General features: G+C 39.4%; 12 protein-coding genes and 1 long non-coding RNA gene across 14 annotated transcripts; 8 read left to right on the top strand and 5 right to left on the bottom strand.

Moving 5' to 3' along the window:
• The first annotated feature begins 281 nt into the window (after positions 1–281).
• Positions 282–1907, top strand: LOC117623432 (peroxisomal and mitochondrial division factor 2-like). The gene is made up of 2 exons (XM_034354410.1): positions 282–500; positions 690–1907. The coding sequence occupies exon 2, from the start codon at positions 698–700 to the stop codon at positions 1658–1660; it is 963 nt and encodes a 320-aa protein (XP_034210301.1). The 5' UTR covers positions 282–500; positions 690–697; the 3' UTR covers positions 1661–1907.
• Positions 1908–3075: 1168 nt separating this feature from the next.
• Positions 3076–5227, bottom strand: LOC117623607 (histone H3.v1). Its single transcript, XM_034354655.1, has 3 exons — positions 4284–5227; positions 4081–4179; positions 3076–3418 (listed from the first exon to the last, which is right to left on the bottom strand). Exons 1-2 carry the CDS (start codon positions 5016–5018, stop codon positions 4087–4089), a joined length of 828 nt encoding a protein of 275 aa, XP_034210546.1. The 5' UTR covers positions 5019–5227; the 3' UTR covers positions 3076–3418; positions 4081–4086.
• Positions 5228–13235: 8008 nt separating this feature from the next.
• LOC117620542 (ribosomal L1 domain-containing protein 1-like) lies at positions 13236–15021 on the top strand. Its single transcript, XM_034350635.1, has one exon. The coding sequence runs from the start codon at positions 13394–13396 to the stop codon at positions 14816–14818; it is 1425 nt and encodes a 474-aa protein (XP_034206526.1). The 5' UTR covers positions 13236–13393; the 3' UTR covers positions 14819–15021.
• A 1653-nt stretch (positions 15022–16674) lies between these two features.
• Positions 16675–19113, top strand: LOC117622934. The gene is made up of 2 exons (XR_004585049.1): positions 16675–17080; positions 18791–19113. It is a non-coding gene; the product is annotated as an uncharacterized LOC117622934 (long non-coding RNA).
• Positions 19114–20136: 1023 nt separating this feature from the next.
• Positions 20137–21842, bottom strand: LOC117621485 (probable xyloglucan endotransglucosylase/hydrolase protein 16). The gene is made up of 3 exons (XM_034351987.1): positions 21331–21842; positions 21012–21205; positions 20137–20778 (listed from the first exon to the last, which is right to left on the bottom strand). Exons 1-3 carry the CDS (start codon positions 21607–21609, stop codon positions 20379–20381), a joined length of 873 nt encoding a protein of 290 aa, XP_034207878.1. The 5' UTR covers positions 21610–21842; the 3' UTR covers positions 20137–20378.
• Positions 21843–22218: 376 nt separating this feature from the next.
• LOC117623041 (xyloglucan endotransglucosylase/hydrolase 2-like) lies at positions 22219–23781 on the bottom strand. The gene is made up of 3 exons (XM_034353885.1): positions 23378–23781; positions 23042–23235; positions 22219–22924 (listed from the first exon to the last, which is right to left on the bottom strand). The coding sequence occupies exons 1-3, from the start codon at positions 23666–23668 to the stop codon at positions 22552–22554; spliced, it is 858 nt and encodes a 285-aa protein (XP_034209776.1). The 5' UTR covers positions 23669–23781; the 3' UTR covers positions 22219–22551.
• A 1960-nt stretch (positions 23782–25741) lies between these two features.
• On the bottom strand, positions 25742–30943 carry LOC117621181 (xyloglucan endotransglucosylase/hydrolase 2-like). Of its 2 annotated transcripts, XM_034351513.1 has the most exons (4): positions 30592–30943; positions 30286–30479; positions 29950–30159; positions 25742–26134 (listed from the first exon to the last, which is right to left on the bottom strand). In XM_034351513.1, the coding sequence occupies exons 1-4, from the start codon at positions 30862–30864 to the stop codon at positions 25963–25965; spliced, it is 849 nt and encodes a 282-aa protein (XP_034207404.1). In that variant the 5' UTR covers positions 30865–30943; the 3' UTR covers positions 25742–25962. The 2 variants fall into 2 exon arrangements, with proteins under 2 accessions (XP_034207404.1, XP_034207403.1); XM_034351512.1 differs by lacking the exons at positions 29950–30159; positions 30286–30479; positions 30592–30943 and adding exons at positions 26449–26642; positions 26785–27238 and having other exon boundaries at positions 25742–26335.
• A 1528-nt stretch (positions 30944–32471) lies between these two features.
• LOC117621365 (xyloglucan endotransglucosylase/hydrolase 2-like) lies at positions 32472–33716 on the top strand. The gene is made up of 3 exons (XM_034351797.1): positions 32472–32808; positions 32921–33114; positions 33223–33716. The coding sequence occupies exons 1-3, from the start codon at positions 32527–32529 to the stop codon at positions 33593–33595; spliced, it is 849 nt and encodes a 282-aa protein (XP_034207688.1). The 5' UTR covers positions 32472–32526; the 3' UTR covers positions 33596–33716.
• A 13496-nt stretch (positions 33717–47212) lies between these two features.
• Positions 47213–48522, top strand: LOC117623155 (xyloglucan endotransglucosylase/hydrolase 2-like). Its single transcript, XM_034354025.1, has 3 exons — positions 47213–47574; positions 47727–47920; positions 48036–48522. The coding sequence occupies exons 1-3, from the start codon at positions 47293–47295 to the stop codon at positions 48415–48417; spliced, it is 858 nt and encodes a 285-aa protein (XP_034209916.1). The 5' UTR covers positions 47213–47292; the 3' UTR covers positions 48418–48522.
• Positions 48523–49065: 543 nt separating this feature from the next.
• Positions 49066–52029, top strand: LOC117622222. Its single transcript, XM_034352818.1, has 6 exons — positions 49066–49765; positions 49859–49936; positions 50119–50192; positions 50289–50396; positions 51362–51474; positions 51830–52029. The coding sequence occupies exons 1-6, from the start codon at positions 49090–49092 to the stop codon at positions 51834–51836; spliced, it is 1056 nt and encodes a 351-aa protein (XP_034208709.1). The 5' UTR covers positions 49066–49089; the 3' UTR covers positions 51837–52029.
• A 708-nt stretch (positions 52030–52737) lies between these two features.
• On the top strand, positions 52738–57678 carry LOC117621859 (MDIS1-interacting receptor like kinase 2-like). The gene is made up of 4 exons (XM_034352401.1): positions 52738–55387; positions 55612–55958; positions 57066–57120; positions 57215–57678. The coding sequence occupies exons 1-4, from the start codon at positions 52738–52740 to the stop codon at positions 57676–57678; spliced, it is 3516 nt and encodes a 1171-aa protein (XP_034208292.1).
• Positions 57679–61346: 3668 nt separating this feature from the next.
• On the top strand, positions 61347–64710 carry LOC117622983 (MDIS1-interacting receptor like kinase 2-like). Its single transcript, XM_034353803.1, has 2 exons — positions 61347–63968; positions 64076–64710. Exons 1-2 carry the CDS (start codon positions 61478–61480, stop codon positions 64375–64377), a joined length of 2793 nt encoding a protein of 930 aa, XP_034209694.1. The 5' UTR covers positions 61347–61477; the 3' UTR covers positions 64378–64710.
• Positions 64711–64746: 36 nt separating this feature from the next.
• Positions 64747–66504, bottom strand: LOC117622984 (taxadiene 5-alpha hydroxylase). Its single transcript, XM_034353804.1, has 3 exons — positions 65505–66504; positions 65210–65397; positions 64747–65116 (listed from the first exon to the last, which is right to left on the bottom strand). Exons 1-3 carry the CDS (start codon positions 66463–66465, stop codon positions 64820–64822), a joined length of 1446 nt encoding a protein of 481 aa, XP_034209695.1. The 5' UTR covers positions 66466–66504; the 3' UTR covers positions 64747–64819.
• Positions 66505–66850: the final 346 nt, after the last annotated feature.

The following is a 66850-nucleotide window of genomic DNA, read 5'->3' as shown; positions in this document are numbered from 1 at the left end:
ATAAAGAATTACTTAAAAAATTTAAAAATAAATAAGAGTAATTTTGTCCATTTTAACTTCTTTTTAATATTTTCTCTTTCCTTTGACATTTTCTAAAGTCTCCTGAAAGAATATTACAAATTCGAAAGATTGAAGATGAGTATCCAGAGACAAGTTTGGGCTAGATGTTGTTTCAAATCCAGCCCAACAATCAAAATCCACTTGTCCACCACCCGCCAAGTGGTTCAAATCATCAGCAAAATCAGAAAGGGACGGGTCCCACAACTTTTAGCACGTGCACCGCACCATCGACGACTCTCAGCCGTCCGTTCCTCATCACTGATTAGATTCGATGCCTGCTGTAATTCTAGGGAAAAAGAAGACGGAGAAGGGTAATGAAAATTTGTAAGAAGTAGAAACCCTAAAGGCTCGTCACTCTCATCTGGCCCTGTTTACTCGGAACACTCTCGTCCCACGCAGATCACCTCATCAGTAGAAGCACCATTGCTGATTGCTTTCGGGTTTGGTTTTCTCTCATACTATTTCTATTTCTTTGAAGAATTGAAGTCCTATTATTCTCGTTTTCGTTTGAAACTGCAAGAAAATTGATAGATGAAACTTATTTATGCGATTTTGAAATTTGCATTTTGCATTTTCGATTTTCTGGTTCTGATTGGCTTCTGGTCTTGTGTGTGCGCGTGCGCATGTAGGTTTAGACATGGCAGACGAGAAGACGGTTGAAATCGTCGACGATACTGAGGCCTTCTACGATGCCGATCAGACGGCGGAAATGGGCCGGAAGATCGAGGGTTTGGAGCGGGAGAAGCTGCAGTTGGAGCGCGAGAACAAAGAAAGCAATGAGAAAATCAAGGAACTGACGACGGAGATCGAGAAGTTGAAGAGAGGCGAGAAGGACACGAAGGAGAAGCTCCGGGAGATGGAGTTGGAGATCGAACGGAACGACGAGGGAAAAAATGTTCTGGAATCGGTTGCGAATAGAGCGATGGAGCTTGAGACTGAGGTATCGAGGCTCCAACAAGACCTGATCTCGGCGATGGCCGAAGTGGAGGAGGCGAATAGCGAAGTTGCGGAGCTGAAGCGTGTTTTGGGAGAGAAAGGAGCGAAAATTGATAGATTGGAGAAAGAGCTTGAGAGCCTGAAGAAGGCCAAAGCTGAGAGCGAGAAGTGGGTTAGGGAATTGGAGAGGAAGATTGGGGTTTTGGAAGTGAAGGAAACTGAGGAGAAGAGCAAGAGAATTAGGGTTGAGGAGGAGATGAGGGAGAGACTTGATGAGAAAGAGAATGAGCTTAGTTTGTTCAAGAAGAAAATTGAGGAATTGGAGTCGGTGATCACCAAGAACGTTGTTGAATTGGGGAAGAAAATGAAGGAGACTCTCGATGTCGAGGCGGCATTGAGGGAATCGGAGGACAAGTGCAGAGCCGTGGAACTGAAGATGGGACAATTGCAGAAGGATGTGGTGGAGGCTAACAAGGTTATTAATGGATTGAGGGAGAGGACTGTTGGGGCCATTAATGGGACTGTGGATGAAATGAAGGAGATTTTGGAAGGAGGAGAGACGGGTCCAAAGGGATTGAGCTTGCCAGTTGTTGCAGGGTCTACTGGAGCCATTGTTGCCGTGGCAGCTGCTGCCGTCTATGTGTTGTATCTAAGGCCTAGGTGATTGGATTGCGATGCGGCTATAGAGAAAAAATCCGGGCAGGTTTAAAGCTAGAGGTTAGGGGTTTATTGATTAAGAGCATGTTACAATTTTGTTAGAAATGCTTTTTTTGTTGGCTTTTTGGTTTTTTTTATTATGAGCCTATGGTTGTCATGTTATCTCAATCATTTTGGGATGCTTTGCTGTTTAGCTTTTACTTGCTTGGTTGGAAAAAAACTTCATATATATAGTTTTGCAGATTTAATATACTTCCACTATCGTCTATACTGTATTTTGAATTGCTTGAATATCACAAATGCAGTATCAAGATTTTTTGCTTATTATTTGATGTTGTACTTGTAGCACTTATATTCTAATTCTGTTTAATCGCTTTTGATATCTCGCATCACTTTTACTAAGATTGTCCAATTGCCTTGTTGGTGCTTTCCTTAAAATGCTATTTAGTAGGTTTTGATAAAAAATTGTTCTGTAATCAGAGCCAAGCTGGTAACCCATCAGTGATTATAGCCTTGGTCACCGGTTGTTTCTAATTTAGTGCCTTGTTGCGCCCCACTTTTCATTTTTGTTTATTTTTTGCCCACTTAGTGTGGTGCTGGGACTCTCAATAAGACAAGTCCTCAATTCGGTTAACTGTAGAACACCATTTTTACATAGAAGCCGAAGTGTATCTGTCGGCAGGGAAACATTCATTAAACCATATTTGTTCAACCAGTTTAGCTGCTTTATGGTGCAATTTGTGGAGGCTCAAACTCACTTGGGTTTCTTTGAGAAGTTGATCCTCCGTTTAGGTACAATCCACGTTAACTTGTTAAGCAATCATCCCCATTGCTAATGAAATGTATATCGATCTTATCCGATAATCCAGTCGTTGTCTGTTTTATTGCCACAATATCCTGCTCTTTCCGGCAGTTCGTTAAGAAACTTGGTTTTAGTGTTACGTGTTATGATCTTGGTTGTACTTGGAATCAGAGTATGTTGCATATGTGCATAAAGACTCTCCCCTGGTTGAGATTTGGAGTTTTTCTCAAGGACGTTGGGATTTGGAGTTACATGTGAAGTTATCAAAATTGTAGCTTGGATAATTACAGACGGGTTAAGATATCCCTTTTGGATTTTGATAACAGAAGTTAAAATCTTGTACAATTTTAGGTTGACTTCACTTTGTCATATACTCATTTGTGAGAGATATATTGTCAAATTAATACACCCTTTCCAATTTTTTTTAACATCTTTCGCCTGGTCCTTACTTTTTATTTTGATGATTTATACAATCTATCATTCTATCATTGCTATGTGAATGATTGTTAGTCGTTGATGTGCATGGAACACGGTCGCGTATTATGCACGTTTTGATAATTGCTTAGCGAGGATGACTCTTTTTACCATTTAAGGTATGATAAACAAATAGATGATATACATTTTGGTAACAAACTTTTCCGTTCAATATTTACCCAAAAAAACAGAAGAACAGAGCAAAATCCTCAATAAATACAATACAAATCACTGTAGGAATATCAAAGAACGGTTTTTTTTTCTTTTTTTTTTCCTCTATATAAATACGGAAAATATAATTAAAGAACCACTAACGAAATTCACTCCACACACAATCACGCATAACCCAATCTCAATCTTCCGCTCCTAAGCTAAACGAATGTGAAGCTCCAAATCGCCGAAAAGGCTTATATAATTAAGTGTAGCTGTCTCAGTCTCTGCAACCTTCATATCTAGTTCTCAGCTGCACCATAACGCTTTGCTTTGTCTCTGCACAAATTGGATTAAAAAAAAACTAGTTAGCTTACACTTTACACTTTTGATGAACATGTTGTTGTTTTTTTTTTTAATACAAGCGATAGTTTAAATTATAAGGGAATGAAGGTTTCTCATACACTACCAACAGTGCCATAGGGGTTCGAACTTGAGACCACTAATCTGCAAGTTAAGATTCTTTTTCACTGAACTAGACCCCATTGACTGGTGAACATGTTGTTTAGCACTGTGCAAAAGGAAATGAGATGCAATGTCGAAACATGGTAGGCCACAAGCTGTAAAGCCATGTTTCTGAAGCAACATGTTAATATACAGAGTTTATGCCAACACATGCCACCACATGACAGCACATTCCAAACTTTTATTTGGTTAATTCTTTCACCCAATAATTCAAGAAAAAAAGAAAGCAGGAAAACATGAATGAATTCTCAGCAAAAAAAAAAAAGATCTAAAACAAAATCTTAAACAGTTGATGGGACAGTGTTTCGTTAGGAGTCTTCGGTGAGTTTGAGGTTGTTCATGAAGAGCACATTTAGTATATCTTGTTCTTCCCACTCAGATCGATAAAACGACCTTTTATCATACACTATGCACAATAGAGTTCACACCATAAACTAATGTAATGATAATTAGACTATGATGTTGATGTAATTTACCTCGAATTATCGATTGGATCGATGCAGAACTTCGAAAAGTCCACAGCAACTCTTCCATGAAGTTGGTTGCAGGGGGCGTCCAGTGACAGATACAATAGACTGCCAACACACGAAACCAAGAGATGATCATTCAATTGAAAAGAATTTCAAGTGAGCTAGAAAATGTTAAACATGTAAAGAAACAGTTGAATCAACTTAATTACCGGATTTCCGGTGCTTTCAGGAATCACAGGCTTCCCATACTCTTCTCCAGCATCAGCTGATTCAAGTGGAGGAGGAACCTGATCAGGCGACGGCTTCGAGGATCCATCAACAACATTCTCACTAGATGACTCTCCAATTGTCTCTTCAATTCTCTTTGACACCACATCTACAACCTCACTCTTTTCTTCAACATCTGTTATGACTGGAGCAGGCTCATCATGCTCACTCAAAGAAGGCAATGCTGGTTCCTCAACCTCCTTGGACACCAAATCTGTTTCAGCTAGAGAAACCCCATTGCTCTCATCCAAATATGTCAATGTTTTTTCCTCAATCTGCTCTGACACCAAATCTGTTATGGCCGGAGAAGATTCATTGGTCCCATCGACAGATGCCAAAACTTTCTCCTCTTCTTCCTTCACAGCTTCCAAATCATCAACAACACCTTGATCCAAATGGTTGGACAGAGATTCAACAGTCTCAACAACCACTACGGAAACTTCTTTCGTCTCCTCCACTTCCCCTGAATCCGCCACTTTAGCACTCTTCTCACCAGCTTCTGTCTCTTCATCTGAACTGCTACTACTCGAACTCGAATCATCACCGTCATGGGTTTTCTTTCCAGCCGCAGAATAATCATCAATAGCTATGTCCGTCACAGATTCAACCACCTTAACTTCATCATCTGGTTGAACTTTCAGTGTCTCCTCTAATTTCCCGTTTGAAGAATCCGCCATTTGGTTAAGATCTGCAGAAAGTTTCCGTCTCTCTTCTTCTTCTCCTCCTAATGAATATTGATAATCAGAATGGCTTTGACAAGTCACAGAAGCAGTCTCACAACCACTCAATTCTTTGCCATCACAAAATTTCAAGTCATAAATTTCTCTCTCTCTCTCTCTCTCTCTCTCTCTCTCTCTCTCTCTCTCTGTGTATATATATATATATATATATATATATATATTAGTTTAACATGGTACAGAGAGAACAAAAATGGAATTAAGAAAACATAAAGGAAATTACAGATGGATCAATAAGAAATAAAGTCAAACTATGTGGAAGCCAATTTCCAATTAAGCAAATAACAAATAGGAATCCAATAAAGAGAGAGAGAGAGAGAGAGAGAGAGAGAGAGAGAGAGAGAGAGAGAGAGAGAAACCTCGGACATGAAGGATAGGTGGAGACTGGTAGATGGATTCTTTGGTACACTTCATTTGTTTCTTAGCAGATTTTGAAATGGTTTTCTTTGGACGTGAATGCGAACGTGAAGGCATGGCCTGCTTGTTGACTGGTGGCTGTGAGTTTACAAAGAAATCATATATTCATATGGAATGGCAGATAGAGCAGAGAAAGCATGCCGTGAGTTTGATTTTTAACGTTTTTGAAATTGGAACGGTCAAGGAGGGAAATACAACGCTACATCTGCACATATTTGATGCATGGGGGGCCCTCAGGAGTTAAAAAGGCGGGAGCTTTAATAAACGGTTTCAATGCTTCAACCAAGAGTCACCACCAGTGTGCGACTTTGTGTTTCATTGGAGTCTTTTTTGGCAGTGTGAAAAAGTTATATTCCTATACTTAAAACCATTTTTCTGTAATGGTTGATCGGGTTAGATCTTTATTTGGAATTAAAGAGGTATTTTTTATGTTTAAGACGTGCGAAGTATTTTTTAATGAAATTTTATGCATACTATTTTTATTTATTTATTTATGGATTTTTAACTGCAATAGTTCATGAACTTATACTCAAGTTTCATTTTTGTTATTCAACTAATTTTTTTGCCATTTTGGTTTTCCAACTCTCTCATTCGTTCCTATTCAGTCATTCCATCACATTATTTGTAAATTTCACCGTCAATTTGAAGAGTAAAACCGTTATTGTGGGTTATTTATAGGGGAGGTGAAACTATTGAGATGAGGGGCCATCTCAAGATTGTGATACATGTGAGTTGTGAGGGACCATCTCCAAAATGTTAATGGAGACCTCTACTAGTTTTAAAGCTGTATAATTTAGTGGTACTTTTAGTCCTTGTAGTTTGTCACTTTTCCCACTATGGTCCCTGTAATTTCAATTTCGAGCAATTCAAGGATAATCTCTAATTTTTTGCCTAATTACTTTAATGTGGAGGGGCATTTCGGTCCAATCATGCATCCCTTCCACAACTACTCCCTAGCCACACAAGCAACCCTTATTGTAGCTTTTCTTATGCTTTCAAGTCTCAAGCCCCCTACTTTATCATGGGTCAATGAGGAGAGGTTTTAAGCAATGCATGGAATTAGTTTTGGAGTTTGATGAGAGAGCGATAGTGAGGGGAAAAGGTGGTTGTGGAGGGAGGGTATAAGGTGATAGTGGGGGTGGTTGGGTTGTGGCTATAGAATTGTTTGGGGCAAAAGAAATTTAAAAAAGCACCAGCCCATCTTCCTAAAGAAAGGGCCATAAAACAGAAAGGAACAAAAAAAATGGGCTTCAATTACCAGGTCAAGAAAGAGCCCAATCCACATCAGAGACCCACGTCTTTTTCGAAAAAGACATAATTGTAAAAAACGCCAAATTAAATGGCGGTTACAAACTAAGCAGATTGATAAAAGAAAAATTGAATTGGGCCAAGTCTACAAAAACCTACAATTTCTCTCAAAAAGCCCAGGAACAAATTAGCAAATTTTTTCTGGGGAATCTGTTCTCAAGGAAGCCCACGTGACTGCCTAGAAAGACTTTGGAAAGTCAACATTTTCAACTGAGTTGATAAGAGAGTTAAACAGGGGCAGGTGTGAAAAAGACATCTCTGAAAAATCTCTGCCATTAGAAGATCAAAATCCCTTTTATATACTCAGAGAAAATTCTGCTCCAAGGAAAGGCACCATTTTCAAGAGATAAACAGACTGTGTTTTGAGATAAGTAGAAAGTAGAGAGTTGTTCAGACGGAAAATTAAACTAACCATCACAGTTTGAGCTCTTACAAAGCAGGTGGAATTAAAGAAGAAGGGTTAGGTTTTCTTTCAGAAAATACAGGGAAGTGACTACCTTAGGAATTGACTATGGAGGGCTTATCTGCCAGAATTGATAAAAACCATTTTCTTTGCATTTTTAAAAATAAAAGATCATTTTCAGAAAATCTGCCGCCCATTTTTAAAAGGATTGGAAATCCTACTCCAGTATTTCCTATAAATATATGATAGGGTGAACAGAGCAAAAAGACAATCAATCAAACAACCAAAAAATCAGTCAAAAGACAAAAACTCAAAATGATCACTTGATCTCAAAGAACCTTCAAACAAGCTGAAGCAACCAAAAGCTTATTAAGCTACAAGAAAGAAGTCAGCTACAAATCAAAACTTCTAGTTTCAGACTTAGAATAAGTCATTCAAAACGAGATTTCTCTCGTTACAAATTTGGTTCAGCAAAAGCTAAAACAAGCAGAGTTTGAGTTTTTACAAATATGAAAACCTTAACAAATTTATGGAGAGCCCTGACCAAGCAGAACAGGTACCACAGTGCAGTTCTAGCTCAGTAATTCTCAAGTCCAGCCACTTATGCCTCTTTCAGACTGAAGAGGCCGCAATTCTGCTTGTTCAAAAAGTCTTCCAGGATTTGAAATAGATTAAAGCTCTGCCAAACTCTAACGTTGGTATCGATTTACAGCTGAAGCGTAGCAATTGAAGTTGGGAACAGTCCAGTCCAACACAGACATACCTAGTCCAGCCCGGATCAGAAGCTTCTGTCCAGGGAGAAATGGAAGTCCAGCCCTCTTTTTGTCTTTCTAGAGTTTATTTTTTACTGTAGGGTTTTATAAAAGTCAGTTTCGCCTGAAAACAGTTCACTTCCTTACTATTTATTATGGCAAGAACTACCAACATTGTACTGTGAAAAATTATGAATTCCTCACTAGTCTGAGGCAGGAAAAGAACTTACTTGGGAGATATTCCTCACCCAAATTCACAATCGTTTGTTTAGGAATCAGTAACTTGGGGCGCAAGTTATCTATTTTTAAGAAGTCTATTAGAATTTTTATTACTAGCAGTGACATGCTCACACACTAAAGAAAGTTGACTTGCTGACCAGTTAGTGGTTTTCAAGGCAATTGGGAACTTTACCCTTCCATCACAGGAGCAAATATCAAACGGGTGAACAAGAATAGGGAGTGAGTTGAGTTAGGAGGAAGAGGTTGGGTGGGGAGGGGGATGGGGAATAGGAGAAGGTGGTTGGGGAGAGGCTGCTAGGTGTTTGTGGGGGTAGTTGTGGAGGGACTATAAGTTGGACCGAAATGCCTTCCATATTAGAGTAATTTGACTAAAAAATGGAGATTGTCCTTGAATTGCTCAGAATTGAAACTACGGGGACAAAATTGATCAAATTGAAACTACAAGGACCACAGTGATAAAAATGATAAACTACAGGGATAAAAAATGACTTTATGCCTAATTTAAATCTATTTCTACCCCCATAACTTACAAGTTAGGGCTAAAGACAAAAGACACCCTGCAAGTTTGGGGTCGTTCTAAATATGGGCCCCAGGGTATCAATTTTATCAATTTACACCTTTACGTTTTCAAAATTGTCAAATTTCATCCTTCCTTTAAGTTGACCACACGGTCAATTGTTTAATGTTGATGTGGCACCTTGATTTTAGACAACTTGAAAAATGGAGATTATAAAGATTAGTCTAAACACAAATTATACTCACAAGTGCACAAGGTCAATCGTAATATAGTATGGAAAATAAGTGGTCATTCCCACGAGGATTGAGTTCAACTTCCAATTAGTCTAACCTAATTTACTTCACAAAATACTTTAACTACTCTAATTATATAAACAAGAAATTAAACACGTAACATACTCACGTAAACACAAAAGGGGTTTGTGAAAGAATGATTTAATTACCAACGAAATTAAAAGACAAAACAAATAGAAAGTCACGAAACACAAGGATGAGAAATTCAAATTGATAAAAGCACTAGGACAATGAATTCACCACTAGTAATTCGATATAGCCTCTTATTCACCTACCTATTAACTAACCATTTGATGTCGCCGCTTAGTTTTTCTTTTTAATGAATTACTTATGATATTTAGGTTAACTCATATATTCATATATGCAATTCGCCCATGGTATTTAGGTCAAATATCAACACATAGAAACTCATTAAGATTAGTGAAAACCTCCAACAAGCATGTAAATCCTAGGAGTATGGTATTTACCCTAGACGAATTACAAATCCTAATCACAAGAAGCGAGCCTCAAATTAAGTATGGTATTTACTCTAATTTGCATCTGATTAACTCAATTAAAAGTCTAGATGGTGATCAAGCATCAAGATAATCAACCAAGTTATTAAGCACAGTGATTAAGAATCCAACATCAAATGGCAATCAATAGATAGGTAAAATAAGAAAACTAGATTATCATACTAGGGCTACATCATGCCCTAGCAAAAGAAAATTAGTTACACATAATCATAGAATTTGGCATAAACAAAAACATAAGGAAGAAACAATAAAACTTAGCCAATTGCGGTACTCTTTCGGTGTCTCCAATTTCTCATAGTCTTTGCGTGTGTAACTCCCAAAGGAGTTGTTTCTCATGCTTAAATAGAACACCACACGTCTGTTCCTACCATAGCTGGGCTTTTACGGCAGCCCAAAAATAAAGAAAAACATAATTAAAACATAAATCCAAAATGGGTAAGTAATTGACTCATCTTCCTACTTGGACTGGGATAACAAATCAGTTACTTTGCACGCATGTTTGGGGTCATTCCTCTTCCAAGAAAATTAGGCAAAAATATGTATATTGTAGGTCTTTGTCTTATCTTTTCAGCCATATATCGCACACCTTGAGGTAAAATTAGGAAAGTCTTCAAATAGTCATTCTTCCACAATAGCACAGTTTTGACGGGATTGCACCTTATGCTAACTTAACTTCAAAGACTGCTCTCATTGGCCGCTCCAAAAATTCCACAATCATCTTCAAGATCTTAGCTTCCATCTCCAACTGGTCTTGTACTAAAACTCACCAAAAAGTCGTATTTCCATTGAAAACCATTTACTTGCTCCAGAAAGCTGAAAATTGAGAAAATAAAGTAATAAGTCCCTTTTAAACCAAATTCTCCTACAAAAACTAAGTATAAAGAGTACATAAATGTGTAAATTTATGGACTTATTACACCCGTGGGACCCACCCCACTAGCGGTTTGACCATTCCGTGTATGACAGTTGAAGGGTATTTTTGGGTTTCGACAATTCAAAAAAGAAAAAAGAAAAAAAGTAATTGAGGCCCAATTTCACAAAAATCCCCAAAAGTCGTCCTCAACCTCAGTTTTAACCTAAATCCTAAAACGACATAGCTGAGAGCTGAGAGCTATGATTTTGAAGAAGTGAGCTGCCCAAAAGGTTTATTCGACTGTTCGTTAACCCAGAAAACGAAGGAGAAATGGAGCGTAAGGCGACGGTGTGTTGGTGTGGTAAGAGTGCGAGAATCCAAACCTCATGGACAATTTCGAATCCTTGGAGGCAATTTGCTCTATGTGCGAAGGTAAAAAACTGGATTTTATGCAAAATCTTAGATTTTGAATTGTAGCAGCTACAAATATGAATTTACATAGTGGGTTTTGTGCAGGGTAGAGGAGGTTGTGATTTCTGGATTTGGTATGATGTGAAAATGTGTGAAAGGTCTAAAGTTGCGATTCCGGGCCTGCTAAAATCGTGGGATAAGTTGGAGAATTCACTAGCAAAGGCAAAACGTAGAGAGAAGGTTCTTTGGACAGTATTGGTGGTGTTGTGGATGCTTATTGTAAGGTTCTTCTTTGGAGGGAATGGTGGATCAGACGAATTGAAGCTGAAGACTTTGGAATTGGCATGAAATGGGGTGTTTTAGGAATGTACTGTGCTTTTGGTATGGAAAGTACTGTGCTTGTGGTGTAAGAACAAGTTTTCCAAAAAAAAAAGAAAAAAAAAAAAAGAGAACCTATTTTCCAAAACAAGACAGTTTCATATAGCGTCTAAACTATTAAGATGGACGTCTAGAAAAATATGGTGGATAAATGAAAACTTTTAAGACGATATATCATATGCATTCGATTTAAATATGAAATTGTTGAAACAAACATCTATATGAATACAATTGCGAAAAAATATTTACGAAATTTTATAAGTCGCGCATAGTGAGCGTGATTTAAAAAAAAAAACCTGTTCTACTAGCGGAAGCGCATGCAGAAAGACTAGTATGTATTACATATATATATATATATATATATACTTACATTGTTTTCTTTTCTTTTCATTTACATATTTGATTAAAATACAATATTATTTTCCTTAAAGGACCAACACCTACCTATCTTACCTTTCCTCTTCTTTCACGTGTCCCTGCCTCCCTCCCAGTTCCCAATTCCCAAGTTTTTTTTGCTTTGTTAAACTTATCTTTTTTATAGGTGCAATATTTCTTGAAAATATGTTTTGAACTTTTGACAATTAGATTAGGGCCTTTCCACTTGAAACACAGAGAAGGTTCAAAGAGAGAGGTGGCGGTGAGTAGTGGCGGATTCAGAAATTTTCATTTCGAGGGTCAACGTGTAAAAGGTTAAAAAAAGTTATATACAAATAGACCCGTTGAAATGAAACAATAATACTCTAATTCATAGTTAATAGATAAAACCATACAAAATACTCATGTTCATTATCAAAGAGAATTGCATCAACTTCAAAAAATAGACACACATTGCAATACGCCAGAAATATCTCTAAGAATGTGATAATAAACCAAAAAATTAGTGCAATCATCTTCGCCTCCTAAGGAGTCTCGTTTAATTCGACATAAGAACTGGCATATCTTAGCGCAATCATGATCATTTTAGGGCATTAACGTCATTTTTTAGGTTCGTCATAGTTTTGATACGGGGCTTTATCTGCGTTCTAACTCTCAAACTTTGGACCCTTATGAGTACTGTCTTAGGGGGAGCTTATTCAAGCAAATATTTATTCAATACGTAAGAGTTAGGTTATTCTTGTAAAACTCTTTGTGGATTTAATATCTAAGGCTTTTTATCTAGATTGACCTTAGGTTCCTTCGTGCATTCATATCATACATGAAAAATTGTTTTACGTAAAAATATTGGCAAAGTATGAAAAATAATTTTTCAGAATAATAATTTTCTCAAGATAATTTTTGGCGGCTTTTATTCCTTACACATCAAATAAGAAAACTTGATTTTATTGAATTTTAGTATGAAGTATATATTGACTTAATGAGCCATCATTTTTAGCCTAAATCGTATTTTACACTACAACCAATTTTTCATATTTTGATTTGGTGGGAATTTGATTTTCTAGTATTTTTATTTGAATCCAAATGGGGGGTACTTCCTTATTTACATTGTAAACTTAAGTAATGTCTTTGACATTTACTTAAATGTTGAAAATGAAAATAAAGTAATCTATCTGCTGTGCTGTGCCCTCTAGAGCATTTCATCAAGCAGTTTAGGGGCAATTTGCAGGGGTCAACATCTTCGCCTCCAATGGTGGATTTCGGGCTTGCAGAGGTCAATTAACTCCTCTTGCCCCTATGTGGATCCGCCCCTGGCGATGAGAACAGTAGAGAGGAGCATAGTGAGAGACTAAGACAGAGAGCAGAGAAAGGTCGACGAGATATCAGAGACAAGGAGAGGAGAGATAGCTTTGAGTTCAGAGTTCGAGATTGAAGTGAGAAAGCTCTATGCCGTGTCTGTATCTCCTTCTCGCTCTCCTCTTTGTTTAAGTACCATAAATGTTTATTTAAATTAATATTAAATATATTGCGGTTAGTGCGGTATACCGCAATTTTTGGATTTATGGTACCGCCGCATAACTGTAGATTGCGGTCGGTATGAGAAACCGCAGATCTTGGTCGGCTTTTGTAATATATCGGCTTCTTTGCGGTAACAACTCCACGCCCAAAGTCTCAAGCCCAATTCAATGTGGGCCCATAACAAACCAAAGTTAGACCAATTTTACATTACAATTCTCAAGCTTTGCTGTCTCCAAAAACCCTAAAACCAAAACCTCCAAAGTTCCAGTCTTTCCCGAGTTGTCTTCTCTCTCGACCACCCCTTTTTCTGTGCCCCATTCTCTTCCTCTGCCTCCATGGCTACGACCACTCCGGCTCCTACAGCTTCCACAACCAAACCCACCAAAGTCATCACCAAGACGGTGCGGAAAGCTGTAAATGCCCTCCTCAAATGGCGAAACTCCAAGTTGCAGACCGAGAAACCGGATCTCTTAGAATCCGACGAGTTCGCCTATCTCGTTCTCACCCTCAAGAAAATCCCACCAAAGGCTCGCATAAACGCCTACAAAGTCCCTCTCCCAAATCGTCTCCATTCTCAGCTCTCCGAGCTCTGCTTGATATACGACGATGGACCCAAGTCCAATCTCACCAAGGATTTCATCCAAAAGAAAATCAAGGCCGAGAACATACCCATCTCGAAAATTTTGAAGCTTTCGAAGCTCAAGACTGATTACGTGCCCTTTGAAGCCAAGAGGAAGCTGTTGTATTCTTATGATATGTTTTTGGCTGATAGGCGGATTGTGCCTTTGCTTCCGAAGTATTTGGGGAAGCAGTTTTTTAAGAAGAAGAAGATTCCGGTTCCTGTGGACTTGGAGCACAAGAATTGGAAAGAGCAGGTTGACAAGGCATGTGGGTCGGCCTTGTTGTTCTTGAGTACCGGGACGTGCAGCGTGGTCAGGGTAGCGAAGGTGTCGATGAGCGTTGATGAGATTGTGGAGAATGTGCTTGCGGCGATTAATGGGATTGTGGAGATTGTGCCTAAGAAGTGGAGGGATGTGAGGTCATTTCACTTGAAGTTTCTGGAGTCGCTTGCATTGCCGGTTTACCAGGCCGTGCCCGATTTGACATTGAAGATTGAGGGAGCTAAGAGTGATGAGGAAGTGAAAAAGGTTGTTAAGTCTGAGAGTAAGAGTTTGAAGAGTGAGAAAGTGAGTAAGAAGAAGGGTAGAATTCATGAAGTGAGGTATATGGATAGCAATGCTGGTGAGGTGCTTGATGATGATGAAGTGGTTGCTGATGGGGATATTGGAGAAGGTAAGCAAACTGAGAATGAAGAACCGGGTAATGGTGAATTGGGGAAGAAGAAGAGGAAGAAGGAAAAGGTTGTTGGTGAGTCTAAGGGTGACAAAAGGTTGAAGAAATCAGCTAAGGTGAAAGATGATGCTGAATTAAATGGGGAAAAGGGTGAGTTTAACAATGAGAAACAGTTGAAAAAGTCGGCTAAGGTGAAAGATGGAGATGATGAGGTTCCTGTTGAGAAACAGTTGAAAAAGTTGGCTAAGATGGTAGATGAAGATGATGCCACTGTCAAGCATAAGAAAGATGGGTTGTCTTCGAAGGGGAAGAAACAAGATGTTACAAAGATGAAAGCAGATGATTTGCCAGTCAAGGGCGAAGAGTCTGTTGGAAAGAAGGAGAAGAGGAAGAGTGAACATGAGAAGTTGAAGAGCGGAGAAGCAAAGCCGAAGATGGCTAAGAGAAGTAAGAAAGCAATAGAGTAATTCAGCATAGCAGGCTACAGACGGGATTCAACACATCCGAGCAAGTATGGCTGTCCATGATAAGTCTGTTTGGCAGAAATTTTGATTGTTCAGTATTTTATTGTGGTATTGATGTTATGATCTTTTTCTTATTTTATGAATTGACTTTGCCTATTTGATTTATGTCTTCGTTATGGCGATCATACAAAATGGTTATGTTTCTATTTGTTTGTGCATGTGCTTAAATCTGAATTTTGAACTAAGGTTGAGTCACTCTGAGTCTATTACTTCCCCATCATGGGTGAATTTGCATCTCTATTTCCAAGAGGGTGAGACCTTGAAACTTCAACGAATGAAAATGAGTGCTGAAAACAATCTCTGTATAATTTTCGGGAGTTTGTTTCCTTATTTGCAATCAATAGTAGTTACAAGTGATCTGGAGAAGTGATGGCAGAATGATGACGACTAATTGAAAATTATTTTTTATTAGCAAATCCATTCCTTTGTTTATAGTTCATTCCATTAGCCACTTAGTGATTGACAAATCACTTATGATTAGAGCATGAATAATTCAAGCATATTAACAAGGTCCCTTGATGATGTGTTATAGTTACAAATCAACAGATCATCACAGCATTTCTTTGCATAATCTGGTTCTTCATTTTAAGTGCAGCAATGTGTAGCTTAATATCATGCAAGCCTTTCAAATTGATTGAACTGCTCCTTCATACCTGGTGTATTGAATTAGAATAATTGTGGAATGTATATAGGAGGTGTAACTCAGTCAATATTCCTTGTCCATGAGTTGTCTGCTGATTTTGTTCAAGGTCTGCAAAACCCTACTCTGAGCACTGTTATCTCATTTATCTGATGAACTCTCGCAGACAGAAGTATGGGGTTAACATTTAATATCATTGGAACTCTGCATCGTATTACTACTGATACTTCCTTAAATCTTCTCATCTCTTGATTACTTTGAAGTAGTCGAATGCATAAATCTTGCAACTTCAAGCAGGAGGGAACCATATATGTGTTCTTTATGCAGCCACCTTGTCTGTTTTGGTATTTCAGGGAGTGGTTTTGTGTCTTGGTTAAGAGTTAAGACTGCATGGATTGACTTTTGCTTTCTTTTCTTCACAAATCAACGTGGATTGCTTTCTCATAAATAAAAAACCATGGATTGTTTACAGAGAAATTGCATTTATAATGAGAGTTAACCCTCTAGCTTGGTAGTATTCTATGCTTACAAATACCAGAAGGTTGGTCAACATGTGAGTAAATTCAGTTGCAAGGTCCAATCTGAAGGCAACATTGTGCTCACCTTAGAACAGATTCATTTGCAAGATCCTATCTGAAGGCATGCTACCCAAAAAAAACAAGAAAAAAAAAAACAATTTGAACACAGGGCAGCGCTTAATGCCAATCAAGCTAGGATTCTAGTTTGGTTTGTGATAACAGGACACAGGGTAAGATATTTACCATTTTGGCTATACATATCACCAAGATAAAAAGATGAGTATCTAAGGTTTCTAAGAAATCTGTTTGGATCAGGTTGGCATGATGTGGAGTGAAGCTTTTACAGAAGCATACTAGGCTCAATCACAATCACAGCCATTCTTGTAAATGACTTTTAGCTCGAGTGATTTAGAGTAACATCTTGCACCTGAGGTCCTTATTCAATTCCCCTTTGCCAAATATTACTTTTTAATTTAAAAAAAATACTGCCCTGTTTTGGTTTAATGGTCAATAACGTTTTGATCTTAACCACAATATTAAGAGAGGAGTTATTTCTCAAAGTAAAGTAATAATACTAATAAACAATTAGGTGTTTCTTCTGCTAACAATTTAGATGGCAAGGGACAAGAAAGATAGAAAATTTAAAATTTTTTTAAAAATTAATTGGTCCGACTGAAATTACTGTAGAATGGACTGGACTGGACTGAAGGGCAGCCGACAAGAAAATTTGGCGGGAGGGGCAGGAGAGGAACAGTCAAAGTTTAAGCCTTCTCGTAATTCGTGCAAATCCTAAAACCCTCCTTAAACCTACAGACACAGCAAAGAAGCACCCACGCATAGACTATATATCTTGTCGATCGAGAGAGAGAGAGAGAGAGAGAGAGAGAGAGAGAGAGCGAATCAAACCAAGTGAAAGTGTAAAGGAAAACAAAAAACCAAAAAGCAAGAAACAATGGTAGCTGCAACTCCAACCCAATCTCTTTGTCATGGCTCTTCTTCCTTGTCCTGGAGGCACATCTCATTGGAAAGCTGTCTCCAATCTTCAAGGTAACTGCTTTTGGGTTTCTCATTTAGTGCACAAATTTATTTCTCTTCTTTTGTTATTGTTTTTTTTTTTTCCGCTGTGTTGCTGTTGTTTTGGGTTGCATTGAACCATCCAAGAGGGAAAGTCCTCAACTTGAATTTATTAGTCACATTGGTGCTCATGGGTTCGATTGAGTTAATGGGTTTCATTCTCTGGTCCCAAATGATGGAAAGATTTTATAAAAGGAAGAAGGAAAGATTCGCATATTTGGGTCCTTTTGAAATTTACATTTCCAGCAAGTTTTTCTCTTGTTTCATATGGGTGGGTATATATCTTTATTGCTTAGATAATTTTGATAACCCTACCGAATGCTGAACAATGTTGCATTCTGAAATCTGAATTTTTGGTGTTTAATGGGTTCCATTATTCCAAGTATTATGAATCTTTGTTGTATGGGTCACTGTTGCAAAGTGGTGTGGGTTTCTTGAGTTAATGGTTTGAGAGAGAGAAATCATACACTTTGCAAGTACAAATCAAATGCCAATGTGATAGTAGCTCCTTTGCCTTTCAATTCAAAACTCTGTGACATGCTATTTCATGACTGAAAGCGCAAAGAACTTTAGGAAACATAGAAAGCCTTGCCTAATAATCTCTACAACACTGGAGCACCCCTTTTCATCTACCCGCATCAAAGCATGTAGTTTGAAACAAGGTGAGAAGGAGCAGTGGAAATTAATATCTGCACCAAGGACATCTGATACAAATAGCTCTGCAGAGTTTGAAAGGGAAGAGATATATATCTGCTAAGGACCTCCAGGCCACCTCCTGGCTACCCTTATGTACAAGTTATATGGTCAGAATCACTGTTAAGGCTAGAATTAATTACCTTGACTGTAATAAATAATGGAGAACAAATGCATCTTGTCAATAGTATTCAACTTGATTTGAATATTAATGGTGTGCAGTGGTTTGAGAGAAGAATAGTTGCAACGAGCTTAGTGCCCAGTGGCTTTTTTCCCTTTTCTTTCCTGGAGGTTGTTCTTGGTACTGAGTAAATGGCATCAAACCAGAAATTCAATCTTCGGCTAAAGAAAGCAATAAAAAGCCTGTGAGGTTTCAAGCGAAACAGAAAGTTGAAGCAGGCGACAAAGGTCTGTTTCTGTGATGAGGTCCGGAAGTAACCTGATTAAATTTATCAGGATTCAATAATTGCCTCCATTTATGTCATTGTGAGGTTTTTCTGAAGAAGTCGTCCATAGGCTGGTAGAGCTGAAAGAATAAGAGGTTAAGTCTAGAGGGGCCACACCTGAAAACTGATGCCTTGATTAAGATAGATTCCTATCAGTCTTGGTTCCCCTGTTCTCCTTGTGTGATTATATGGTCTTGTAGGGAAATGGGAGATGTTAGGCTTGAAGTCATCGGACTGTTTTTATTTACAACTGAAACTTATTAAGAAGGAAGAACAATGTTGCTCGAAGGTTTTCATGTGAATTGTGTGTGAGAAAATAGATGGCTACAAAACTGATATATGAATGTTGCAAACCTCAGAGTTATTTCATGAAAGGCATCATTGTTTCCCTATTAAGTCTGGCTAAAAAGTTGGTTTGGGTGCATTTGGCTTTTTGACTGTTTTGTGGGCTGCAGATTGTGCTTTTGTTAAATTTGAGGAAATAATATTTTCTGTTTATGGTATTTGGAGTTGTCTCATTCAATTCTGTTGTCTTCAATGCCAGAGGTAGCAGTGATGCATGCTTTATGGACTTTGAATGGTTCAAGTTTCATACAGGAGTGAGCTCGCAATTCTGCACATCACTGCTGGAGTACGTTAAGCGATAAGTGGTGTGTGGAGTAGGGAATGAAGCTATTGGTCCGTTGTGCATTTAAAAAATGTTACAATTTGATAGTTCTTGTGGAAGAATTCAGAGATCTTGACGTAATTTGTATTGTAGTCGTTGTACTGAAACTCTATGGTCATTCCATAGGCTGATTCTGTAATTGTATTGACTACGTTGTATCTGATTCATCGTGAAGAAATCTAAATTTTATTTTCCCCTTCCGAGTTCTCTTTTGCTATATATTGGAATGTGACACTTCTTTTTTTGTAATCTTAATTTCCGTCTCGACTGTTCTTTTTTTGTGGTGAGATGTATTGTAAATCATGAACTAGAATTAGAAAATCAAGATTTTCTTTGTCCCAAAAAAAACCCGGGAGATTAAAGCTTGCCAAATTTGAAATTGAAGATTGGAGACACTCTAGCAGATAAAGATGAAACAGAAAGGAAAGAGCCATGAGAATGGAGAAATTATGCAGACTGGGTTGGCCAGGCACTTATATTGGTGCAGCAGTGGAAATCACCAGTTGAGTAATTGAAATGTCAGAGCCACAACAACCACTTGACAAAAGCTAATGTGAAGGTGTGTGTTAAGAGAGAGAAGTGAGAATTGAAACTAGTGCACAGAGGTTAGAGATAAAGGCTCTGTAGACATCAGAAAATTTATATGTTGGGTTTTGTTTTCTAAGTGGTCCTCCCCTGTTCCTCTCTAACTGTTTGCAAGTCTGGTAGAGGAATAGTTCCTGCGAATATAGAAGCAAAAGCTTATGGACAGAAAGATGACATCTTTCGTTTTCGTTACATAAATGAGCATTGAGTGTAGGACTGGAAGAGAGCTGTTGAAGTTGAAGTTTGAGGCCTTGGAAAATTAGTCGTTGACTCTGCAGGGACAGCCCCAATTGTCCTTGGCATAAGCTTCTTTCAGAGCTGGATACAGGTTTTCTGGTGGTGGTCCTGATCCCTCTCTGTAGATACCTACACAGCAGATTGCACTTGACACTCGTGAGTGAGTTAATGTTTAGAATATCGATAGTTAAATTCCTTTTGTTAACTTAAAGTTGTGGCAAAGCGACAAACTTCCTGCATCAATTGTGGATAGTGCCGTTGCTATTTGCTACCAGTCAAAGTTTCAAATGCTAAAGCCAAAAGCTTTTTTCATGAAGATTGTGCTCGGGACTATTTCTGTCCTGCCCAGTAACAGTTGCGATCTGGGTTACAAGAATTAAGCAGGAAAAGAAAACGAAGTGTCCCGAAGATTGCATCTTTATATTGATATTACATATGCAGGACTGATTTGGATTTTGAGTATTTTTGCTCAAGGAACTGGGTAGCTGTAGTCCTGAATTTATTAAGCTCAATTTTGACACGAAACCCAATGGCATTGTTGGAGAAGTTTGAACTATTATCATCTAATGATTTGGTCTCCGTTTCTATAATTTAGAGAGCTAGCTTAGATCATTTGGCATCTGGTGGCGTCTCTAGAAGAAATCTAGACCCTCGAATGCTTACATTCGCGTGGGAGACCTTTCGGGAACTTAGGACGGTCAGTGCAGTAGTCATAGACCATGAACTTGCGTTGCAACCATCGAAGTCTGTTCCGGCCTGCAGCATTAAGCCCTTGGTTCTGCCATGCTGAGGAATTGGTAGATGTAGAGCAAGATGATGATGGTGATTCTTGTGACCCAAGGCAAGCATTGATGTTGAAGTTTCTGTAGGAGGCAGAGAAAGGAGCATGGCTCCAGTCAGTCTTCACACGCCCACCTTGTGTTGCCCAGTCATCAGCATTCCAGAAAGTTGCATAAATCTTCATGGATTGATTTTTAGGAAATGGAAGGCCAAGTGATTCCAAGTTGTTGAACACTCTAATTGGACTTCCATCCACCAAGAATCTGAAACAGTTGCACATGCGTGTGTATCACAAAGTTTTCAATCAACAAATGTTGTAAACCGGAAGAGGTTAAAATGAGAAACTTCTAAAAAAATTAATTTAAAGGTAAATATTGTTTGGTATTGGATACCAATATACAATGTCGATATGACCCCTATTAGAGATGTGGTTTACATTGTGGTTAGAAATACGGTCCATGATGTTGGGGGGGGGAGGAGAGGAGGAGTTACTCACATAATGCGCTTGCTGTTCCAAACAACGGAGTAGGTGTGGAAGTCGTTTGTGGGATCAAACCATAGGTGGAATTGTTGTTCCTTGGACCCCTGCCCTTGGGCGTAGACATTAGTATGGAGAGTGTAGGGCTCCCCAGTGGAGTTGCCCAGAAACTCCAAGTCAATCTCATCATGATTTGGACCTGAAGAAGATAACTGCATATGCATGCATATGTTTCAATAATTAGCAATGCATGCAGTGCTTATGCAAATATATACAGAAAAATTAGAGCAGCACATGCAATCACAATGGAAGAGCTATAGGGATTGAGAGTTGTTACATAGAATGTGGTGACAGTACCAGCTGAGTTCCCAGGTGGCATCTTCATTTGCACATCAAACCTTCCAAATATATATCCATTTTTGGACTGGAAACCAGCGCCAGAAACCTTGTCAAGGGAGAGCGTGACAAGTTTTCCTTCCTCGAGTATCTTAAGACGTTGATCGCCGAACATAATGTCAAAGTCTTGATAGAAATTACCAGCTAAGGCAGCCATGGCCATCAGAGAAGTTATGATCAAAGAAATAAAAAACATCAATGAGACCTTATGTGAAGACATTTTGGTTTGGTGATTGTACACAGAGCTAGCTCGATAATTAGCTTCGAAGAGAGTTGATTGGTTAGGAGGATACTTTATATAAACAAGAATTTGAAAGCTACTCAGAAACAAAAACAGTTCAGAAAATGTAGAAATGTTGCTTATAAATTTCTAAAAGTACTTGAGAAGAGGTTCCTAGATATAAAGATAAAAAATATTGAAACTGAGAATACAATCTAAATTTTCAGATTGTACCTCAGTTTTTCGAAAATTATTTTGAATCACCATGACTTTGTTTATTTATGTATTGTGGGTGCTTGCTGCGTTTGAACTTTGAATAGATCAGCTATATTTAGAATATTGATTTGAAATTACAATCTGGCTTCCTTTTTCAAGTTGAACTTGTGGCACAGCGCCAAACTAGGTACATGTTTTTTGGACAATGCTGTTGCTACGGGTCAACGAATGCATGGGATGTCTCTTTGAATTACCAAAACTTTATTCTTCATCCTCATGACTATATTTAGGATCCCAATTAGTACAAGTTATGATTTGGATCACGACAAAATACTGTTACGGTCGAGTTAGGATCAACTAGTACTTGGACACGAACACGACGGCTCAATCGTCACTCATAAACATGACCATGGTCTCATGACTTATTGAACTCTATGTAATCCCAAAATAGAAAAACACAATCCTTCATTTCTCAAATGAACATGTTTTCAACTGTTTTATCTTTAAACAATCAAGTGTTTGATTCTAAATTCAGGATTACAATAAAAGAATACAAGGACCAGAATAAAAAAAGCAAAATAATATGAAACTACAAAATCTATATTTGCAGAAGGAAGGAATGAATGAATGAATATTTCATAAAATGAACTAATTACACAAAAGAATGATGAGGCTGCACATTGGAACAGAGAATATGTGATCATGTGGCATGATCTGGATGCCTCGCTAGAACCTCGACCGTCTGCATTCGGCTGGGAGGCCTTGTGGGAAGCGTTTGAGGTCAGAGCAGTAGTTGTAGACCATGAACTTTTGTTGCACCCATCGAAGCCGGTTTCGGCCTGCAGCATCAAGCCCTTGAGTCTGCCATGCACTCTGCTCTGTTAAGGAGTTAGTAGATGTGGTGGAGGCCTGGAAGTTTCTGTAAGAGGCAGTGAAGGGAGCTTGTGTCCAGTCAGTCTTCACAAGGCCACCTCTTGTTGCCCAGTCATCTGCATTCCAGAGGCTTGAGTAAATCCTCATGGGTTGGCTTTTGGGAAATGGAACTCCAATTGTTTCCAAGTTGTGGAACACTCTGATTGGAATGTTGTCCACTAAGAATCTGCAGTTGCATGTGTATTAGAAAGTTTCTTAATTAATAATTGATGCTGTAATTTGTAAAGTAAACTAAAAGAGGTTAATTATATTTTAATTCAATAAGGTGGTAAGTGTTACTTACATAATCCGCTGGCTGTTCCAGACAATGGAGTAGGTGTGGAAGGCCTTTGTGGGATCAAACCAGAGATGGAATTGTTGTTCTCTGTTTCCTTTTCCTTGGCTGAACACGTTTGTGTGGAGAGTGTAGGGATCTCCAGATAAGTTTCCCAAAAACTCAAAGTCAATCTCATCATGAGTTGGACCCTCGGAAGATAACTGCATACATTCATGTGTTTCATTTCATAAATTAGCAATCCAACAATTATAATGTATAAAAAAGAAAATTTAAGGACAAATTAAGACTGGAGTCTTATATATCTTAATCACATTGGAAGAGGGTAGAGGAGTTAAAACTTACATAGTATGCAGTGACAGTGCCAGCTGAGTTGCCAGAGACCAACTTGATCTGCATGTCAATCCTGCCCAATAAGTACTCATTCTTGGATTTGAAACCAGACCCAGAAGCCTTGTCAAGGTTAAGTGTGAGAAGCTGTCCTCCATTTAGTATCTTAGCACGCTCATCGCCGAATGTTACATCAAAGTCTTGAAAGAAATTACCAGCTGAGGCGGCCATGGCCATCAGAGAAGTTACAAACAAAGAAACCACAAGCACCATTGAGACCTTAGAACAAGAAGAAGAAAAAGGCATTTTGATTTGGTGAGATTGTAGACAGAGCTAGCAAGAGAAGAGAATTAGCTTTAAAGAGAAATGAGTGTTGAGTTGAGGCTGTTTGTGTTTGATGGTATCATTTGAGCTGTGAAGCTCTTTATATGCAAGTGTTGGGGGGCCTTAAGAGTATACATGCCGCGTTGAACAGGAAAGCTGGCAGCATCTGAATAATAAGTTGAAAACTGGCAACAGGGTTTGCAAATTAGACAAGTCTAGCTCCATATGGAAGCTGCCTGGCTTTATTTGGGTTAGGCGGCGCCTCACCAATTTGCTGAGCTGGAGACAGTTTTGCATTTTTAGGCTTATAAGAAAGCAGGAAGCAACATAGGAAACAGGACATTAGTTTATGTGAAGGCAGAGTTTAGCTTGTGAAGCATTTTTAATTATTATTTGTTCTTTTTTTGCATTTGGTGTACATATAAATGGACAAGAATAAAAAGTACATGCGCGTTTGCTGAGATTGGTGGTGATGTAATTATGTCTCTTGTGTACCATCTCTAAAGAGGCGGAACCCACCAATTAGAGAGGTTGTACACACATATAATATATAAATGTGGTTTGTATACTTATATACGAACCTAGGCACCAACATTCAGATTAATAAAATTACTGAAATTCCAAAAAAAAATAAAAAAATTGATGATAACAGCGGTGATTGGTTGGCATTGACGGACTCATGAATTTTTTAACGGAGGTGCAATTTTTAACAAGATTTATAAATAATAATAAATAAATAAAACAAGTGCACTGTGCAACAACGCAGCACAACACAACAACGTAGCACAACAGCAGACTGACTTCGTTTAGGCTTTTCATCGAACACCTAGAGTGCACATCCCAGACTGAGCAGAGTCCCTATAATAGTTTTTCTATGCATCTCCTTGCGCCTTAACAGATCCACCACTGCTGGTCGGATTGTCTTGATAGTTAAGAAGGGGAGGTTCACTACTACACGACTTGTCGGTCATGTGCAAGACGCATACTAGCATCAACATATCATTAGGATTCACTGTATCGACACGATTTATTTATATTTCCCCTTTGCAAACCGCTTGTCGAAGCAAATAAAGTCTAAAAAAAGGCGTTGCTTTAACGTGCTATGAAACACTAACTTTATTTAATGGAACCATAACCTGCACCCACTATATTTCCAACACCAAAGATGGCATTTAAGTAGGAACAAGAACGCTATACAACTACAAGTAGAGCAGTATCAACTTGAAATGAAAATTTCGCTTTGGCACTAATTTAACCTAATTACCAAAGTTAAAAAGGGAAGGGGAAAACTCACACATACAGATATCATAAGGGCTTGAACTCATGACCATTTGGGAACAAACCAAACCAAAGGCCTGTACCAATCCAACTAACACCCAATTGGTTGATTAACTTAATTACCACTTGTGGAACAACAAAACAAGAGTTCAAAAACATTTAATTGCTTGATTAATTAATGAAGCGTATGATGTTTTGTTCTTTGATTCCTTGTCAAATGTGTTCGTGGTGGGTTCACCGACCACCTTCCGATGCCTAAGTCAGTCTTTCTTCCTCAAAGTAGGCTCTTAAAAGTATTGTACTCAAGTGTGGAGAAAGTTCAAATTATCTTTTTAAGTCGAAAGTACTCAATATAGGGAGAATGAGACATTTGAGTTGTCTTTTTCCGATGTGGGACTATTGAGTTGTCGATGACGTGGCAACATCTCATTGGTGACAAGTTGACGTATATCCTTTCCCTTTTTCGAGAACAACATACGTCAATGGAATATGACATGGGCTCATTCTGACGCTTGTTACTCCCACGTGCTGGGCTTTTAGATTAAGGCACCTTGGTTAGCGGCCTCGTGGGCTTTGATTGGGCATGGGCAGCCTTCCTTTACCTCTTTTGGGCCTCATCCAGCGCGAGGTAATGCCAATGTAGTCTATTGACCAGTTCCTCAAGTAGTCTGGACCTTTACTCTTTGGGCTCTTTTGGGATGGGCCCCACTAATATTTGGCACCAACAAAGTGGTTTTCCACAATGTAGTTGAGTCAAAGCTATCTTAGATGATATTGTGATCATTATTAAAACTTGGTTCCAAAATTCAAATCTGTTCAAGAATACAAAAAAACCAGGAGAATTAAAAAATCAACTTATTAATAATTTGTTACAAAATTTCTATTTGCATAATGAATGAAAGAATATTTCATAACTAAAAATAAGTAACACAAAAAATGAATGCTGCACAAGAAAACAGGGGATATGTGATCATCTGGGTTCTGTTCTCTCTTTCAAACTAGAACCTCGATCGTCTGCATTCAACTGGGAGGCCTTGTGGGAAGCGTTTGAGGTCAGAACAGTAGTTATAGACCATAAACTTTTGTTGCACCCATCGAAGCCGGTTTCGGCCTGCAGCATCTAGCCCTTGAGTCTGCCATGCACTCTGCTCTGTTAAGGAGTTAGTAGATGTGGTGGAGGCCTGGAAGTTTCTGTAAGAGGCAGTGAAAGGAGCTTGTGTCCAGTCAGTCTTCACAAGTCCACCTCTTGTTGCCCAGTCATCAGCATTCCAGAGGCTTGAGTAAATCCTCATGGGTTGGTTTTTGGGAAATGGAACTCCAATTGTTTCCAAGTTGGTGAACACTCTGATTGGAATGTTGTCCACTAAGAATCTGCATAGACATAAGCAGTTGCATATGTTTTAGTAATTGATTAGCAGAGGTTAATTATGTTAAGCCTTTTATAGAAATCATATTAATTCAATAAGGTGGTGAGTGTTACTTACATAATCCTCTGGCTGTTCCAGACAATTGAATAGGTGTGGAAGGCCTTTGTGGGATCAAACCAAAGATGGAATTGTTGTTCTCTGTTTCCTTTTCCTTGGCTGAAAACATTGGTATGGAGAGTGTAGGGGTCTCCAGATACGTTTCCCAAAAACTCAAAGTCAATCTCATCATGAGTTGGACCCTCAGAAGATAACTGCATATATTCATGTGTTTCATTTCATAAATTAGCAATCCAACAATTAAAATGTATAAAACAGAAAATTTAAGGACGAATTAAGACTGGAGTCTTATATATCTTAATCACATTGGAAGAGGGTAGAGGAGTTAAAACTTACGTAGTATGCAGTGACAGTGCCAGCTGAGTTGCCAGAGACCAACTTGATCTGCATGTCAATCCTGCCCAATAAGTACTCATTCTTGGATTTGAAACCAGACCCAGAGGCCTTGTCAAGGTTGAGTGTGAGAAGTTGTCCTCCGTTTAGTATCTTAGCGCGCTGATCGCCGAATGTTACATCAAAGTCTTGAAAGAAATTACCAGCTGAGGCAGTCATGGCCATCAGAGAAGTTACAAACAAAGAAACCACAAGCACCATTGAGACCTTAGAACAAGAAGAAGAAAAAGGCATTTTGATTTGGTGAGATTGTAGACAGAGCTAGCAAGAGAAGAGAATTAGCTTCAAAGAGAAATGAGTGTTGAGTTGAGGGTGTTTTGTGTTTGAATCTTGATGGTATGATTTGAGTTGTGAAGCTTCTTTATATATATGCATATATGCCGCGTTGAACAGAAGAGAGCTGGCAGCAGCGTCCGAATAATAAGTTGAAAACTGGCAATAGAGTTTGCGATAAGTCTAGCTATATATGAAAGCTGCCTTGCTTTATTTGAGTGTTATTTGAGTGAGGCGGTGCCTCCCCAATTGACTACTTGCAATGCCAGACTTGATATTTTTATAATATTAATAATCATATAGTGCTGTGCTGGAGACAGTTTTTGCATTTTTAGGCTTATAAGAAAGCAGGAACTCAACATTAATTTATGTGAAGGCAGAATTTAGCTTGTGAAGCATTTTTAATTATTATTTGTTCTTTTTTGCATTTGGTGATGTTGGGGCCACAAACATATAAATGGACAAAAAGAAAAAGTATATGCGCGTTTGGTGAGGTTGGGTGGTGATGTAATTATGCGTCTCTCATTTTCTTTTTGTAATGCTAGCGAGAAGGTATATAATATGATATATAAATGTGATATACCTATCATTTTCTTTTCTTTATATACAAACCTAGGCACCAATATTTAGATTAATAAAATTACTGAAATTCCAAAAAAATAAAGAAAGGATGATAAGTTCTTTTGGGTTTTTATCCCCATTTTACAATAAAAAGAAAAAAAAAATTATTGAGGTATTTTTTGAGGACTTTCTTATTGAGAGGGGCGATAGCATACTAAATTTACACACACTACATAAATGCTAGGACTCGAACCCATAACTTTTCCTAAGAGGAGCATTTTAGGGTTTTTTAGCAGGGAAACTTGGGTAACTAGAAAACAGAGGAGACTAAAAAAAAGGAAAAAAAAAGCAGAATCTATTTGCAGGTTCCTTGTACTAATACATATAGACCTACACGGGTTGTGTTGAAATTGAGACTCGTGAGTTTACTTAATGTTTAGAACATTGACATTGAAATTCCAATAAATTTAATGTGGCTTCTTTCCTTTTGCAACACTTCAAGCTACATCATTTGTGGATAATGCAATTGCTACCAGTCGATGTCCATGAATGTTCTTCAATGCCTGAGATGGCTACTTTCAAGATAAACGTTCTCGTGACTATTTTTGTCATACCAAGTGAAAGTTATGATCTGGGTTACAAGAAATAAGCAGGAGTAATGTCTCAAATGTTAGAAATGTTTTCAAAATATGAGAGAGAGATTCATTGGATAATAGCAGTGACTGCTCAGACTGTCTTGATAGTCAAGATGGGAAGGTTCACTACTACACGACTGGTCGGTCCTGTGCAAGACGCATACTAGCATCAACATATCATTCGGCTTCATTGTCTCGACAAGATTTATTTATATTTCCCCTTTGCAAACTGCTTGTGGAGGCAAATAAAGTCTCAAAAAAAGCATTGTAATAACATGCCATGAAACACTAAATTTATTTAGTGGAACCATAGCCTGCACCTACTATATTTCCAACACCAAAGATGGCATTTAAGTAGGAAAAAGAACGCTATACAAGTAGAGCAAGTTTATCAACTTGAAATGAAAATTAGCTTTGGCACTAATTTAAACTAATTACCAAAGTTAGGAAGGGGAAGGGGAAACTCACACAAACAAACAGGTATCATGAGGGCTTGAACCCATGACCATTTGGGAGCACATCAAAAGCCTGTACCAATCTAACACACACCTCATTGGTTGATTAACATAATTACCTAATTACCACTTGTGGAACAACCAAACAAGAATTTAAAAACATTTCATTGCTTGATCAATTAATGAAGAGTATGATGTTTTGTTCTTTGATTTCATGTCAAGTGTGTTGATGGTGGGTTCACCGACCACCCTCCGATGCCTAAGTCAATCTTTCTTTCTCAAAAGAGGCTTTTAAAAGTATTGTACTCAAGTATGGAGAAAGTTCAGATTACCTTTTTTAGTTGGAAAATATATAAGGAGAATGAGTTGTCTTTTTTCTATGTGGGACTATTGAGTTGTTGATGACGTGGCATAATCTCATTGGATGATCGGTGACATGTTGACGTGTTCTCTTTTCCTTTTTCGAGGACAGCAGACGTCAGTGGGATATGACATGGGCTCATTGTGGCACTTGTTACTCCCACGTGCGGGCCTCTGAAGTAGAGGCACCTTGGGTAGCGAGCTTGGATCGAGGCCTCATGGACCCTAATTGGGCATGGGCGACCTTCCTTTACCTTTTTTCGCCCTCCTCAAATGTGAGGTAAAGCTGAGGCAGTTCCTTAAGACAGTCTAGGCCTTTACTCTTTGGGCTCTTTTGGGACGGGGCCCACTAATATTTAGTACCAACAAAGTGGTTTTCCACAATGTAGTTGTTGTCAAGCAATCTTAGATAACATTGAACCATTATCATTTGATCACTATTAAAATTTGGTTCCAAAATTCAATTCAGTTCAAGATACAAAAAAGACCAGGAGAATTAAAAAATCGACTTGCTAATAATTTGTTCCAAAATTTCTATTTGCATAATGAATGAAAGAATATTTCATAACTGAAAATAAGTAACACAAAAAATGAATGCTGCACAAGAGAACAGGGGATATGTGATCATCTGGGTTCTGTTCTCTCTTTCAAACTAGAACCTCGATCGTCTGCATTCAACTGGGAGGCCTTGTGGGAAGCGTTTGAGGTCAGAACAGTAGTTGTAGACCATGAACTTTTGTTGCACCCATCGAAGCCGGTTTCGGCCTGCCGCATCAAGCCCTTGAGTCTGCCATGCACTCTGCTCTGTTAAGGAGTCGGTAGATGTAGATGTAGTAGTGGAGACCTTGAAGTTTCTGTAAGAGGCAGTGAAAGGAGCTTGTGTCCAGTCAGTCTTCACAAGTCCACCTCTTGTTGCCCAGTCATCAGCATTCCAGAGGCTTGAGTAAATCCTCATGGGTTGGTTTTTGGGAAATGGAACTCCAATTGTTTCCAAGTTGGTGAACACTCTGATTGGAATGTTGTCTACTAAGAATCTGCATAGACATAACCAGTTGCATATTTTTTAGTAATTTGTTTAAGTAATTCATTAGCAGAGGTTAATTATGTTAAGCGTTTGATAGAAATCATATTAATTCAATAAGGTGGTGAGTGTTACTTACATAATCCTCTGGCTGTTCCAGACAATTGAATAGGTGTGGAAGGCCTTTGTGGGATCAAACCAAAGATGGAATTGTTGTTCTCTGTTTCCTTTTCCTTGGCTGAACACATTGGTATGGAGAGTGTAGGGGTCTCCAGATAAGTTTCCCAAAAATTCAAAGTCAATCTCATCATGGGTTGGCCCTTGAGAAGATAACTGCATATATTCATGTGTTTCGTTTCATAAATTAGCAAAGAAATTATGGAAATCTATTGAAAATAATATAATAATTGAAGAACAAGGGTAGGACTGAAAGTAGTTAACTTACATAGTATGCAGTGACAGTGCCAGCTGAGTTGCCAGAGACCAGCTTGATCTGCATGTCAATTCTTCCAAGTAAGTACTCATTCTTGGATTTGAAACCAGACCCAGAAAACTTGTCAAGGTTAAGTGTGAGAAGCTGTCCTCCGTTGAGTATCTTAGCGCGTTCATCGCCGAATGTTACATCAAAGTCCTGATAGAAATTACCAGCTGAGGCAGCCATTATAGAACTTACAAAAAAAGAAAGAAAAAGCATCACAGTGACCTTGGAAGAATTCATTTTGATATTGTGATTTCAGACAGATAGAGCTAAGCAAGAGAATTGAGTAGTGAGGCTGTTTGTGTTTGATGATATAATTTGAGTTGTGAAGCTCTTTATATATATGTTGGTGCCCTGCGAGTAGTTAAGAGTAGAATCAAGTATGCCGCGTTGATGAAGCTGGCGACAGGTTAACAAATTAGGTTAGATTCTGTGAAAGCTTTATTTGGGTGCCCCAGCCACAGGAATTGACTGCTTGCAAACCCAACTTGTGTCGAAGCTGGAGACAGCTTTGCAAATTCAGAGCAGACCATGCATCTTGGGAAATTAAAAAAGAAAAAGAAATAAGGCAGGAAGCAGCATGGGAAATAGGGCATTTCTGTGAGTTTAGTTTCTGAGGCATTTAAGTTGGTGAGATGTTAGAGCTATAAACAAACATGTGATAATACATGTATATGGACAAAAAGAAAACGTGCACGCATATTGGGTGGTTATGCTCAAAAGGTAAGGATTAAAATCTCAATGTCACTGTTTGATTAAAAAGTGGTAATTCACACTCTAGAAAGTCATCACGCACTTTTCTTATATATTCAATAAATGAAAGTGCATGATTCTACTTTTTCTAAAGCGTAAATACACGATTATATGTTACTTTTGAGATCCACTTACTTACGCTACCGATGATGCATCTAACCCTAATTAAGTTTGAGGACCTTCATTAATAATAACCCATGTAAATCCTCTGTTTGATTAAAAAGTGATAATTCACGCTCTAGAAAGTCATCACGCACTTTTCTTATATATTCAATAAATGAAAGTGCATGATCCCACTTTTTCTGAAGCGTAAATACACGATTATATGTTGCTTTTAAGATCCACCTACCTACGCTATCGATAATGCATCTAACCCTAATTAAGTTTGGGGACCTTCATTAATAATAACCCATGTAAATCCTCTCACAACTCTTTTGGCCAATGTTTACTTATGACTAATTAATGTCAACTTTACAAATTAAATTGCCTAGCTTTTTATGTTTCTGTTTATTTATTGTGACCCCGGATCACAACTTTTAACTTTGCATCAGAAAAAGGGTCACGAGAAGATTTATCATGAAGAAAACTTTAGCATTTAAACTTCAAAGTAGCCCTTCCCACATGCATTCCATACCTTTGATTGCTAGCAACAGCTAGCATTATATACTTCTTGTCGCTGCCTGCCTTTTATTTTTCAAAATTTTTTTTAATTATAAAACAAAGATACAAAAATAAAACACAGATATCTTTAAAGCAGAAAGAAAAAAAATACACAGATATCTTCAACTCTGTATGAACTGTTTCCTATGCTGCTTCCTGCGTGCCTCTTTTTTTTTTTTTCTGTTAGCCTAAAGTCATCTAGAATTTGCAAACCTGTGTCCAGCTTCAACATCAAGTTGATGTTGAGCATTCACAGAATCATCATCATATCGTATCATAGCCTATGATTTGATTTGATTTAAAGTATTGCCAGCTAGCAAGGTCACCTCCATATTTTCAACGCGTCATACTCTAAGCCTAGAGTCGCCTACGTACCAAAAGCTTATATATATATAAAGGGCTTCAGAACTTAAAATTATATCATCAAACAGCAACATCACTCGCCCTCTCTTTTTCTTTCTGAATCAATACTCACTACGTGATAACAAAATGTCTTCTTGTTCTGAGGTCTCAATGGTGCTTCTTGTTTCTTTTTTTGTAACTTCTCTGATGGCCATGACGGCCTCAGCTGGGAATTTCTATCAAGACTTTGACATCACGTTCGGAGGCGAACGGGCTAAGATACTCAACGGAGGACAGCTTCTCACACTTAACCTTGACAAGTTTTCTGGGTCTGGTTTCAAGTCCAAGAATGAGTACTTACTTGGAAGAATTGACATGCAGATCAAGTTGGTCTCTGGCAACTCAGCTGGCACTGTCACTGCATACTATGTAAGTTAACTACTTTCAATCCTACCCTTGTTCTTCAATTATTATATTATTTTCAATAGATTTCCATAATTTCTTTGCTAATTTATGCAATGAAACACATGAATATATGCAGTTATCTTCTCAAGGGCCAACCCATGATGAGATTGACTTTGAATTCTTGGGAAACTTATCTGGAGACCCCTACACTCTTCATACCAATGTGTTCAGCCAAGGAAAAGGAAACAGAGAACAACAATTCCATCTCTGGTTTGATCCCACAAAGACCTTCCACACCTACTCCATTGTCTGGAACAGCCAGCGGATTATGTAAGTAACACTTGCAAGTTACCACCTGATGTGAATTAACCTCTTTTAGTTTACTCTTACAACATCAATTATTAATTAAGAAACTTTCTAATACATTTGCAACTGCAGATTCTTGGTGGACAACATTCCAATCAGAGTGTTCCACAACTTGGAAACAATTGGAGTTCCATTTCCCAAAAACCAACCCATGAGGATTTACTCAAGCCTCTGGAATGCGGATGACTGGGCAACAAGAGGTGGCCTTGTGAAGACTGACTGGACACAAGCTCCTTTCACTGCCTCTTACAGAAACTTCAAGGTCTCCACTACATCTATTAACTCCTTAACAGAGCAGAGTGCATGGCAGACTCAAGGGCTTGATGCTGCAGGCCGAAACCGGCTTCGATGGGTGCAACAAAAGTTCATGGTCTACAACTACTGCTCTGACCTCAAACGCTTCCCCCAAGGCCTCCCAGCCGAATGCAGACGATCAAGGTTCTAGACATCGAGATCACGTATTCTCTGTTCTATTGTGCATGCAGCCTTATAATTCTTTTGTGTAATTAGTTCATTTTAAGAAATATTATTCTTTGTTCCTTTTGCAAATAAAAGATTTTGTGACATTATGGTCTCATGGTTTTTTGTATTCTTCCATTGTAATCTGAATTGAGATTTAGAATAAAGTACTTCATTATTAAATGATAATAGTTGAAGTTTCTCCAAACAATAATATCGTAGTGTTTTCTTGGTTCATCTTCATTATCGGGTTTGTACAATCAAAATTAGCCGCCTTGTTTATAAAAATTACACAACATAAGAACTTGTGGTTTGAAACTGAGTATTTCTGAGAGAAGTGGTACCCTTTTGGTAAGGAGCTCTGGATTGGCCCATATAGAACTTTTTTTTGCTGCCTCAAGGCTCTCTTGTGCTGTCAGCTTGGTCCAAGTATGGGTTACTGTCGTGTTTTATGGGGTTCATGTCATGTCCTGTGAAAATTAGCTTAATCTGAATATCACTCACAAAAATAATGGGTAAAACACGGCCCATTTCACTCGTGAAGACTAAAAACTCGATTTTCAACCCGTTTTAATTTATGGGTCATTTCACTCGTGAAGACTAAAAACTCGATTTTCACTTGTTACAAATTATAAAATACTACTACTTTTTAATAGTAAATTGAGCTTAGAGCATTTATAATGGGCTCCCTAAACCACTTCTTTAAACAAATTTTTAGGAGGAATTGAAAAGATACAACTCCAAACATGCTCCCTATCTACCTCCTAAAATAGAAAAACTTCTAGGAGCTCCTAAATCTGACAAGAGAGAAAAGACTTCTAGTGTCTCCCTATAATTTAAAAATAAACTACCGAACGCCCCTTGAACTTGTACCTAATTATCAATTTACTAACTGACCTTTTTTTTAGCGAATTAAGGGCTTGAATTAAATTTTATTATCAATTCCCCCTTATCGTCTAAATATCACCATTTCATCTAATTTGTCGTTAAATATGAGGGCAAATTGATCATTTTAAATATTGAAATAATATATATATATAATTATTTTAATAAACAGAGGGGGCCTACCCACTTCATCTTTTTCCTTTTGTTGTAATTCAAGATACATATTACAAAGAGGAAGGGGGGAGCTCGAATGGAAAAGGGAGAAAGAGAGGGGGAAGAGAGAGAGGAAGAGATGGGGAAAATGGAGGATGTTTACACCATAATGAACCGAGCAGACCCAGCATTAAAACGACTAGCACCGAGGCAGCCACGCCTTCTCCCCTGCCGAAGGAAGACACACTCCCTAGGTGCCAGACACCTGCCGAAGCTCCCAGCTACCAAACCTAATCTCCAGGACACGTGTCGCCACCACAACGACTTGCACAAAGTCTCACATTGGAACTTTGTGCAAAGCTCCCACTTTTACTTCCCTATAAATAGGGAACAGTACCCAGGTAAAAATCAGAACTATTCTCCCACTTTTACTGTTACTCTGCCAGAATTACTACCTGTAACTGACTTAGGCATCGGAGAGCCTTCGGCCGGCACCACACCGATGTCCGAAACTTAACGATTGCTTCTCCCACTTTATCTTCTGCAGGCTCTTCACCAACCTATTTCACCAAGGGCCCCAGCCCTCTTCCCTGCTGAAGACCTAGCACACCTAAATCACTAAGTTGGACTCAATATTGGCCGGGCCATTTTGAGCATCAACAGTTTGGCGACGTCTGTGGGAACTCGACACTTGAATCCCCTCTTTCTCTATCAGCCCAGCTGGCTCCTTCACCCATCAGGCCCCCTCGCCTCTTCTTCACCCCACACTCTGCTATGCCGACAGAGGATAGCCGCGATACCCAGCACCATACCCCCCGCGAGGGTACTTCCCGAAGGAAATCTCCAGGAGATGCCACTCTCCAGGCAGAGGTGGAGGGCCTCCGCGACAATATTACCAAGATGTCGGAGAAATACGAGCGTCTGCATTGCCGGAATGCTGAGCTAGAGCATGACTATCGTGCTCTAAAGCGGAACCAAGAGAGGACTCGCGCCCAGGATGCCCAACAAGACCTGACCCAGAACGTTGGGCATACTCAGCCGAACCAGCCAGCACATTCCAGCCACAGCGCCCCGGCCCAATCTAGGCTCCGCAAGGGTAAAGACCACCTTCATCCGGAGCTACCCCAGTCACGACTCCTTCACCCAGAAATGCGACAAGTGTCAGCGATTTGCCAACATCCCACAACTCCCGGCTGAACCGTTGACCGCCATGGTCAGCCCTTGACCTTTTGCCCAATGGGGACTGGATCTCATTGGACCTATGCCAGAGGGCAAGGGCCAAGTCAAATATGCCGTTGTGGCCGTAGACTACTTCACCAAGTGGGCTGAGGCCGAGGCATTGGCCACTATCACTGCGGCTCGCATCGAATCCTTTGTGTGGCAAAGCATTGTATGTCGCTTCGGCATCCCCAACTCCATCGTCACCGACAATGGCCGGCAATTTGACAATGCCAAATTCAAACAATTTTGTTCCAACCTTAAGATTCGTTTATGCTTCGCCTCCCCAGCCCATCCTCAGTCCAATGGCCAGGTCGAAGCCGTGAACAAAATTATCAAAAAGACCTTCAAGACAAAACTTGACAAAGCCAAGGGCTGCTGGGCAGAACTACTCCTGGAAGTACTCTGGTCCTACCGCACCACCTTCCGCACATCCACGGGTGAAACGTCGTTCTCCCTATCATTTGGAACCGAGGCCGTGGCTCCGGTAGAGATTGGCCAGCCCACATACCGAACCTCCACTTACGATGCCACGGCCAATGACGAGCAGTTGGCCCTCAACCTCGACTTCATTGACGAGCTCCGGGACCAATCGAGCATGCACAATGTCGCGTACAAGCAACGCATCGCCAAATATTACGACTCCCGAGTCAAGCCCCGTGCTTTCAAAATAGGGGACTGGGTCATGCGCAAGGTTTCCTTGGCTACCAAAAATCCCAACAAAGGTACTCTCGGCCCTACATGGGAAGGTCCTTAAGAGATTATCAAAATCTGCCTCCCCGGCACTTATCAGCTTCGCGATTCCACAGGCTAGACGCTGCCTCACTCGTGGAACGCTGACCACCTCAAGTACTACTACAAGTAAACATATATAGACCCTAGGGCAATACTTTGGTCTTGATTATTTACTATAAGGTAGACGTAAGGTATCTAGAACCTAGAACACTTGTACCTTCTGCTTTTCGGCATCTATTTCAATGAACTGCCTGACTCCGGCTCATTCTCATGCACTAACATTGTTATTATTTTTACTAACACAATTGATATCAAGCTAAGTCTCATGTCATAAATAAAAGCACCCTTACTCCAGGCAAGGACAAGTGTTCATACATAACCAAAATAAACAAAATCACTAGAATACAAAATAACTATAACACAACGAAGGCAACGCCTTCAAGACTCGGTCGAAGGGGAATCCTCCGTAGCCGGCTCCGCCTCAGGTGTTGGGGCGCTAGCATCAGCAGGAGGGGTCTGTGCAGGAGGCTCGCCACTGGTGTCAAAGTTAATCTCCACCAAAGGGTTGAAGCTAACCAACCTATCTTCCCAACGAAGCTGCTCATCAACCAGTCGGTCCATGATATAGCTCTTCAGCTCCTCTGAGGATCGGAAGGACTCGATCGCTTCGACTCGGGCAGCAGCCACCTCCTCGGCCTTCGATCTCTTCAGCTCCTCCACCTCCTTCGCTAGGGCCGCCTTTTGCACCAGCAAGGCGTTCTTTTCTCGGATGGCCTCCTGCGCCTCCGCAATTTTGCTCTTGGCCAGCTCATCCCGCCTCTTCAGCCTCTGGATCTCCTTGTCAGCCTTGGCCAAGCTGACATGCATCTCGCCAAAGGCCTGCAAAACAAAAATATGTTTTTCAGTTGATACAAGAATAATCCAACACAAATACACATAAGAAGGGCCTGAACACTTACATAGGCAGAGGTGAGGATCGTCTTTTGGGCCCGGTCTATGAAGGAAGAGGCTGGAGTCCTCGCCAGAGTCTCAGGGTCGCTCTTCATGCCTTCCAGGAAGACGTTCACCAAAGGCACCTCCTGCCGGTGCATAGCCAGGTCAACTTCCTTCTTCTGCTGGCGTAGCCTGCCAAAGTCTACCTTCTCTACCCCTTCAGCAAACACATCCTCCATGCCGAAGGGTAGCTTCGGCGGTGCCTGCAGATCAAAGGGTGGAAGTCTCGGCCCCGACCCCATCACATGCTGGTGCGCCTTCTCTAAGGCTTTCTTCTTGCCCAGCACGTCCGCGACCCGACCCTCATCATCATCTCTGGGTCGTTTTCCACCACTCTTCTCAGCTTTCTTGGCCTGAGACTTCCTCAGCCGCTTCTGCATCTCGGCCTCATCAATGTCTACGGCCACTCTCGTGCTCCCTCTTATGATGCCAGCCACTGTCAAAACAAACAAAACAATTACATTAGTCAAACTCACAAAGGCTCAGCACACAACCAAAAAGATAACCCAGGTACTTACTTCCTTGCAGCAGTCCGGACTCAAACAAATTCTTCTGCGTGACTAAGTTCCCACACTCACGCTCAGTCTCTGATAGCTGCGCCCTCACCCACTCAACCTCGTCTTCTTGCTCCTTGGAGATCGGGCCCCACTTCACTGAACCTGCATCAAGAATTAGAAACTACTTAGCCATTTACACTGGCACAGACAAAGTACAGAACCAAAAATAAGAGCCAAAACAACACAATCAAGCATTAGACAATCTTAAGGGATGGGGCTAAGGACCTATAGACTGGAAGTGGGTAGGAATGTGCTGGACAACGCTCTTCCCTAGAGGACACTCCCAGTCCCCATAAGCCATGCACCACCTGTTCCTCCAGGACTTTTGCGTTGTGGGCTTGTGTCCAATAAAATAGCCCCTCTCCTTAGCCTTTCGGCAATTGGCATGTACCCAGCCAAAATTCCCCTGCTGCTTCGAAATGGAGTACAGGTACATGAACTGCTCAAACGTTGGCTCCCCTAACCCAGCCAACCACCAAGCAATATACATCCCATGAAGAAGAATCCAAAAGTTGGGATTATACTGCCCCGGTGCATACCCCAGCTTGGCCAACATCATCTGAACCCACGGATGAAACGGTAGTCTGAAGCCGTGCCGATACATATCTGTAAAAATCATCACGGAGCCATCTGAGGGATATCTGACTACGTCGGCCTCAGTGGGTAACCTCAAGCCCACATAGGCTGGCACACAAAAATCTTTCCGCAGCTGGGCCAATTTCGCTTCTGTAAGCGTATTCCGCCTCGGCAACGGGACACCGACCCGAATGTCCAAACCCTCTGAAACCGAAGCCACGGCTATACCCACAGACCCTGATGGTGATGCCTGGTTGCTCGAACCCACCTCTTGCATTTGAGGCAAGGCTAGAACCCGGTTTGCTATAGCCTCTAACTCTATGTAATTTCTCTGCATCTCCCTATATGCAGCTGAACCAAAGTCTTCGGATGGCTCACCCCTCTCACCCCCAGGCCCTATCATCCTACTTTCTATGGTGCCTTCTACCAGACCCTCTGTCTCTGAACTCTCCTCTTCAGAACATATATATTGGCTGGGCTCTTCACTCTCAGTATCATCCCCACCAAAGGCAGGGGGTCAAGACTTCCCTATCAGAACTTTCAGACATCTACAAATATGCAAAAACAAGAAAAAGGAACTAATGCACATGCGGAGAGGATCAAACCACAACAACAGAAATTTGACAAATCTTCATGCCAGGCAAGAATCCTACATGTTCATACATATGTTCAAGGTGTTCATCATGTTCATCATCATGTTCTTCCTAGCCTTCAACATGTTCATGCAAAACAGGACATTTCAATTCAAAAGTTCAAGCGAAATAAGGTCTAACCTTGTTCGTAGCACCACGGAAGGATCGCCGGAAATCACCTCAGCCACAAGCACCACCACAAACTTATCGCTGGAAATCGCCTCCTCTTCTTCAATTTCTCACAAATTTTCTCAACTCAACTCAAGTGTGGTGCCTTCACCACCCCAAGTTCCTATTTATAGCCAACTAAGGGTACCACGCCTCGATTCACGAGCAAACCCTAGCACCCTTTTATCTTTCCTCCTAAATCCCTTGTACATACACACCATTTGAAATTCAATTTTCAAAATACACAAAAAAAAAAAAAAAACAACAAAAATTTAAGGAAATTTAAGGGGTCTTGCCGAACGGCAAGGCCCGTGCAAACACAAAATGGAGTCCCCAAAATTTCAAGTTTGCTAGCCTACTTCATAAGCTCAATCCTAACACAAGGCTAGGCCCAAATGTGATCAAGGCACTCAAAATTGATCAAGACACCCAAGCCAATTCCACCACATATTATAGATGGACTTGCCGAACGGCAAGGCTCGGGAAATAACAAAATGGGGACTCACCTGCCTTATGAACGGTCTAGCTCGAGAGGCTAAGCGAGCACGAAAACCCAGCTCCTTTTCGGCCAAACCACTCTCCACACCCAGCTATTTTCGGCCCAGCTATTTTCTGCCGTGCTCTTGCCAATGGCCTAGCTCGAATTTCGCTCGGGCCTATCACCTTTGGTCAAACACAACGGTCAAAATAAAAATCAGCTCAAGGCACCCTTGCCGAACGGCAAGGGCTATGTAAGCATGAAATAAGAGGGAAAGGAGGCCATACCGAAGCACACAACCTAGCCAAGCACCTATCCCAGCTGGCAGAACCAGCTGCCGCAACGAAAACCTTCCTAGCCGCCTTACCGAAGCCAACGCACAGCCCTGCCGAAGCCTCCAGCCGCTGGAGACCTCAGCCGCTGCCAAGTCCCTTGCCGAACGGCAAGCCCAGTCAACAGCTCTTCAACCTCCTCGGACAGCACAGCCTCGCTACCGCCTGCCGAGACAACTGCCCAGCCCCTTCGACCCAAGCCTCTTGCCGAACGGCAAGACCAGTGGCAGCTCCAATCTGATCTCGGCGGCTCCTTTGATCTCGGCTGCTCCAACTTTATCTCGGCAACCTTTCGCCAAACGGCAAGATCAATTGCCGAAGCACATCTCTTCCCGCTGACTTCGCTCACACCAAGCCCTGCTCAAATCCCAGCCCACATGCCGAAGCCACAGCAAGGATCTTGCACACTTGCTCGCAACGGCTCCTCCCTAATCACCCTTGCCGAACGGCAAGGGTCCAGCCACAACCGATGTGCTCCAAGCACAGCAACACCTCCTCGAACCAACCCTGCCGATCGGCACAGCACAACCCAATTAAGCCTGCCCAGTCTTGCTGCCGAAGCGCCGCCTAGTCTTGCTGCCGAAGCGCCGCCCAAGCTTGCTGCCGAACGGCAAGTTCAAATCTCCCAAGTTTTGGTTTCCTCCCAATCCCAAAGTCTACAAAGCTGCCGAGTGAAGACTTGCCGAACGGCATAATGCATCATATAAGTTTTATACCCCTCTCAAAACCCTAGCCCTTCCCACATGCCGAAGCCCACTTTGAGCCCAACTCCAGCCCCTTGCCGAAGGCCCAATCCCTCGAAGGCCTAGCTCCCGAGCACCAAAAAAAAAAAAAAAAGGGAGCTCGACCCTTGCCGAACGGCAAGAGCCATAGAAGAATTGGAGTCTCCAAAATTTTCAAAGGATCCGGCTCCCTCAAAGGTTTGGCTCCCCTACGGACCCAGCTCCCATCCTATCTGCAACATGCCCAAGTACCCAGGTACCCAGCTACCATGTGTTGACGCAACTCCTAACTTGCCAACTTGGGGGACTAGGGAGTGCCCTACGACTCCCAACGAAGCTGGAATGCTCGGTTACAATTACAAAAACTCACAAATTCCCAACCCAGAAGTTACTTCTCGACCGCGAACTTGGGGGACTACTGTTTACACCATAATGAACCGAGCAAACCCAGCATCAAAACGACTAGCACCGAGGCAGCCACGCCTTCTCCCATGCCGAAGGAAGACACACTCCCTAGGTGCCAGACACCTGCCGAAGCTCCCAGCTACCAAACCTAATCTCCAGGACACGTGTCGCCACCACAACGACTTGCACAAAGTCCCACATTGGAACTTTGTGCAAAGCTCCCACTTTTACTTCCCTATAAATAGGGAACAGTACCCAGGTAAAAATCAGAACTATTCTCTCACTTTTACTGTTACTCTGCCAGAATTACTACCTGTAACTGACTTAGGCATCGGAGAGCCTTCGGCCGGCACCACACCGGTGTCCGAAGCTTAACGATTGCTTCTCCCACTTTATCTTCTGCAGGCTCCTCACCAACCTATTTCACCAAGGGCCCCAGCCCTCTTCCCTGCTGAAGACCCAGCACACCTAAATCACTAAGTTGGACTCAATATTGGCCGGGCCATTTTGAGCATCAACAGAGGATATTGATTTTAAAGGTTGGGGTTGTGTGGATGATTTCTGTGGGGATTAGGGATGCGAGAACGAGTGGCTTGCAGTGGTGGTCATGGGAGAATGGGGGAGAAGAAAACGGGTGGTTGTGGGGGTTATGGGTTCATAGGGGGTGGGTCTGTGATGGAGGATGAGGGTGGGTCTGTAGGTTCTGGGTTTGTTGAGGGGTGGTGGTCATGGGGAATCGGGTTAGGATGGAAAGGGGTGAATGGTTTGGGGGTGAAAAAAAATTTGAAGGAAGGGTGGGGGTGATTGGTCTGGAGTGAAGGGTTGGTGGTCATGGGGTGGAGAAGAAGACCGCGAGAAAGAGAGAATGTTTGATTGTGTTGGTGGGCCTGTAAATTGCAAATTCTGGTTTATTCCGTATGCTCTGTGGCTGGCTTGTTTGTGTGGGAAGTTGCAGATGCATTTGGAGCTACACTTTACGCTTCTTCCCAACAAACAATTGATTCGTTTCAATTTATGGGTCCTTCTCCAGAAATAATTCACCATGTTGTTGATTTAGACCGTAGGGGGAATTGGTAATAAAATTTAATTCAAGTCCTTAATTCATTAAAAAAAAAAAGTCAAGGGGTAAATTGATAATTAAGTACAAGTTCATAGGGCATTTCGGTAGTTTATGCTTTATGTTATGAGTATTTTAATCCTTTAATTAATGTTAACTATTTTTTATATTAATTTTTAATAGAGATTGACCAATTAAAAAACTTGTTATAGCATTTATGACTCCATAAACTAGAGAGTATGATTTGAGTTAAAATTTTATAGAGAGCTCCTAAAATAGCTTTTATATATTTTTAGCTAAATTTTAACTAAAAAATAGAGAGCATGATTGTAGATGCTCTTAGACCAATAAAATTTATTTTTAATCACCTACAACCCTTCCCTTTATTTTTCTATTTAAAATACCCATTTTTTTCTAAATAAAACACGATGACTAGGATCCAACTAAGCAAGTTACCTAATATAACTTAAAATCTGATTTATGATATTTTTTGGATTCCAAAACTACCCCTATTTACAAGTTAATGTGTTATGTGGTGGGTGTATTAAGTCTTGGTTCCTGAATTTATTGTTTTGATTTCCTCCCACCCACCGAATTAGCTTGCAATTTAATACTCTTTATACAGAGGTTTTGATTATAAATTTACTTATGATTTAAATAATACTAGCCTCTTACACGCCTGTGAGAGGCTTTTTTTTTTAAAAAAATTAATTCATTTTAGAATTAAAAAAGATAATGAGTAGTTGTGTTCCATAAAAATAGGATCCATTATATGGTTTTTCTTTTAATTTTAATTTTTTTAAATATGAAAAAGTGTGAATTTACTATATTATTCTCATTTAATTAATAATTTCAATTCTTAATATTTGCATTAACCAAGGGCATTTTCTGGTATTTTGAATGTTTTACCATTCTCTGCCTTTTACTTTATATATACAGATACCCACCTTATTTAATGCATTTTAAAAATAATGTACCTAATACTTTATAAAAATAATTTACCAATTACCAATAAAAGATAATAGATAAATTATTATCAATAAGAGATATTAGGTAAATTACTTTCAGCAATTCAATTGCCATTAATGTGTATCTTTTTCATTAAGTTTTTTTTATTTCAAATAGTGATTATCATAAATTTATGGATTTTTATGGTAATTTGTTTTTCCTACCATTAAAATAGGAAAAATTCATGTTTTTTTTTTAATTTAAAATTTTTTAAAACTTCTTTGTGCTTATGTGTTTATCTCCTACTATTTTACCCAACTAATCTTTATTCTAACGTACCTATTAATTTATATCAGTCCTGATCTCTTGGACCCCTATAGTCCAAGAGATTTATGGTCACTCACCGTTGGATGTAAATTCAACGGTTCACTCATTTATGACTTGAATCGGGTAATAATCATTTATGTCATATTGCATTTATATGTATCATTTTGAACCATTGGATTAATATCCAACGGTGGGTGACCTAGTTTGTTTTTTTTTTCGTTTATGAAAGATAATATATCTATTAAAGTTTTATTATACCTAGTTTTTCGTGGATAATAATCTACCTATTATTTTTAGTAGGTACAATAAAATGTTATACTATTCATAACTTATTAATGTACCTACTTTATTTTTATGACAAGGTACAGTAATGGATATTAATCCATTAAACTCCTATCTTTTATGAATAATAATTTATCTATGTTATAGATAATTACTGTACCTATTAATTTCATCAATCAAACAATAGGTTGATTATATTTTTTACTGTACCTATTATTTTTATGGACAATAATTTACCTATTATTTTTTATGAGTAATAATCTACCTGTTATCTTTTATGGACAAAAATTTACATATTATATTTTATGAGTAATAATTTATCTATTATTTTTTCCTATGAGTCATATAATACATGTAGGCATGAAAATGTTAACCTACTTATTGTTTACCTATTTTTTAATACATAATATCATTTTACCTATTAGAATCTATATTAAACATATACATGTGAGATCCCACATCGACCAAATGGAGAGGGGGTGATGTGCCTTATATGGCACACCTCGCATCCTCATAGCGTGAGGCCTTTTGGGAGATCACTGGCTTCGGGTTCGTAGGAACTCCGAAGTTAAGCGAGTTGGAGGCTGGAGCAATCCCAGGATGGGTAACCACCCTGGGAAGTTGCTTCGTGAGCTCCCAGAAACAAAACCGTGTGGGCTGGTGAGAATGTAGCCAGGCCCAAAGCGGACAATATCGCGCTACGGCGGAGCCGGTCCGGGGTGTGACAGTTTGGTATCAGAGCCACTCTGCCGTGTGGTGCGAGTGGGCCGACGAGGACGTCGGATCCCTTAAGGGGGGTGGATTGTGAGATCCCACATCGACCAAATGGAGAGGGGGTGATGTGCCTTATATGGCACACCTCGCATCCTCATAGCACGAGGCCTTTTGGGAGCTCACTGGCTTCGAAGTCGTAGGAACTCCAAAGTTAAGCGAGTTGGAGGCTGGAGCAATCCCAGGATGGGTGACCACCCTGGGAAGTTGCTTCGTGAGCTCCCAGAAACAAAACCGTGCGGGCTGGTGAGAATGTAGCCAGACCCAGAGCGGACAATATCGCGCTACGGCGGAGCCGGTCCGGGGTGTGACAATACATATATATATAGACAGTCTCGATCTCTTGGACCACAGGAGTCCAAGAGATTGTGGTCACCCACCGTTGGATATTAATCCAATGGTTCAAAATGATATATATAAATGCAATATGACATAAATTATTCAAGTCAACCGTTGAATTTACATCCAACGGTGAGTGACCATAAATCTCTTGGACTACAGGGGTCCAAGAGATCAGGACTGTATATATAGATATATATAATTGAAGAATATTAGGTAAATATATATAATTGGAGGGTGTAGGTATTAAAAAAAATTCATTTATCCGACCTATAGGAGGTTAGGAGGGAGTATTTGAACTAATTTGATTGTAGGCCATTATTACAGGAGTGCAAACATAAATGTGCAGTGAGAGGTATTATTAATTTGCATAAAATTAGGGGATGAAAAAAGTCAGCCACCAAATAAAGATATAGTGGCAAGATCTGTAAATAAATCAACTTACATGGACACATTGTCATCCAATTTTAAAAGTGAGTTTTATTTAAAAATTGTATTATTGGTGGGTTATAGTCTATGGTATTTGAGTTACAAGAGCCTATTTTAGCATGACCCAATTTTTAAATAATACATATTCAAACTTGAATATATTTTAGAAAGGTGCTTCTTCATTTCGGAGTCTTGCAATGCGGATCCGTTATGAAGTCCCGCTTTTTCATGACGAGGAAGAAGAGAACTGGCGGAGAGAAAGAAAAAAGAAAAAGAGGGAAATGAGAGAGGAGAGAAGGAAAAGAAAGAAAAAAAATAAAGAAAGAGTTCAAATCATCGCACAGTCAAAAGAAGAATTTCGTAACGGATCCGCATTGCATTGCGGGAATCCGTAATGGAAAAGCAAAAACTAAGGCTTTTTAAAAAAAAGTGAAAAAACAAAAAAACCAAAGAGAGGCAGGAAGCTGCATGTGAAACTGGTCATGATTAAATATGTGATGGCAGAGAATAGCTAAGCTTGTGAAGCATTTAAGTTGGTGATGTTGGAGCCACCCCCTACAACATATGCACAGAATAAACGAATAAGAATATCTTATATGCGCGTTGGGTGGGTGCTAATGTTTGTCAAGCGTTTATTCAATTTAATTTTTATTTGTAGCTACCTAGGATTATGTCCACATATCAAATACGATAACATATGCCCAATAAAAATAATAGAATTTCTAAGGTAATTCTCTGAAAAGAAGTTTCTTTAAAGAGAAAGTTCGGTAAAAGTGTCCCTTAAATTTTCATTGTGGGACAAACACTTTTAACAATAGAATTATCGTGGAGTTGGATGATACTACAATACAGGGCTCTCGGTGTTTTGTGAGATTGGTCATGCCATGCGATCATGAATCCTAATTGAAGATTTTCTCATAGTTTAAAATAGAGTAAAATGCATTTTTAGGACAATTATGAAATATTTCTCTAATTGGTTTCAAATGACAACTTAAAACTTTTTTGAACTCATATGAATATTACTCAAGAATCGTTGATAAATTTGATTTTCAAACAAGAAATCTTTATAAATCTAAAACTTGAAGTTAAAATCTTAAAAATTATTTGAAACTGAATTTTAATATCTTAAAAATTCTTAATAAAAAAGGTTTAAATTGAAATTTTGCTCCTAACTTTTACCCAAATCACAACGCGTGCACATTTTCTATTAAATGCCTCACAACCTAAACTCACACAAATGCCCTGTTTCCTATGAAGCTTCCTGCCTTTGTTTTTTTTCAAAATTTCGAGTGATTTTTTTGTTCCCAAGCATCTGTAAACCTGTCACCAGCTTAAATCACAAGTTGGGCTTTGCAAGCAGTCAAGAGACCACCGCACCCAAATAAAGCTGTCAAAGAATCACATATACGCCATACCTAATTTCTAAACATGCTGCCAGTTCTTTTGAACAAAAAAACAAAAACCGTGTTCCCAGTTTTGAACGTTATTATATACTTGCCAGCTTTATCAACGCGGCTACTTGATTCTACTCTAAGCCCCACAACACATGTATATAAAGGAGCTTCACAACTCAAATCATACCATCAAACACAAAACAGTCTCAACTCAGCACTCATTTCTCTTTGAAGCTAATTCTTCTCTCTTGCTAGCTCTGTCCACAACCTCACCAAATTAAAATGTCTTCTTGTTCTGAGGTCTCAATGGTGCTTCTTGTTTCTTTGTTTGTAACTTCTCTGATGGCCTTGACTGCCTCAGCTGGTAATTTCTATCAAGACTTCGACATCACATTCGGAGGCGAACGGGCTAAGATACTCAACGGAGGACAGCTTCTCACTCTTAACCTTGACAAGTTTTCTGGGTCTGGTTTCAAATCCAAGAATGAGTACTTGTTTGGAAGAATTGACATGCAGATCAAGTTGGTCTCTGGCAACTCAGCTGGCACTGTCACTGCATACTATGTAAGTTTTAACTCCTCTGATCAATCCCTACCCTCTTCTATTGTGATTAAGATATAATACTTCAGTCTTAATTTTTCCTTAAATTTTCTTTTTTATACACTTGAATTATTGCATTGCTAATTTATGAAATGAAACATCATGAATATATGCAGTTATCTTCTGAAGGTCCAACTCATGATGAGATTGACTTTGAGTTTTTGGGCAACTTATCTGGAGACCCCTACACTCTCCATACCAATGTGTTCAGCCAAGGAAAAGGAAACAGAGAACAACAATTCCATCTTTGGTTTGATCCTACAAAAGCCTTCCACACCTACTCCATTGTCTGGAACTCTCAGCGCATCATGTAAGTGTAACATTTATATGCATTTCTCATTATAGTATAAGTAAGCTCTTTTAATTTACAACAGAGTTTAGTTAAAAACTTTCTCTAACACAAAATGGTATTGTTTGATGTGCAGATTCTTGGTAGACAACATTCCAATCAGAGTGTTCCACAACTTGGAAACAATTGGAGTTCCATTTCCCAAAAACCAACCCATGAGGATTTACTCAAGCCTCTGGAATGCTGATGACTGGGCAACAAGAGGTGGACTTGTGAAGACTGACTGGACACAAGCTCCTTTCACTGCCTCTTACAGAAACTTCAAGGTCTCCACTACTACATCCACATCTACTAACTCCTTAACAGAGCAGAGTGCATGGCAGACTCAAGGGCTTGATGCTGCAGGCCGAAACCGGCTTCGATGGGTGCAACAAAAGTTCATGGTCTACAACTACTGTTCTGACCTCAAACGCTTCCCACAAGGCCTCCCAGTTGAATGCAGACGATCAAGGTTCTAGACATCCAGATCATGCCACATCATCACATATTCTCTGTTCTAATGTGCAGCCTTACAATTCTTTTGTGTAATTAGTTCATTTTATGAAATATTCTTTCATTCCTTATAGTCCCATCCCATGATTTTGTATTCTTTCATTGTAAGTTGAATTGGGATTTCAGAATAAAGTATTCATTATTATATGATAATAGTGAAGTATTCATTATTATATGATAATAGTGAAGTATTCATTACTACACAACATGACAAATGATGGTTTGAATTGAACCTCAGTATTTCTAGAGAGGAGTTGGTAGCTCTGGATTGGCTCATATGGAACTCTGTTTTGCTGCCAATGCTATGAGAATTGAAGCTGACTTCTGCTACCAATGTCATCTTCTCAGTCAAAGACTCAAAAGTCAGGAGAAAAACAGAAGGGTCACAAGGCTTCTTGTTTATTGACCAAAAAAAAAAAAGAAAAAAAAAAAGAAAAGCTTCTCATTTTCAGTCAACTGAATAAAACGTAATTATTATAATTCCCTTAAAAAAAACAAAAAGAGAAGAAAAGAAGCGGCCAGCATTGTCTGGGCTCTAACATTGGACCACAGACTTTTGGGCTTGTCGCTAACTAAAACTCACCAAAAATGCACATTGTATTATCCCTGAAAATAAGATTTAAAATAGAAAATTGGAAATGCAGTCGACCTCATCAGCTCCATTGTCCAAGTGCTCTTACCCTCTCCCAAACCACTTCCACTTCCACCATCGACATCCTAAGAAAAAACTCAACTTCCTAACCCTACCCCAAAAAACCAAAACCCACTTCACAAACCACTGTGCCTTTTACATCTCTCACACAAACAGTTGCAGCAAAGAGCACCAAAACAAAACCCAGAAGCACAACAGCGGCAATCCCGACCCTTATCAGAACGATGCATTATTTCTACAACTGAACTCCTCCACTGGCACCGAAAGCTCCAATAATCAAAGCCCAGAAGCCCCTAGCCGAGAACAAGGACAAGATCAAAGAGAGAGCGAAGCCGATTATCCCAAGGGACTTTCCACAAACATGTGGTGGGCAGACGTGAAAGGAGCGTTGGGACAAAGGTTCAACTTTGGAGCCATTGCTCGTTCGGCCAGGGTGCTCACAAAAGACAAGCACTTGGCACTGCCTCACGTCTCTGTGCCTGATATAAGGTACATTGATTGGCCTGAGTTGCATAGAAGGGGTTTCAAGGGTGTTGTGTTTGACAAGGATAACACTTTAACTGTGCCTTATTCTTTGACGCTCTGTGGTCTTCTTGGGTCATCATTGGAGCAGTGTAAATCTGTTTTCGGACCCGATATTGCGGTGTTCAGTAACTCGGCTGGTAATATTTTGCAGAACACAGTTGGAAAATTTTGCTGTTTTTATTGTTGGTTATGGATTTTTGTCAATGTAATGATCTTGGTTTGATGGTTAGGGCTTTATGAGTATGACCATGATGGTTCAAAAGCTAGGAAGCTTGAAGGGGCTATTGGAATCAAAGTCATAAGGCATAGTAAGTGTTTGTTTTTCAATCTAAGCTTTAATTCTACTGCAAAGTTTTTGAATTTTTCACATATATATATATATATATATATATATATATATATATATCAAAACTCCATTTTTGTAAATTACAAGTTTTCTTAAGAAGTGCGGAGTTTATGTGGCATTGATGTGGATATTTTTATGTTATAGAAGTGAAGAAACCAGCTGGAACAGCTGAAGAGATCGAGAAGCATTTTGGTTGTAAAGCCTCACACCTTATTATGGTAGATAAGAATTCTTGGACCTTGTGAGTTGTTTTATTTGATGGTTTTCTGGATTCTTATGAATAGTGACTTATGGGGCATTTTTGTGTGTGGTAGGTGGGTGATCGGCCCTTAACTGATATCGTCTATGGGAATCAAAATGGCTTTCTGACTATTTTAACTGAACCGTTGAGTCTTGCTGAGGAGCCATTCATTGTTAGGCAGGTTAGTTTTCAATTCTTCTCAAATTCTTTTTATGTACTGCAAGTGAATATTGTGTTCTTTTCTCTCTTCCAAACAAAATGACAACAAAATAAAGAGTAAAATTTGTGGTGTCAGTAATTATTCTCTGTTTGTCCTTGTGATTTGGTAAAGTTCAGATCCTCTTATAGTTGTCTTGTAGGGTGGGGGATGGTGGAAAAACCCAAGTTTTAGCAAACCAAATATAAAGAAGAAAAAAAGGGAAAATCAAACTAAACCATCAAAAACTTCCAAAGTAAAGAGGACCATCCAAGTGTGTAAAATATGCATTGAACTCGTTACTAGAATTTCTCACCCTCGCAAAAGTTTGACTTTTAGGCTCTGCTTAAGTTCAACCAAACAAGCACAAATGAGCTGCTCCCAGATTTCCAAACTTGTCATGCGTCATTCCTTCCTATGTTGTGGCTATTTGAAAGTGACTTGAAAACTTAGCTGTGCTGTTTCTGGGGTTTTTGCCCCCCTTCATTATAAAAAAAACAAGTGACTTGAAAATAGCGCATGCAAAAAGATTTGGCCTCCAAAGCTACGTCGAGGATTTCATCTAATACTGCTTTTGCCTGAAATACATTCCAACCAAGTTTTCTGCCTTCTCCTTTTGAAACTTATAATCTCACAAACTTCAAAAACACCATAGGAAGTTTCAATTCCCAATCATGACATGTGAACCCCTCTGAAATATGGTTTCAGCAGTCGCCATCATAGTAAAAAAAAAAAACATAGACCGTTGAGTTGTTTTGGATTAGGTGTGGGACCTTGTGCAAGGATGATGCAAAATAAATGATTTTTTTTCCCTTTCATAATTTACACTTATTTTTCAGTTGGATATTTTGGACTGTATCAACCCTGTAATTTGTGCTCTTATATTGCTGCAGTTAAAAGGTCCAAATTTCTGTTATTTGTCTCTGATAATTTAATGGTAACAATTGCAGGTGAGGAAACTAGAAACATCCCTTGTGAACCGTTGGTTTAGGAAAGGGTTAAAGCCCACCAGTCATAGGCTGTTGCCAGACGGTATGCAGTGTGTGAAACATCCACCGCCCTTGTAAGAATTATTGTTGATATAGTCAAAAACAAAAATTATTTTATCTGTTCCAGTGATTTCGTTAGTTTTACCATTTTTTAATTCAAGGCAATGAGAGAAATTTCTGTCTTCTTTCCCCCCCGTTCAATTGAGCAATATTTTTACACAAGCTGGCTTCATAAAAGGAAAAAGAAAGAATGAAAGATGAGAGAACAAGGGAAGGTCAAAAAAATTCAGGCTGCTCTATTAAACCTTTAATGAAGATCATTATCGTCTTTTGTATACGAAGTTCGATTAATGACATCTTGACTGACAAGCAACACAGAAGTTTGTGGCAGTAGAAGTGTATGCCTAAAGTACAATTTTCAAATTTCAGGAGTTGAACTTGGAATGATCCCCAAAAGTTGATATGGCTCAACAATATGTACTGATATTGATAGACAATCACTTTCAAGAAAATGTCTAGAGTTTTTCGTAGGAGAAGTCAATGCAAGGGTATACTCAGCATGGATGGCTCATTTGAGGTTCACTAATTTCATCGATAAATTAAGACCCTTTTGATTACGAAATCGACTACATTATATTCGTTGAAGTTTTTTTTAATTTTTTTTTAATATCAAACACTCATTGAAGTTTATAGTCAACACAAATGTGTTAATTTAGCCACTTAAAATTGAGTACTATTGGTTTTAAAAACAAAAACAAAAACAAAAATAGAATAAAAATAAAAATAAAAAACAAGGCAAAGCTCATGCTATACCATCTCGTCAATCGGGTATCTAAGTGTCTAGACTGAAGCTGGTTCCCTAACATCTATACATTGCCAGACCAGAAACTGAGAGTTATGATGCACTTCAAGTAGTATATTTTGCTTCATCACTTCTGTATTGTGTAATTTAGTAAGAACAAAAATGGTGGAGCTGCACATGGGTCGAGAGGTTTTTTATACACTGGCATCGCCACCTCCATCCCTCTCTACCCAGTCACCACAGGCATGATTTTCCCACACCAAAATATAAAAGAATGTCAACTCTACTCATCCCATCCATAATAGGAGTCGCCGGGGGGAGTGGCACATGCAATAGTGTCGGCCTTAACCTATCCGTTGAGAGTCATTTTCACAAAGGATGGGTGGCAATATCGTCGCTCCAACTCTATGAATTGGAGATGTTGAAAGTTTATCCCTAATTAACTTGCATCAGCACAATGCTATTCACAGTCTAATAAGTCTATCCATCTTTGAGCTGTATGAAATAACAAAAAAGAGTCAGAGAGCTTAAAACCATGGTGTCTCCAGTAGAAAAACAGATATATTTGTTCATGCTTGCCGCCGTGACCCTTGTTTCGGTTTCTTCTTTCAAAGTAGCTACTTCTGCATCTCTTACAGCTCCATCATCAAGATCACCAGAAGGACAAGAAGCAGAGGCTCTTCTAAAATGGAGGGATAGCCTTGACAACCAAAACCAATCTCTCATGTCTTCATGGTTAGGAAAAAGTCCTTGCAACTGGACTGGAATTGCTTGCAATGAATTCAGAAGCATCACTAATATTAGCCTTAGCAGCATTGGATTAAGAGGTACTCTCTATGCTTTTGGCTTTTCATCTTTCCCTTCTCTCCAAAGCCTTAATCTCTACCAAAACTCTTTCTATGGTAGCATTCCCTCCAGCTTGGGCAACCTTTCTAAGCTCATCTACCTTGATTTGTCTTTTAATCAACTCTTTGGAAGAATCCCATCTGAGATAGGCCTTATGACAAGTCTTCACAAGCTTTATCTAAATGATAATGCCATAAATGGATCCATTCCTGAAGAAATAGGATCACTCAGCTCACTCAAAGTGCTGGGTTTGAGTGGAAACAACCTCACAGGTCCAATTCCAGCCTCCATTTGGAATATGGGCAACTTGTCCTTACTATATCTCTTCAAAAATGAACTTACTGGAACTGTGCCACAAGAAGTAGGAAATCTCAAATCTCTAAACCAGCTCCACTTGCAATTTAACAACCTAACTGGCCCAATTCCTGCATCCATAGGAAACCTTGTCAACATAACTATTTTAGCACTTCTTGAGAATAATTTCTATGGATCCATCCCTCCAACTTTAGGAAACTTGACCAAGCTCACCTTATTAGATGTGCAGCAAAACCAATTAAGTGGCCCCATCCCACCAGAAATAGGAAAGCTCAAACTGCTATTCAAACTAGGATTGTTTGTAAACAATCTCAATGGCTCCATTCCTGGAGAATTCAAGAATCTTACAAATTTGCAAAATTTAGGGGTGTCTAGCAACATGTTTTCAGGCTATCTTCCTCAAGACATTTGCACTGGTGGATTACTTGTAAATTTTACAGCAAATGACAATTATTTCATTGGCTCCATTCCGAAAAGCTTCAGAAACTGCTCCAGTTTATACAGAGTGAGGCTTGACAGAAACCAGTTATCAGGAAACATATCCGAAGACCTTGGAGTTTATCCACACTTAAACTACATTGATTTGAGCTATAATAATTTCTATGGGGAACTTTCTCCGAAGTGGGGTCTGTGCCAAAGTCTACAAAGCTTGAAAATCTCCAACAACAGAATTTCCGGAAGAATACCTCCCCAACTTGGCGAGTCGCTTCAGCTACGAGTACTTGACCTCTCCTCGAATTATCTAGTTGGGGCTATCCCAAAGGAATTGGGGAGGTTAGCGTCACTGTTCAACCTTAACCTGGGTGGAAATAAACTTTCAGACAGTGTTCCATTGGAAATTGGAAGACTATCCAATCTAGAGCAACTTAACTTGGCAGCAAACAATCTCAGTGGATACATTCCCAAGCAATTATATGGGTGTTTAAAGTTATTGAACTTGAATTTGAGCACAAATGGATTGAATGAGAATCTTCCTTCTGAGATTGGCAGCTTAGAATCTCTTCAGGTTCTTGATCTTAGTCATAATTTACTGAGAGGAGAGATACCACCACAGTTTGGAGAATTGGAAAACTTAGAAGCACTGAATCTCTCTCACAATGAGCTCTCTGGCTCTTTCCCATCCACTTTTGATAATATGTTGCACTTGACTGCTATTGACATATCCTACAACCAATTGGAGGGTCCTCTTCCCAACATCAAAGCCTTCAACGAGGCTCCAATCGAAGCTTTAGAGAGTAACAAAGGCTTGTGTGGAAATGCCACAAGTCTGAAGGCATGCCAATCTACAATAAGAAACAGGAAAAAGAATAAAAACATCATTTTGATTGCAGCCCTCATTTTAGGAACTCTGTTTCTTGGGTTCATTGTGGTTGGGTTTCTCTACATTCGTCGTCACCAGACCGTAAGGGAAGAGCATGAAATGCCAAGAAGAGCAGATCTATTTGATATATGGAGCTATGATGGGAAACTGGTATATGAGGACATAATTGATGCTACAGAGGAATTTGATTCTAAGCATTGTGTAGGAGCAGGGGGGCATGCAAGTGTTTATAAAGCAATGCTACAAACAGGCCAGATTGTTGCAGTGAAGAAACTTCACACACTACAGGATGGTGGAATAGCAAATATAAAGGCTTTCGAGAGTGAGATTCGTGCACTCTCAGAAATCCGCCATCGCAACATTGTGAAGCTCTATGGTTCTTGTGCACATCCACGCCACTCATTCTTGGTTTACCAGTTCCTAGAAGGAGGTAGCTTAGAAGGGGTACTAAGGAATGACAGAGAAGCAACTATGTTTGAATGGACTGCAAGGATAAACCTTGTCAAAAGTGTGGCTGACGCTTTATCCTATATGCACCATGATTGCTTGCCTCCAATTGTTCATCGAGACATATCAAGCAAGAATATCTTGCTGGATTTAGAGCTTGTTGCTTACATCTCTGATTTTGGAACAGCTAGAATCTTGAAGCCCGACTCTTCCAACTGGACTTCATTTGCAGGCACATTTGGATACACTGCTCCAGGTAGTTATTTCCAGTATGTATAGCTTTGTCACTGTCCATATTACTAACAAAGCATATATATATATATGTGTGTGTGTGTGTGTGTGTGTTTATATATGGCTGGCTTCATCTTTGAATATTATGCTAGCAAATAAGAGATGAATTTGTCTCATAGTTAACTTCATGCATTGAATAATTTGAATATTGCCATTCTCATGATATTAAATTGGTTTTTGGGTTTGCAGAGTTTGCATATACAATGGAAGTGAATGAGAAATGTGATGTTTATAGCTTCGGAGTGTTAGCTTTAGAAGTGATCATGGGAAAGCATCCAGGAGATCTCCTGATCTCCGTTCTCTCCTCGACAACATCGACTGCGCTTGATACACCGCTGAGGGACGTTCTGGACCGAAGGCTTTCACCTCCTAAAGATAAAGTTGCAGAGAAAGTGATGTTTGTTGTGAAGCTCGCGTTTTCATGCTTGCAAACCAAACCACAATGTCGGCCAACCATGCAACAGGTTTCCCAGGAGCTATCAATTCCAAAGGTACCTTTACCACTCACACTTGACAAAGTTGCCTTGGAACAGCTGGTTAGCCATGCTTGAAAGGCCAAAGTTGTTATGGCATAATAAAAAATCTATTGGGATTAAATTTGGTATTGTTGATATGTTCAGAAATAAAAAATAAAATGAACAAATCTTTTAGTTGTCTGAGTGATTTTGATGGTTTTGCCATTTCTTAATTCAAAGCAATGAGAGAAAAATGTTATCTTTCTCCTCCCGGTAAATTGAGTAATATCTTAACATAATTTGGCAGTAGATATGTGTGGGAACCTAATTTTAAGCAAACCCTAGGTCAAATATTTCCTTCCATTTGGGGATTATTTGATTTGGGGATTCTTGCCTTGATTTAGGGATTTGATTCGCATTAAATCCCTAATTGATTTAAATCTCCTAAAATCAGAAAAATAATTTCTTTCCTTTCCCAACAAGGATTATTTTTCTCCAAACCCTAACCCTACGAGGCTCTATAAAAGCATGGCCACACACAAGGGTTGAGGTACGTCAGAACTACTACTAAAATCTCTACAGAAAATTCCTCTCAAACCCTAGCCACTTCTTTTCTCTCTCTCTCTCTCTCTCTCTCTCTCTCTCTCTCTCTCTCTCTCTCTCTCTCTCTCTTTTACATAAGGCTCCGGCCGCCCGATTTATATTATAAACACATCCCGTACCCTATTTTAGCTATCGTTTCTCTACGGATCGATTGAACTGACTTAGGCATCAGAGGGCCTTTGGCCAACACCCCCCGGGTGTGGTCCTCTTATTTGTTCTATTTTGCAGGGAGAAAGAGGCGACGAAGAAGAAAGGGGAATCTTCCGAACCGATAATATTCTCGTGGGGAAATTTGCTCCCATAATATGATCGTAGTATGAATGCCTTTAGTAAATTTTTCAAACCTCATGTGTTGGACTTAAGTATGGCTAAGAGGAGATATTGATAGGGCAAATATGTACAAATATACTGATATTGATAGATAAATACTTTCAAGAAAATGTCTAAAGTTCCATAAGAATGTGTAAACTTGTCGTCACACGGATGGCTCATTTGAGGTTCAATAATTTCATCCGTAAATGAACATCCCTTCTGCTACGAAATCGAATCCTAAATTTGATGTACAATATTTAAAATAAAAAACAGGCAAAGCTCAGGCTTAATACCATCTCTTCAGCCAGGTATCCAAGTACATTGCCAGGCAAGAAACTGAGAGAGAGTTATAAGGCACTGCAAGTAATATATTTTGCTTCATCACTTCTGTACTGCACATTTGTCGAGATGTTTTTATATAGACTGGACTGGAATTGCTTGCAATGAATTCAGAAGCGTTGTTAATATTAGCCTTAGCCGCATTGGTTTAAGAGGTACTCTCCATGCTTTTGGCTTTTCATCTTTCCCTTCTCTCCTAAGCCTTGATCTCTACCACAACTCTTTCTATGGCAACATTCCCTCCAGCTTGGCCAACCTTTCTAAGCTCATCTACTTTGATTTGTCTGCAAATCAACTCTTTGGAAGAATCCCATCTGAGATAGGCCTTATGACAAGTCTTCACATACTTCGTCTTGACGATAATGCCATAAACGGATCCATTCCTGAAGAAATAGGATCACTCAGCTCACTCAAAGAGCTGGGTTTGAGTAAAAACAGCCTCACGGGTCCAATCCCAGCATCCATTTGGAACATGGCCAACTTGTCCTTAGTATACCTGTTCAAAAATGAACTTACTGGAACTATCCCACAAGAAGTAGGAAAATAATCTCCAATCTCTTAACCAGCTCCACTTGCAATTTAACAACCTAACTGGCCCAATTCCTGCATCCATACGAAACCTGGGCAGCTTAACTATTTTAGCACTTCTTGAGAATAATTTCTATGGATCCATCTCTCCAGCTTAGGAAACTTGACCAAGCTCACCTTAGTAGATGTGCAGCTAAACCAATTGAGTGGCCCCATCCCACCAGAAATAGGAAAGCTCAAACTGCTATTCAAACTAGGATTGTTTGTAAACAATCTCAGTGGCTCCATTCCTGGAGAACCAAACAATCTTACAAATTTACAAAATTTAGGGGTGTTTAGCAACATGTTGCCATGCTATCTTCCCCAAGACATTTGCACTGGTGGGTTACTTGTAAATTTTACAGCACATGAGAATTATTTCATTGGCTCCATTCTGAAAAGCTTCAGAAATTGTTCCACTCTATACAGAGTGAGGCTTGACAGAAACCAGTTATCAGGAAACATTTCCGAAGACCTTGGAGTTTATCGACACTTAAACTACATTGATTTGAGCTGTAACAATTTCTATGGGGAATTTTATCAGAAGTGGGGGCAGTGCCAAAGTCAACAAAGCTTGAAAATCTCCAACAACAGAATTTCCCGAGGAATTCCTTCTTAGCTTGGGGAGTCGCTTCAGCTACGAGTACTTGACCTCTCCTCGAGTTATCTAATTGGAACTATCCCAAAGGTTGGAGAACTGGAAAAATTAGAAGCACTGAATCTATCTCACAATGAGCTCTCTGCTTCATTCCCATCCACTTTTGATAATATGTTTCACTTGACTGCTATTGGCATATCGGCCATACTTAGTTTTTTTAATTTTTTCCGAAACCGTATAGCCGCACGGCTATACTATTACACACGTGATGCCTAGTCCTTCTGCGGCTGCTTTGTTTTTTTTTTTTCCGGTAAATCGTATAGCCAGCCGGGCGGCTTTACTGATTTTTTTACTATCTTTAACAAATAGTTCAGCTGTGCGGCTATACTATGATTTTGTTTTTGTTTTTAAAAGTATCGCCGGACGGCTGTACTTCTTTTACACGTGGTGATGTTAAAAACAGTACAGCTGCACGGCTACACTCCATGTTTTTATTTTTTTTAAAATAGACTTGTTTTGACATGTGGCGCCTAATCGCTAGGGCCCCTTTTTTATATAAAAAATAGTATAGACGCGCGGCTATACTCAGTCTTTTTTAAAAAAAAATTTAAACGTATAGCCGCCTGGCTATACTATTTTACACGTGGTAGGTGCAATACGGCTGCTCTCTTTTATTTTTGTTTTTGTTTTTATAGTAAATAGTATAGCAGCCTATTCTCAATTATTTTCTATTTTTTTGAAGGAAAAAAAAAGTATAGCCGGGCGGCTGTACTATATATTTTTTTTTCTTTAATAAATAGTATCGATGAACGGCTATAGTTTTATATACATAGTATAGCCGGGCGGTAGTCTTACATATGTATTTTTCAATAATACATTCGTGTTCTATACACGTCTCACGTTTAAAAAATAAAAACAAAAACAAAAAATAAACGTACAATAGTCTTATTGTACATGTACATATGTACTTCTAATGTTTTATACACATATTTTTTAAAAAATTTATGTATTATACAAATAATTCTCACATATTATTGAATAAGAATAATATATGTTATAAAAATATTATATAGTGGCCGATTAATATCTACTTTGGATATATTAAAACTAACAAATTAATATCTATGAAGTACTAACTAACTTAATTAGGAGGGTCCTTTTTAAAAAAATTAAATTAAATTAAATTAAATAGTATAGCCGTGCGGCTATACTACGATTTTTTTAATAAAAAGAAAAAAGTACCGCACGGCTATACTCTGTTTTTAATTTGTTTTCTAAAAATATACTTGTTTTGACACGTGGCGCCTACAACCAATTATAGGGTCATCTTCCCAACATCAGAGCTTTCAACGAGGCTCCAATCAAAGCTTTAGAGAGTAACAAAGGATTGTGTGGTAATGCCACAGGTCTAAAGGCATGCCAACCCTACAACAAGAAATAGGAAAAAGAGTAAAAATAAGATCATTTTGATTGCGGCCATCACCATACTGTAAGGGAATCACAGGAAACGGAAAATCTATTTGATATATGGAGCTTTGATGGGAAATTGGTTTATGAGGACATCATTGAAGCTACAGAGGAATTTAATTCTAAGCATTGTGTAGGAGCAGGGGGGCATGCAAGTGAAGAATGCAAACAGGCCAGATTGTTGCAGTGAAGAAACTTCACACGCTACAGGAGGGTGGAATAACAATTGCGCTGGATACACCGCTGAGGGACGTTCTGGACCGAAGGCTTTCACCTCCTAGAGATCAAGTTGCAGAGAAAGTGGTGGTGCTTGTTGTGAAGCTTGCATTTTCATGCTTGCAATTTGCAAAACAAACCACAATCTCGGCTAACCATGCAACAACAAGTCTCCGAGGAGCTATCAATTCCAAAGATATCTTTACCACTCACAATTGACAAATTTACCTTGGGACAGCTGGTTAACCAAGCTTGATTTCACCTTGTCTTACTGTATCATAATTTATCTCAAGAACTTGAAAGGCCAAAGTTGTTTCCAAGTCTATGGGAAGTTAGGTATTGTTGATATATTCAGAAATAAAAAAATCTTTTAGCTGTCAGTGAAAGGGAATTGGGTAATATCTGAACACAATTTGGCTTTGGGTTCATCATGAAAGGGAAAAGAAAGAAAAAGGAAAAGAGAACATAGATGGTTGAAAAAAATTTGGTAACCCCAATTCTACCTTTGACTAAAGATGGCTATCATCTTTTGCGTACAGAGTTTGATGAATTGCAATTAGCACATGTTTGGGGCAGTAGATATGATAATATGGGAGATTTTTCAAATCTCATGTGTTGGACGAATTGGAGAAAGAAACGGAAGAACCTGCATCCTCTTTTCACACTCTGGAAAGAGCTTGGACGGTGCAAGTAATGCTTACTTTTCTTGTAAGATAAAAAGAGAGAGAGAGAGAGAGAGAGAGAGAGAGAGAGAAGATTATGGGTAGAATACTAGAATTTGGCACCTAATTTGACCAAAGGTCAAAGGTCAACTGACAAATTCTAAAAGGATAAAATTTGAATGCTGCCTCATCTACTGGCCTCCATTTTTAAATTTGGAGCCTTGGATTTCTCTGTTTCTACTGACACGCCAAACACACATTTTTTTAAAGTCACCAAAAGACTTGGCGTCTACCTCAGGTCTTCCAAGGAAAACTTGATCTGTTTAATGTTCACACTTGGCTCAAAATTCATAGGCATGAACCTATGCTAATTATAAGTTTAAATAATCAAATATGGATACTACTTGCCTCTATTATCGATGCTCATTCTTCCTGCAAATTATAGTTTGATACATATGTAAAAATAATTTATAAATAATATAAAAATAATTTTTTTTACAATATATGTCACACTGTTAGTAACAGGTATATATAATTCTACTTACTTACCAAGTAAGGACGAAACATATTTTCCATCAAATATATGTCTTACTTGTCTTACTTTTAATAAAACAATAATAAAGTCCATGACTGATGAAGATGGAATTTCAATCATATCCTTATGTAGGTGTGTGTGTGTATATATTCTAATGGAGCTTCCACTGTGCACAAGTCATATTGAGCCAAATTAAAGTACCAGACTCTTCCTCGAGGCCAAACCAGCTACTTTTGGCAGACGGGTTTCTTGTGCCGTCTCCTGATTTGCAGTAACCAAGACATATGCACAGTTTAAAACCATGGCATCCCAAAAAGAGAAACCACTTTCTGCTAATGTTGCTGCTTCACAGCATTCATTTCAAGTCATCCTAATGGCTATTATTCTCATGTTGATTTCTTCTTGTTTAGCACCTTCAGCTTCAGCTGCAGGACAGGAAGCAGAGGCTCTCCTCAATTGGAAGGCTAGCCTTGACAACACAAGCCTGTCTCTCTTGTCTTCATGGGTTGGAAACAGCACTTGCAATTGGGATGGGATTGGTTGCAACAATATTGGAAGCATCACTCAGATAAACCTCACTGGTTCTGGTTTAAGAGGTACACTTCATTCATTCAGTTTCTCATCTTTCCCCAGTCTCCTAAGCCTTAACTTGAGCCATAATTCAATTTCTGGAAGAATCTCATCAGAAATAGGTTTTCTGAAAAGTCTTCAAATCCTTGATCTTTCTGAAAATAACCTTAATGGGTCCATTCCCCATGAAGTTGGTTTATTGGGAAACTTAACCATTCTTTCTCTTCATAACAATGAACTTTCTGGAAATATCCCTCTGGAAATATGTATGCTGAATTCACTCAGTGTGATTCATATAGGGAAAAACAGTCTCACAGGTTCAATTCCAGAATCAATTGGAAACCTGTCAAACTTAACTGTTCTAGCTCTTCATCGCAACAATTTCTCTGGCTCAATTCCTTCAAGCATAGGAAACCTGACTAGGCTGAAGGAGTTGTACCTGATGGGTAATCAATTAACTGGAACCATTCCAAATGAAGTAGGAAAGCTTCAGTTTCTTACCCTTCTAGGGTTGGTAGATAACAGACTAAATGGCTCCCTTCCTTTAGAATTGAGCAATCTTAAATTTTTGAAGCACCTGTGGCTGAGTGGCAACAACTTGTCTGGTAACATTCCCCCAGATTTATGCAGTGGTGGATTACTTGAAATGTTTACAGCACATAACAATCAGTTGACAGGCCTCATGCCTACAAGCTTGAGAAACTGCACCAGCTTAGTTAGATTGAGGCTTGAAAGAAACCAGCTAACAGGAAACATAAATGAAGAGTTTGGCATTTATCCAAAATTAGTTTATGTCGACCTCAGTTATAACAGATTCTATGGAGAACTTTCTGAAAACTGGGGAGAGTGTCAAAACTTACAAAGCTTGAAGCTCAGCAATAACAGAATTTCCGGAAGAGTGCCTCAGTTTGAGGGATCAATTCAGCTGCATATACTTGACCTCTCTTCGAATAATCTCACTGGGACAATCTCAAGGGAACTAGGGAGGTTGACATCCTTGTTCAACCTTAACCTGGGTGATAATAAACTTTCGGGTAGTGTCCCAGCAGAAATTGGAATGTTAACCAATCTACAACAACTTAACTTAGCAGCCAATGATTTCAATGGACCAATTCCAGAACAATTAGATGGGTGCAGAGAGTTATTGAACTTGAATTTGAGCAAAAATAAATTCAGTGAGAGCATTCCTCCTCAGATGGGAAGCATGCATTCTCTTCAAGTTCTTGATCTTAGTCAAAATTCCCTGATGAAGGAAATACCGCCACAGCTTGGACAATTGGTAAAGTTGGAAGCATTGAATCTCTCCCATAATGAGCTCTCTGGTTCAATCCCATATACCTTTGATAATATGTTGAGCTTGACAGTTATTGACCTATCCTTCAATCATTTGGAGGGTCCTCTTCCCAACAACAAAGCATTCCTTAAGGCTTCAGCTGTAGCTTTTGAGAATAACACAGGCCTGTGTGGTAATGCCACTGGTTTGAACACTTGCCCGTCTGAAACAAGAGGAGGGAAAAAGGGCAGCAAATCAGTTATATTCATCATAGTCTTTGTTTTAGCCATCCTCTTTTTTGCATTTGTAGTATTTGGGATTCTTTGTGTGTGTTGCTATTCGCAAGAAGCGCAAAATGAAAACCAATTCGCAGTTTGGAGCTATGATGGAAGATTGGAGTATGAAGACATCATTGAAGCTACAGAGGAATTCAACTCCAAATATTGTGTAGGAGTGGGAGGGAATGCAAGTGTTTATAAAGCTGAACTGCAAACAGGTCGGATTGTTGCAGTAAAGAAACTTCACGTTGTACAAGATAGTGGAGTAGCAAATTTCAAGGCTTTTGAGAGTGAGGTTCGTACTCTTTCAGAAATTCGTCACCGCAACATATTGAAGCTCTATGGTTTTTGTTCACATCCACAACACCCTCTTTTGGTTTACGATTTCATAGAAGGGGGAAGCCTGGAAAACATATTGACCGACGAAAACCATGCCATTAAGTTTGGATGGATTGAGAGAGTGAATGTTGTCAAAGATGTGGCTAATGCATTATCTTATATGCATCATGATTGTTCACCTGCAATATTGCATCGAGACATATCGAGCAAGAACATCTTGCTGGACTTAGAGTATGGGGCTTATGTCTCAGATTTTGGTACAGCTAAGCTCTTGAAGGCTGACACTTCAAATTGGACTTCGTTTGCAGGCACTTTTGGATACAGTGCTCCAGGTACTTATTTCCTGCTTGTCTTCTGTCTATAATACGTGGCCTGCTGCATATTTCAGAAATATGATGGATAGGCTTTTACTCATCATGAATTGATCTTTGTTTTGCAGAGTTGGCATACACAATGGAAACGAATGAGAAATGTGATGTTTATAGTTTTGGAGTGGTAGCATTAGAAGTGATCATGGGAAAGCATCCTGGAGATCTCATCTCCTATTTTTTGTCACTCTCATTAACATCAACAGCCCAACCTATACAACTCAAGGACGTTTTGGACCCCCGCCTCTCACCTCCTGGAAATCATGTTGTTGAAAAGGTGGTCACTGTTGTAAACCTTGCATTTGCTTGCTTGCGAACAAATCCACAATCTCGACCCACCATGCAACAAATTTCCAATGAGTTGTTATTTTGAAGGACTCCTCTGCCAAAGATATTAGAAAAGATTAGCTGATTATTCTTGATTAGGACCCGTGGTAGCTTCTTTGAATGTAAATCTGTGTGTAAGATTTATCCAAATCAAATTACACCCCTCTTCCGCACATGTTTAATTTCTATAATAGTAGCTCTCAGGAACCTTGGGTTCAAAGTCAAATCAATTTTTGATTCCATGACTGTGATACTATCATACTGATGAATTTTTTTCACATGTAACAATAATACATTGTAGGCATACGAAGTTCGTGTCAGCCTGTTGTTTGTTATTACTTGTCTGGAATATGAATTGAAATACAGTCTTCGCATCTAATAGGATGAGACACTGATTCAATCAAAAGCTGCGTAAATCTTTGATTATGTGAGTTTTCCTGGTTACTGATAAAGTGATGAGCTGCAAGAACTTTGGGTTGTTGTGCTCTTCAAAATAACTTTGGGGTAATTTTGATAGGCATCCCATGGGAAGGGAATGGGAGGGGATCCATGGTTACAGGCTCATCAGGAGAGAGCAAAGACCAATCATAACGAGTAACAACAAAATGCACGAAGATGAGGATATTCAACTTGGCCAGTTGGTACCCTGCACACACTCTTGGCCCTCCACCAAATGCAAGAAACACATATGGTGGAACAGACTCATCGAACCGACTTGGATTGAAACTCAGAGGATCTTGAAAATATTCTGAATTGTAATGTGTTCCATATGTTGTCCACAAAACCTGAATAAAATAAACCACTAAAAATTAGTCCAAACCCTGTAAGTATAAACCTGCATAAAATTGTAGTGTGGCCAAAGCAGAACACATATGTACCTTCCATCCTCTGGGAATGGTGAAGCCTTCATATTCAATGTCAGCAATGGCTTTCCTGAAAGAGCCAAAGATAGGAGGGAAGAGCCGCATGCTTTCACGAGCAACCTGCCAGGTATACTTCATCTTCTTTGTGTCATCCAATGTCAGATTTTCACCTGGTCTTTTGCTTCTCATTATCTCAGCATGTTCTGATGGGAAATGAAATGAAACTCACTGATAAGCTTCATAACAGATTAAACTTATTTTTGCTGTCAATTAAAATAGATGAACTTCGACTGCATGAAAGATTATATACCTTTAAGTAGGAGACTATGGCAATAAGGATTCTGAGCCAGCATTTTGAATGTCATGGCAATGGCAAAGGAAGTAGTATCATGAGCTGCAAAAACTAGCAAAACCACATTATCAACAACCTCCTCTTTGGTAATTTCTCCTCGAATCATCCCAGCCACCAATCGCAACAGTAACATCCCTCCCTGCTCCCCCTGTTCTTCTAGCTTGCCTTCCATTTGCATCCTCTTCTCTCTTACTACTTCAACCAGCATTTTCTCTATCGTCTTCCTTGCTTTCTTTGCTCTCCAAAACCTGGACCCAGGAATCATAACTGGTGCTGCAAAAACCCCTTCCAAAACTCTCTCAAAGGTTTCCAACATCTCTGCCTCCACTTTGATCCCCAACAAGCATTCAAACACTATGGTAAACGTCAAGACTTTCGTCGAACGATATAGGCTAATCTTGTCCTGGCCTTTCCATTTTGTGTCCAAATGCAGCTGCACAGAGTTGCATATTTTGCGCACTAAAGTCTCAAGCCCTGCCTGGCCAAGGCTTGAGCCTATAAGCCCGCGAAGGCAGCGGTGCCTCTCTCCTTGTTTTTCCATGATGGAGTCCTTCCCCATCAGCTGAACCGACGCAGAAGGCCACGAGCTCACCACCAACTTGAACTCATTGGACAACAGGAACTTATTAGCATTGGCTCCATTTACAATCACAGTTGGTGATCCCATGAGATGCGTTGAGAAGATTTTGCCATATTTCGTAATCCGGGGTTGTACGAAATCGTCAAACAAACTGTTTTTGCGTTGAGCTTTGTAGAACTCCATGGTCTGGCCTATCCAAGGAAGCCCCATTTCCCCAGGTGGCAGATTTTGCTTGTTCGTGTTACGGTGTTTCTTGTGCTTCAAGAAAATGATGATAAAGACCATTGCAGCCAAAATGCATAAGAAACAAAAACAAAGAGGGCTAATTTCATCAGCCATTGATGATTTGATATTGTTGATGGACTCAAAAAGCTGGAATTTTACAGTTCAAATAATAATGTATATCAGGTGAGCAGATTGTTGTTTGCTTTATAGAAGTAAAAACCAGAAAGTCAAACCCCTGTTGATTTCTGAAAAGTCAACCAATCATGAAGTCCTGACCGTCCCACAAATTCTATATCCTTTTTCTAAAATCAACAGCTATGATCATCCCAATTACGTTGACTCAAAGTTAAGTTCCCATATTTCTAGTGGGTATGAAAGCAGTGACCACAGACCCTGCATGTGCTTTTGAGCTGAGGATCAAAAGTCCACCGCCCCAGAGAATGACACATAATCAAAGATCACCATATAATGTTACATAAAAATGTATATCTAGAAGAAG

Source organism: Prunus dulcis, chromosome 3, assembly GCF_902201215.1.
Source record: "Prunus dulcis chromosome 3, ALMONDv2, whole genome shotgun sequence".
NCBI lineage: Eukaryota > Viridiplantae > Streptophyta > Magnoliopsida > Rosales > Rosaceae > Prunus > Prunus dulcis.
Note: the sequence above shows the minus strand (reverse complement) of the source record. Positions and strands in the feature narration are given on the sequence as shown.

Excerpts from the sequence above, each read along its gene's own strand:
- LOC117623432 (XM_034354410.1), top strand. The coding sequence starts at position 698 with ATGGCAGACGAGAAGACGGTTGAAATCGTCGACGATACTGAGGCCTTC.
- LOC117623607 (XM_034354655.1), bottom strand. The coding sequence starts at position 5,018 with ATGGCGGATTCTTCAAACGGGAAATTAGAGGAGACACTGAAAGTTCAA. Across the intron at positions 4,180-4,283 it reads CTGAAAGCACCGGAAATCCG|TCTATTGTATCTGTCACTGG; the intron begins GTAATTAAGTTG and ends GTGTGTTGGCAG.
- LOC117620542 (XM_034350635.1), top strand. The coding sequence starts at position 13,394 with ATGGCTACGACCACTCCGGCTCCTACAGCTTCCACAACCAAACCCACC.
- LOC117621485 (XM_034351987.1), bottom strand. The coding sequence starts at position 21,609 with ATGTCTTCACATAAGGTCTCATTGATGTTTTTTATTTCTTTGATCATA. Across the intron at positions 21,206-21,330 it reads GTACTGTCACCACATTCTAT|TTATCTTCTTCAGGTCCAAA; the intron begins GTAACAACTCTC and ends ATGCATATGCAG. Across the intron at positions 20,779-21,011 it reads TGGAACAGCAAGCGCATTAT|ATTCTTGGTGGATGGAAGTC; the intron begins GTGAGTAACTCC and ends CAACTGTTTCAG.
- LOC117623041 (XM_034353885.1), bottom strand. The coding sequence starts at position 23,668 with ATGCCTTTTTCTTCTTCTTGTTCTAAGGTCTCAATGGTGCTTGTGGTT. Across the intron at positions 23,236-23,377 it reads GCACTGTCACTGCATACTAT|TTATCTTCCGAGGGTCCAAC; the intron begins GTAAGTTTTAAC and ends GAATGTATGCAG. Across the intron at positions 22,925-23,041 it reads TGGAACAGCCAGCGGATTAT|ATTCTTAGTGGACAACATTC; the intron begins GTAAGTAACACT and ends ATGCAACTGCAG.
- LOC117621181 (XM_034351512.1), bottom strand. The coding sequence starts at position 27,075 with ATGCCTTTTTCTTCTTCTTGTTCTAAGGTCTCAATGGTGCTTGTGGTT. Across the intron at positions 26,643-26,784 it reads GCACTGTCACTGCATACTAC|TTATCTTCTGAGGGTCCAAC; the intron begins GTAAGTTTTAAC and ends GAATATATGCAG. Across the intron at positions 26,336-26,448 it reads TGGAACAGCCAGAGGATTAT|ATTCTTAGTGGACAACATTC; the intron begins GTAAGTAACACT and ends ATGTCTATGCAG.
- LOC117621365 (XM_034351797.1), top strand. The coding sequence starts at position 32,527 with ATGTCTTCTTGTTCTGAGGTCTCAATGGTGCTTCTTGTTTCTTTTTTT. Across the intron at positions 32,809-32,920 it reads GCACTGTCACTGCATACTAT|TTATCTTCTCAAGGGCCAAC; the intron begins GTAAGTTAACTA and ends GAATATATGCAG. Across the intron at positions 33,115-33,222 it reads TGGAACAGCCAGCGGATTAT|ATTCTTGGTGGACAACATTC; the intron begins GTAAGTAACACT and ends TTGCAACTGCAG.
- LOC117623155 (XM_034354025.1), top strand. The coding sequence starts at position 47,293 with ATGTCTTCTTGTTCTGAGGTCTCAATGGTGCTTCTTGTTTCTTTGTTT. Across the intron at positions 47,575-47,726 it reads GCACTGTCACTGCATACTAT|TTATCTTCTGAAGGTCCAAC; the intron begins GTAAGTTTTAAC and ends GAATATATGCAG. Across the intron at positions 47,921-48,035 it reads TGGAACTCTCAGCGCATCAT|ATTCTTGGTAGACAACATTC; the intron begins GTAAGTGTAACA and ends TTTGATGTGCAG.
- LOC117622222 (XM_034352818.1), top strand. The coding sequence starts at position 49,090 with ATGCAGTCGACCTCATCAGCTCCATTGTCCAAGTGCTCTTACCCTCTC. Across the intron at positions 49,766-49,858 it reads GGTGTTCAGTAACTCGGCTG|GGCTTTATGAGTATGACCAT; the intron begins GTAATATTTTGC and ends TTTGATGGTTAG. Across the intron at positions 50,397-51,361 it reads AGCCATTCATTGTTAGGCAG|GTGAGGAAACTAGAAACATC; the intron begins GTTAGTTTTCAA and ends TAACAATTGCAG.
- LOC117621859 (XM_034352401.1), top strand. The coding sequence starts at position 52,738 with ATGGTGTCTCCAGTAGAAAAACAGATATATTTGTTCATGCTTGCCGCC. Across the intron at positions 55,388-55,611 it reads ATTTGGATACACTGCTCCAG|AGTTTGCATATACAATGGAA; the intron begins GTAGTTATTTCC and ends TTGGGTTTGCAG. Across the intron at positions 57,121-57,214 it reads GTATCCAAGTACATTGCCAG|ACTGGACTGGAATTGCTTGC; the intron begins GCAAGAAACTGA and ends GTTTTTATATAG.
- LOC117622983 (XM_034353803.1), top strand. The coding sequence starts at position 61,478 with ATGGCATCCCAAAAAGAGAAACCACTTTCTGCTAATGTTGCTGCTTCA. Across the intron at positions 63,969-64,075 it reads TTTTGGATACAGTGCTCCAG|AGTTGGCATACACAATGGAA; the intron begins GTACTTATTTCC and ends TTTGTTTTGCAG.
- LOC117622984 (XM_034353804.1), bottom strand. The coding sequence starts at position 66,465 with ATGGCTGATGAAATTAGCCCTCTTTGTTTTTGTTTCTTATGCATTTTG. Across the intron at positions 65,398-65,504 it reads CCATAGTCTCCTACTTAAAG|AACATGCTGAGATAATGAGA; the intron begins GTATATAATCTT and ends ATTTCCCATCAG. Across the intron at positions 65,117-65,209 it reads CCATTCCCAGAGGATGGAAG|GTTTTGTGGACAACATATGG; the intron begins GTACATATGTGT and ends TATTTTATTCAG.